This window comes from Larus michahellis, chromosome 2 (genome assembly GCF_964199755.1).
Source record: "Larus michahellis chromosome 2, bLarMic1.1, whole genome shotgun sequence".
Taxonomy (NCBI): domain Eukaryota; kingdom Metazoa; phylum Chordata; class Aves; order Charadriiformes; family Laridae; genus Larus; species Larus michahellis.
The window spans coordinates 80,923,293-80,995,381 of NC_133897.1; the positions used below are offsets into that span (position 1 = coordinate 80,923,293).

The 72,089-nt window shown below is 40.1% G+C and overlaps 1 pseudogene; it reads right to left on the reverse strand.

Annotated features, from left to right (window-relative positions):
* Positions 1 to 33,533: 33,533 nt before the first annotated feature.
* Positions 33,534 to 44,542, reverse strand: LOC141738351 (glutamate decarboxylase 1-like; annotated as a pseudogene).
* Positions 44,543 to 72,089: the final 27,547 nt, after the last annotated feature.

Below are 72,089 nucleotides of genomic sequence, written 5' to 3' on the forward strand. Positions count from 1 at the left end.
CTCCTTTCCACACCCCCAGCATTCCCTTCTCATTCTTGCCACTATACGTCTTCCTGAACCTAACTCCAGGCAGATTTTCTTCAAGTTTCCTCCTGAACGTTAATTCTATTATCAAAATGTCAAATCCTCTGTAGGCTTTCTGCTATACCTAAAGCAAATGCTGGTACTGGCATTTGAACTTGTAAAGCTGGTTAAATGGCATATAATACCTGTTTCTCCATAACATACCAACCTTGTAACAGACACAGCTGTGTCTGTTAAGGAACAATTCTAGCTCTTCCTTTTTTTCTTTAAGTAAAAAATTTGCACCCCACTCCTTGTGGCTTTTCTTAACCTCAATGTAAAGTTCTTGCTTCCATTTTTCATCACCTTATCACCTTCCAGCGTGAGCAGACACATCTATGCTCACTGAAGAAGTGAGATTATGAAATCGTAATCCTGATTTTGGTTCTTTGGTGGAGTTCATCCGAGTTAACTTTTACTCCATACAGAACAGTCAAATGTTCAATATTTTTTATCCCAACAGTAAACTGACAACTGACCTACATCTCTTCTGGGGGATGAAAGTTTTAAAGGTGGTTTACTCTCCATCGTGGGCCCCCAAAATGGTTAAAGAAGGTAAGAAATGTTTTAAAGCACAATTAACCCCAATTTTGTAATCTTTATTATCAAAGAGTAATCTGTCAACTCTTCGAGAGGTGCAGAGCAAGATAAACAGTGAATCCAACAAGAAGAAAGTACCACCAATGTCTGCTGTGGTACACAGTGTGGACATCCCCTCCACACTTTTGAAAACACGAAAAACAGGAAAAGCCAGTCTAAAACTAGAAGGCATGCACTGGTAATGAACACAACAGAATTTAAAAAGAGCAATGCAGAGAGAGGAGAAACAATACAAATCCAGAAAACAAAGACAAGTTGAAGAGTCCTAATTAGTGGCAGTTATTGCTGTAGTATATCCTACTGTCCAACAGAACACAGCCATGAATGGATTTAAAGTGATGGAAGTAAAAAAGGACAGGAATTTCACACATAATTTAGCATTTACTTTCAGTCTTATGAGGGGGAAAAGAGAGATGAGATTCTCTTAAACCAGAGAACCAGTAAAGCTTCAGGACAAACCAGCTCCAGAGTTTAAAAAAAAAAAAGAAAAAGAAAAAGAGTTTAATCCATCAGTACCCCAATACAACTAAACTATTGGAATATTTTTAACAAGAAATAATTTAATAAGAGATGGGGCCAAGTGGCCATTTTGGTCAATTTGGGATTATCAGAAACTTTATTTAAGGGATTGATTATAAAATGCCATTTTAGGTACTAAAGAGAATTGGTTGAAAAAAAGCTTTCACTACTGACTAATGCAGAATCCGGGGGCTGTTGGAGCGTTTGCCTCTGTTACATCAGAGATTACCTATGTTAAATATATCAAGGAAATTGTACCTGGGATTAGCAGTCATTCAAAGAAGGTCTTTATTTTCTCTGTCTTTCTGCTAATACGCTCTTACAGTTCTTTCTGGAGAACAATCTGCTTTATTATGCTTGTTTTGTAGTAGCTGAATTAAAAAAAAAAAAAGCCACCCAAACCCCAACAGTACTACAGTAAAATATAACATTTAAGGTTGACTGTCAGTCATTTTGAAAAGAGATAGATAGATATAAACAATTTCATTACTTGCAGTAATTTATTATTTACTATGGTGCTCTATGGTCCCTTGATCCACGTGAAGTGCAATCTAGAAGTCAGAATAGCAGTAATTAGTATTTAATATTAATTTTCATTATTTCTGTATACTTCCAACAGTATTTTTGTACAGGAGATCATTTTACCACAGCAAAAAATGTTCTGTGCACATGTATGTGTATACAGAACAGTTAGAGGCAATAGAGGATTTGCTGTCTGCACACAGTGTAACATATTTTGTTAAAACTTTGAAGCATCATTATGTTAAGCAAAATGTATTATGATGCAGAGATTAAAATGCATTTTCAATTGATTCACATTTCCAATTAAATTTATGGGCAGCAGAGACATAATGATATTATCCACAAAATTGTACCAGATACGATAATAGCACCCAACTGCATCTGTGCTGTAAAAAGTATAACAATAGTGCACTATCCCTGGTTCTAATTACCTCCTATCCTTTAGAGAGTGGCAGGTGGCCAATGAAACGTGGATATAAAACCAGAATATAATCAGATGAAGGGAGATGAAGCTGTTATTGGCTTTTAGTTATGTAAATTAAGAATTTTACTCAACAAGTTATTTAGTCATCCTGACGAGTGGAAACATTCATTTGGAAGACTAATTATACAGTACTTACTATGATTAGAACACCCAAATGTACTTTATACTTTTTGCGATAGAAACATCTTGAATTATATTAAGTTAGCGGTGAGAATGAGTTTTGTTTATTTCTTTTACAGGAAATCTCCAAAGAAAACTCAGTACAGACGAAAGCAGTTGGCACAGTGGTGAACCTGTAGGAAATGCTCTCTCCTCTAAATTGGTTCTCTTTTGCTCTGCCTTTCAGACCTGCTTTGAGTCAGTATCTTGCACACAGACATACTCAACTAGTAGAAACAGTCTTTCAGATGAAGCACAAACAGAGGTCCTGATCACTTGCAGTCTCTTGAGATGGCACAGTACATTTGAAAGGATAGCAGTGTTTTCTCATATCCTACCAGGATTCCTTAGCTGCTAGGCTAAGCAAATAGCAGACCTATTTCCTCTACAAATATTTGACTGAAGTATAAAGTCAGCTGTGACTTGTACTGTGCCCGTGACCATACTGCATTTACTTCATACAAACATGGCTATTTCCCACCACAAATACCCACTGAAAGGACAATTTTCACTTGGGTTTTGCCAAAGGGGAAAAAAAGTCTCCATTATGCTAATTTCTAAAAGGCTGTGTTACTTAACTACATGAGTCATTCAAACAAGAATAATAGCATTTCATGATTTATTTAATGGATTAGTATGTCATGAACTGTGACTTACACAGGTGTGTAATCTACAAGTGATCCATACAACAGGAATAATTCACTAAGATATTCGCATAGATTTTGCATAACAAACCCCCAAAAGTATTGTGTTAGTTCATATTCATTCTGAAGCGGAAGGAATTAAACTTCTGACATAACTGGCTCTAACACTCAATGTTGTGGGAGATGAGAAAGATAGGGGACTGCAGATAAGGAAAACAAGAGAACAAGCACAAGGTTTTACCCTCAAAGACATAACAGACTCTATTAAAGTTCACTGTGCAAGTTTCAATTGATTTTGCAAACAAAGTGCTAAAATACTGTAGGTTGTAGCATTAAAAAAATCCTAACAACCTAAGAAAATTTGTTACTATTCATTGCCTTGGCTACTGCAAGTACAATTATCCTCCTTCACAGTCCCACTGACAAACACAAACCTCATAAAAGAAACATTACTTTTCATCTTCAGGATTCTATACCATCATATTATGGTTTTGTGCAATAATAAACATGACTATTTTTATTTTTTTTACCCTGTTAGTCTGTCTTCTTGTCAGAACTGCTTAACTGAATGAACACTTCACTCAATTTTCACATCTTTTTTTCCCCTTTTCTAATTTTTACTCTGCTTCTTTGTGCAAATAAGCGAGCAGGTTTCCAGATACCTACTGTCTGTTGAATATCCAGCTTCCAAACTTACTGGGATCATCTCAGCAAAGGTGGTGTAGAAATAGTCCTAATTTACAGATATTCTTTCTTCTGTATCTTTTATACACAACAAAAGATGACAGTATTTGAAGTTCTTCACTCTAACCTCTTACTTGTTTAGAATAAAGAAAACCTGCTTCAGAGCCACAACATTGTTGATGTTCTCTTCATTAGGGAAACATTCCCACCTGCTCACTCTGATTTGGGAATGTGCTATAGAGGCAGCGGGGTGGCCTTAATCCTGTGGCTGCAGCAACTATTACAAGACAGCTTCAATGAATCAATGCCTGACATCCAATGCCTCCTTCTCTCCGAGGAAAAGGACAAAGAGCATGAGCCTCTGGCAGTCCTTGTTGCCAAGGTGGTGTTCATCAGACATAAGTTTTGAGCCCATATGATGAGCCTGGAGTGGAGTCCTTAGGATGCAAGGTATCCCAGAATTTTGCAACCACAGCTGGTTGTGGCAGACCCCTGACTTTCCCATCGTCTTATGGAATTTCAGAAGCCGCTACCGGCATTTAGGGAAATGGCTGTTGTCCTGTGGAGCTCCACGTCTCCTGACTCACTAACTCCTAACATTGCTCATCAATTCAGCCACAATCTGCCTTGCATCCCACTACCTTGTCACTCTTACTGCTTGAGGGCCAGAGATGGGATCTGCAGTACTGTTTTGTGGAGCATGGTGACCACACCATCAGCTCATTAGCCACCACATTCAGAGAAGGGAGAAGGGATGCATAGCAGAACTGTGGCAGAAAAGCCTAGGAAGGCTCTACTGCCATGGCAAGGCTGCATGTGTGGCTGACATGGTAGCAGGGACTAAGAGTACAGGGTGGAAACTGGGTAGGTAACTTATCACTTGGTTAGTCATCATGTCAGACCCAGGTGAGCATGTAGTGAGCTTGGTGTTACATTTCCATCTAAAGATCTGTTGTAATTCTCTGTAACAGGGCACACCTACTGGGTCTCACACAAAGACCAGTTGTCAAAGGTCTCCAGAAGCATGACCTTCACCTCCTTGAGCTACTAACATTGCTCAGTGGCACTCATAAGATTAACAGTTTTCTGACTCCCCAACCAAGTCCTCTGGAGAAACTTTTTGTTCAAAATCCTTTTGCTGGTATCAGCAGGAGATAGGGCTGAAGACAGGACTGGCAACAGGGCTATCATGCAAGTCTAAGGTCATTCCAGGAAGCAAAGACGGGGACACCTACACCACTGCTTAGGCCAGGACTGCCGGCCCCTGGCTGAGCTGAAATAGGGCTCCTAGGCTCAGGTGCAGAGGTGGGAGGAGGCTCCAGGTGAGGATGACCAGGTTTATTAAGATCGATTAGTAACCTCAGGGCCCAGCCAAACGTAAGCTTAGCTTCAAAACCATACTATTCCTTTAATAAAACCCACTAATGTAAATACAGTGACTATGGATATCAGGGAGGAGAGCTACGTATAAAGGAAGGACAAAACTGTAGTCGCAGTCTGCCTTGCATCTCTGGCAAAAAAATCTTTTAGCCTTAGTCTATTACTTTTATGTGGAACTGAAAAGAAAATGTTAATAACTCACAAAACCCTCTATAGAATCGTGTCATTTAATAATACTCCCGTCAGACACAACAAGCACAATACCTACCTGTTGAACTCACATTCTGCCTCCAAACAATAACTTTAGGGGGAACAGGCCAAAATTGAATCTCAGAGATTTTCCAGCTCAATGGCACAAGACATGCATTGAAATTGCACCCCTGAACTTACATGTTGCTCCTCACAGTAACAACCAGGCCACCTGCTTGCTAAGACTCCCTCTTTGTCTCCTGAAACAACAACAGAAAACAGTTTGGAAGCTGCCTAAAAATCATGCCCTTTTCAAATCAAATACACAAAGGAAACAAACAGACATATCATTTTTGCTAATAATTTCTTCCTTGGCAATTTAGTATTTTTATGTAACAAAGAAGCAAATTGGAAGCCTATCTAAGAAACTATTTGATTTTTTCAAATCTGAAGAAGTTATTTAAATTATTAGAACTGGATCAGACTAAGATTTTGTTTCTGAACTCTCAAAAATCTATGGGAAAGGCCAGATTCAGACCCCATATTTGGAGGTGGTCTCTAGGTCTTCAGTAGGACAGAGAAAGCAATCTAATATTATCACATCTAAACATTGGTATGTTTAGATTCAAATCAAGGCCAAAACGTTGCAGTCCAGGTTATAGTCTATGATCACCCAGGAAGATTTTACTGGGATCTACAAAATCCGAGAGACTTCTTTTGCAGCCAAGGATAACACATTCCTCTCATCTGAAGTACCAGCTATTTGAAACACTACTCCTGCTCTCTCCCTTTCAGGTTAGCAAAATGGATGTTTTGCTGACACCAAAAGGTAGAAATAAGAAAGGTACCGTGTGTCCCTGTGCAAGCAGAGAACAGCAAAGTGATTTGCGACCTGCTTCTTATTTATATATTTGTTTGAATCTATGAGCGCAGTTTTTATATCGTTGGTAGGTGATAGGGAAAAAAAAAAAAAGAATAAGCATTCAGTAGGTCAACTATTGATATAAGAGTCTGAGCAAACAACTGCAAAATTCACTACGGTAATTTATCTGCATGGGTCAATGGCTATTGACTGCCTGAAAATAAAGGTCGATCACAGTGATAGATTTCAATGCCATAGCTATGAACATATATTAATAAATGCAGCACAGAAGTGATTTTTGACTCTCGTGGAAAGGACAGATAATCAATATCCTTGTGTCCTTGCCCAGGCTGAACTTTGTACTTGGATTATGCTAATTAAAGGCTAAATAAAGTGCTGATGTTTTCATATAATTAAGAGATGGAGGAAAACAATAAGGTGGTAAGTGGCTTTTGTTGGTTATTTCGTGCTGAAATGAGCAAATAAAACACCGAAGACATTTGAAAAAAGCAACATTTGTTTTTCTCAAGCATCCTCCCCTGTTCCAGATATTATTTCTGCTACATGCTTGCCACAAGAACAGATTCAGCACTTTACACTGCAAATAAACATGGACAAGTGGTTTGGACAATTTTTTGTTCAAGAACCCAGAAGGTCTGGACTGTTGTATTTTTCAGACAGGTGGCCAAGCCATAAAGGTGCACTCATCCCTGGATGTTTTATCCAGACTAAGCATTGTTTTCTCAGACATTTGAAGCTCCCCTTTGGATAGAAGCAAAAGCGCATATTCCTGGCAGCCTGACCCTACCTGAGCGCTGCAATTCCCCTTCCATGTGTTTGCATCCCCTCCCTCCCTGCCTGGCACTTGGACTTGTACAGCTAAACTGGATGAGGGAGCTAATCTGGCTGAAAACTAACCACTTGATTTGGTAGGAGTAGGATGCAGATGGAGCAGCTTCCCTCTCTCCGAGAGCTCTTGAAAATGTCAGGAGGCTGGGAATAGTACCATGACACTGATGCAGGGCCCAGCCATCTGGCCTTAAGTAACCATAAACTTTGGTGGATGCAACCTGAGATACAAACTGCAAAGGAGTGAGGCTAAATATGCATCTTATCACGTGTAACCTGTTCTGTGAAATGACTGAGTTTCAATCACTCGGAGCAATGACTGGTGCGACAAGTATTCTATTACACCGTTTGAATGCTCTACCTGGTCATTGCAAGAAATGCCAGCATTATTCAGCTATTTCTTGAAATACCCGGCATTAATATTGCAGCCATACCATGAAACCAGTCATTGAGTGAAATGACTGAAATTTCCATTCATTTAGAGAACAGATGTGTTGTAAAAGTAAGTGTTGATTTTCTGAAATCATATGTAGAGCTGTACGGGCCCAGGGGTAAGTAGAAAAGACAACACAGCGCTATAAATAACATATAGTAGAAATAGTTTTACTTCTCTTTTTGAGTTAGCAATTCCAAACAATCAGAAACTAGTTATTTTACATACTATCTACCTATTATTTTCTATGTTTTCCTGTTATGAATAAAAACTTTTGCTAATGCTCAAGCTGCTTAGGTGCTTAGGTTTGTATCAGAACAGTAACACAGTTCTTTTCTTTTTTAAATATTTAAAATTACGTTGCATGCAGAATAAGCAGTTTGTTTACATGTAAATATCTAAACTGCAGATTCCTAGATGATCCCAGATGAACCAGGCTTTCAAAATCGTAATCTCAGTTCTGTACCTACACGTGAGAGCACACAGAAAACGGCAGGTGCTATGAAATTTTTGTCTCCCTTCAAACCAACTGTTTGAAACGTGGACGCACTTGGATAAGCCTGCATCTCAGCGGTAGCTGCATAGCACTTAACAATAACCCGGCAATTAATGTGCTCAAACTGCTATTTGTTACACAGAACAAGTCCGTTTTACACTTGCATTATGTTCCCTCTTGGTTTTATCCACTTTTTCTTTCACTGTACAAAAGTTGGCATCTTTTTCTGAGGCACAGAACAATGCCTATAATAAAGACAATAGCTGGGTAAAAAGTACTGTCAGAGACACGCAAATAATAGTGAATGTGAAACAAATCAAAAGCATATCAGTTAACTATTTCTCTTTAATCCTTTTCTTCTTACCTCATCTCTCTATTTTAAAGTTTTTAACTTCCTTTTTTCCCCCCTCTGAACTAAACCACTGCACCAAGTTATTTGGCCTCCTAGTGGCCCTATCAGTTAATGAGTTTTAATTCAATTTCTTAAACAAAAAGCAATTCATAGCAACTTATTCAGGATACCCCTTTCCTTTCAAAAAGCACTGAATTTTTACTAAACCATAAACCTGGATAGTATCAATTAAATTGAATGTTACAGGACAAAATGTTTTTCTGCTGTAATTTGTCTGTGTTAAATTTAACTGAATTTGACCTTTAAGCTCAATTTAAAATTAAAAAATCGTATTTTCCAAACCTTTTTCAATTTTCTTTTTAATTGGAACTAGAAGTCAAATTTAGACTGAGTTTATTAACAGTTTACTTTGTTTCTGAATGGAACATAGTAGTCTCAAAAGACTTTTCCCTTCACAAGCAGTAATTTCTGTTTTCAAATGAACATTTTAATCTTTGCCACTTTGTACCAGGCTATTTCACCTAGAGCACTGAGGTTTTGCAAACACCTACATTATATATGAGCTGTAAAACCTTTAGCTTCTTTGCACTAACCTGTAAGGTTAGATTTAAGCCTGTGCTTAGAGACTTAAACAAATTCTTAACTATTTGTCCTTACAGTTACCTGAATTAAAAATTCAAAGTTCATTTAGGTGCTCTTTAATGTTTGCTGTTTCTTACTCCTGTCAAGTGACTGTACGCGTTTTAAGGTACGTGTTAAAGCCTGAGTACAACATAGCATTATCTATATGTATGCAAAGTACCTCGTACTTCATCATTTCCATATTTCCATCAAGTAGACTGGCAGCATTCACAATAGCTAAAGCTGTAGAAGCGTAATAGATGTCTCAGTTCTCTGACCAGTTTTCCCACCCATTCACTCAAGAAAAGATTTCTTATCAGCTAAACCACTTACATCTTTCACCTTCCCATCTATCTGCTGAATGGGAAGAGAGTTCAAATCAATTGAACCATTTCCTTTCACTGCAAAAAAAGTCTTTTAGGTGTTTTAATAATCTTTTCTCCTCCTTTTCCGCCTCTGCCTCTTCACACACATTTCCCAAATTTCCTTTTAAAGGTGTCAAAATAAAAGTTGAGACCTTTCAAGTATTACCCTCTTTAAGGAGCCCAAACTACCTTTGAGCTGTAACACCAATCTGTGGGTTGCACTGGCTTCCTGGCAATCACTGTTAAGTTGGTACATATGTTTCATTTAAATAAATGTATCTGCAGCCTTGAATGTTGCGCAGTCATTACACAGTATAAAATCAGATTAAAGCAAAATTCTACTGACTTACCCCAGTAGGAGACTTTCCACCAGATAATACTTAGGTGTCACAGTGATATTAAGAAGATCAGTTGCAGTAGAAAGATGGGCGATTGATCTTCCAGTCATTTAGATCAGGCACCTGACTGCAGAGCACTCTGGAGTCCTCCTGACCCACATCTCTGTCCCTCTTTCCCATGGGGGAGACATTTTGGGGATCACTCAGCTCTCATTCAGGTGTGGGATCAGATCTCAGCTAGGACACATAGCCAGGGTGTCGGGTACTTCAGTTTAGAAGAAAGTTACTTTTGTGTACTCTTTGTAAATCAAGTATTAAAAGTTGTGGAGATTTATGTATAGTGTTAATCTAAAAACACTTTCCTCTTTAAAATTACTTGACATTTTTTAACGCTAGTTGATCAGAATTACATCATAGATTATTTTATTTTTCTTACTATCCGGCACCCAGCTTTCTCTTCAAATGTACATGGTCTCTTAACTGATTATATGACGTGAAATGTGTATAGATGGGTAGGGTGATTCTAGCTATGTCTCCATCATAATGACTCCAAACCAAACAATGTTATTTTAACTCTCATAGATAAATTCACCACAATGGTAATTCAAGACATTTCAAGTGTTATATGCAGACACTCTGGAGACAGCAATTATATGCTTACTATTCTCTTTATCATTAAAACCTTCCAACTGTTTAATGCTGAGTACTTGTTTTTCACAAGGCACAATGGAGCTCCACTGCCATTGGTTTTGTTAGGTAGACTGAGCATGAACTCATTCTGGAAACAATTCAAGTTAACACTCCTAAACACTGGAGTTTTCATAATCTCTTAATTAATTTCCACAATAACAGGTGGATTAAAATTTACTGAGAGTTGTTACAACCCACCCCTTGAAATTTCCCTCAAGATGGAGTGGCGCACATCGAGAGCTGTAATTTCAGCACAGAGATGTTGCCTCAGACATCACTTGGAAAACAGTGAGATTTGCAGCATGGTCCTAGCAGCACATCCCTGCAAGGGCGCTTCAGGATTGAGATGGGGTTTGAATGGGTCATTTTGATGGTGGAAACCTGCTCGTCGCTTACCAGACAAACCTCTTCACTCTGCTCTAATTGAATTTTTGCGTTATTTCCTTTGAGTTTCTTTTCAGACTTTATGAGAGGTGATGCCAGGGCAATACCCATGGCCCGGGACGTGCATTCAGCCTCTCCTGGGGGTCAGGCTGGGAGTTGACCTGGGAGCAGGGTCCCGTCCCTTGGGCTGGGCAGACAGAGGCTTATTGCTTTGCACGTGTCTTTGGCTAGAGGAGACAGCTTGCATCAGGTTTTGAGCTAGCCCTTTGAGAATGCCCTCTGCTTAACTATTTTATGTTTGTTCATTTCAGTTTGTGCTCACCATAATTTATACAAATACTAAAATTAATGATTTAATGTCAACCGGGTATCAATTTAACCAACCAGAGTGTTACTTTAGTGTCTCTTAAATAGAAGCACTAACTCCAATATTGGTGTTTGGCTTCTCCCACAGATGGGGAAGGAACAAGGCAGTTACCTCCCATGTGACTGGACTAAGTTAATTGGAAAAAACGTATCTCAAGGTATGGAATAATTACTAAATTGGCCAAAAATATGAAAGTACAGCATTGTTCACACATTAAGGAAAAGTATAAAATCAAGAGGCTTCTGAGGTAGAAAACAGCTGCCTCTGGCATGCGAAAAAAATGCAACATCTGCAGTTCTCTGTACGATACTTGCGAAGCTGCATGAGATACGGGACAGAAGATAATTATTCTGTGGCCTTGTCTTATGCAGATACAGGAACGGGATGATACCATGAAACAGATAAGCTGCCAATTAGCTGCCTGCTCACTACCCTGAGAGAACATTTTGTCAAATTCTGATGAAATGCTGTCCTTTGTGCGAACTTTGCTCATTATAATGTCATTATAATACCAAAACACACCTTCATCCCAAAGGCTACCCGCCTCCAAGGTGCGATCACTCCTTCTTGAGTCTGTGCCCTGAATTTCTCGTAAACTATACCTTTAATTGTGAAGCGAGAGAATTTTACACCAATCATGATAAAAGTACGTATGACTAAAGTCACTCAAACTCCACCTTGAAGATAACAAATAGTATAAAAATAGCCCGAGAGAGAGGGGATACCCAGGGAAGACACCATCGCGAAGAATTACATCACTGACTTCTGGGATCAGTCGACGGGCTGAGCCTCTCTTCCCCCCCCATAGGGACGCCTTTGGGTAAGACTTAGATTATACCGAGTGCTTTCTCAGGAAACTTAGAAATTTCTCTAGAGACTCTCTTTTCTCCATTTAGAGCCAGGCTGTATCGTTTATAACTTTGTCGCGCATTTTGTATATGTAACAATACTTTTATTTGCACGTGCTTTGCAGACAGTGGATTTATCACCGGCAATCCTAAGAACCTATATACCTGTTGTTTAAATAGCTAGTCGTTTCGGTTTCTCACTGAATGCAACCAAAGACTCGAGAGTGGCCGTGCTAGTTCACGAGCATGACTAGACTGAAGGTGCAGTCCACTATTAGCATATCCAAATTGTAATAGTTTAATGCATGTTAAACATGATTGGACGGCTAGTGCTGAATTGGGCATCACTCAGAATTTAAACCTAGCCGCACCCAGCCTCCCACCTCGGTGAGGAGTGTTAGAACACAAGGGGGTTTATCTTCTGCCAAAACCGCTTTGCCCCTTTCACGCAACACAAGGCTTAATATTAAGTCAGGTTTTACCTTAGTAAAGACAGTGTTGTTCTTGCCCAGAATAGCAGGAATGGCCGGCTGTTCAGTGCAGAAAGTCACAAGGTTGTTTCCTCACTCCCCTTTTAGGAGGCCAACCTGCCCCCTTGAATGTTCAAGGATTAAGATTTTTATTGAGCCTTAGATTGAGCAAAGTGGGGAAGTTCACAGTGACTTTTCATATAAAATGATTGCTTGATCCCTTCCTGTAGCAGCTCAACTGCCCAATGCTCATTAAATCACAGCAGTTGTTAGAATGCACTTTCCCTCTTGTCAGCTGCTCTCTATACCTGAGTCCAGGGACTTCCACGTTTATCAAATACTAATATGTCTCTGTAAAGCGGACGCATACTTTAGGTGAAAAGATATCACCCATCAGCCTGCCAGCCAAGCAAGCCAAACCTGGCATACAAGTCCAGGTATGTTGTGATTCCACCTTGATACGAAGGTGTTCAGCAGAGCAGGGTATTCTGAAAGTGCCACTCATCCCACTCAGAGAGGTGTCAAAAACAACCGTGCTTTTTAAGGCACTATGGGCATCAAAAATACAGGGGAATCTTAAAATGGCTCAGGGTGTTAATTAAGTAGAGCTGGTCAGGTATCTGGTGACAAAACAATTTTAATAGAGTTGACAGAATTGGTGATGGGAAAAGATGACTTTTAATGAGTCTCTAGATTATACAGGGATTTAAAAATAAACGAAAACAAACAAGACACCCCCAGTTTGTATGTCCCAGTATCTCAATTTCAAAAAGAAATATTTTATTTTCCTGTGACTTCTTGTCTAGACATTTCAGCTCTTTAATACTGGAAAAAAATGCAATGGAAAAATATTTCAAAATCAGAAGAGTTTGATTCAATTTTTATTTTTTTAATTAGCAGTTTAGAAATATTTTCAAGTTTTTAACCCTTAAAAGTCTCCCCGGAAGGAAAAATAGCTCCTTAGCCACCAATAAGTCACATTATTAGGCACATGAATATTTCATGTGAAATGAAACCACATGAAGGATGCCAAAAACCTCGCAAGAACAAAGATTCTCCTCAGCCTCTCTGTTGTGTCACAGTATTGTTTTGATGGTGGGTTTTTTTATACTCTGCCTTTTTGTACTCATTTTTGCTCAAGTGTTTGATCTTTCTTCTTTCCTCTCTTTCACCATCCCTGTTCTCCTCAGCCTTTTCCCTCTATCATTACCACCACGTGGGACAAGGATGACTGTCCCAAGGGCCTGTGTGGCAGTGGGCTCAGTAGGGTGGGTGGAAACATGTCCTTACCTTCCTGACGGAGGGCCAAGTGGCAGGAACAAGAAGGCAGGAGCATTAACACATCTTTCTCTTGGGGTGGGAGATGACCGAGCAAAGCTGGTACAAAACCCCTACCAGGTCCAGATTCTGCTCTTGGTGACTTCACAGGTGTATAGAAGAACCCAAGAGCAAGGCCAGACGTTCTTCCCTCATAAATGTACCAGAGGATCAAGAAGATCTTTCTGGGCAAGATACAAACCAATGCTTATTTCCTTAACATAAGGACTACAGAGAGAAGAGGAGATGCAGGGAAAGGATGGGGCATTTCGCACCTCAAGGAGAGATGCAGAAATTTTCAGTCTTTTTTTACTGGCACTTTGTACAGCGCAAGACAACGTCATAAATTTCACAGCCTATTCTCAAACTGTCCTCATAGGTACATTGGTGGAAACTAGGCCTGTGGTGTAAGATCATGAAGTCCAAAAGAAAGTCTCTTAGGAGCTCAAGTTTTACTTCTTAGTGACTTTCTTTTTTTCTTTCTGTACATCAATCCTTCTCTTCCTGCTGCTGAGAAAGATACAGGAAATGAATTTATATATTCTCAAGCCTTAAGATCTTCACCATTGAGGGATGGCTGCAGACAGACCCACAAAATACATTTAGCATGCTGGATTGGTGATATGCAGTGTTTGCTTCGTGCCATAGCATCAGTACACAGCGACACTGCAAAGAAGTGAATCAATGCAAGCTCCTATTGATGTGAGGTCTTTTGAGACTACATACAACACATTCATGCCTCTCCTACATCTCAACTTTTAGAGGATTAGATGTAAATTTTCTCTTCCTCTGCTAGAAGCTTAGAGAAGTTTCTTTTCTCATTTCTTTTCCGTGTTACTTGCTGACATCATTCACAGAGCAACAGCACAAACTGTAAGAAAGCAGCTAAGGTTTAAAAACTTTAACAAGGAGAAAGGAAAATTTGGTGCTGTATAGAAAGCAATGCTAACATTTCATTTCTGAAAGCAAATTTGTCCCAAGAAAGCTAGCATTGGTGTTATGTACCTGCAAGGAGAAGCTGGAGCATCCAGAAGGCACACAGAGGATGGCATTCAAAGGCAGCGCCCCTGCACGCTTGCCACAATCCCATAGCTAGTTAGTAGGATGTTTCTAGATATAAAATTGTCAGGTTTTCTCCCACCTGCAGCCGGATGAACAAGTTTGTTAGCGTGAACTGTCTCTGCCACCATGTGGGAGCTTGCAGGAAGTGCAGGAGTGCCCTGGAACCAGCAACCCTGCTCCAAGCCTTACCTTTTAAATGAATAAGCTGGCCAGTATTGCAATCCTCTGCCAGACAGGCTGCCTGCAGGGAATCACCCCAAATGTCCCACGGTCAAAGAAGCTTAATCTCTTCAGTTCTACTGCCCATGTATTCATGTAAAAACAAAAAAATGCACTGCCAAATTCCCAAAACTCCTCTATTTGAGTAGGCACAAACTTTGTGTCAGTTGTAATCAGGAACTGTGTATTTCTCACAGGCACTCACATCCTTCATAAATCACTGTTGACTAATGAACAGCAAGGAGAGTGTTTTTCCAATAAAATACACATAACTTTAAATGGCGAGGAAGGAACTGTCAGCAGACACTGCTCAAATGCATTAATTAAAAGCTGGTTAGCTGCTGGGAAACTGTCTGCATTTTGATACAGGCAGTTGCAGGCAATCCCAGGACCATAAGCATACATTTTTAAACTAGTCAAGGACTAGAAGTAGTCAGAGTTACAGACATAAAATGCAGATACTAAAAAAAAATAAATAGATTATTCTGTATGGACTCGAATATTCATGCAAAATAGAAAAGAGCATCTTAGCATCTTGGTGCTGAGAATGCTGTGATCCCTTTCGGACACCTATTTCCTGTGCACTGTTGTGGACATGCAACTTACCTAAGTGATGTTAACACATAATTTAAAAAGAGAGAGTTTGTCGTGAATACTATTCCAACAATATTTCATTGCCATATGTTTGTTTAAGCTATCACAAGGTTTCTGCACCTGTTACATACTCAGTAGTGGAGCTAGTTGGAAAAGAAGTGGATGTAGAGGGGAGATGTGTGTATGTTAGTATCACCATTATTTACTTCTGCTCCTTTCTCTTTTTTCTCCTCTAGCTCACTCAAAGTGCAGGCCATTTTTATGCCTTAGAACAAAGCAAAGAAGATCTCAAGACTAATGCAATTACCTAAAACATAGGGGAAAATGATAACCAGTAGTATTAATTATTGCTCCTAGTTCTTATATTCATATATGTATATATACACATATATATAAAAATGTGTACCTATATAAATAAATATATATTTATATATACTCTACTTACACTCATGAGAAAGGGAAACTGTATTCTAAGGTCTTCTTAGCTCCCTGTGGAAAGAACTATAATAGTAATACCTACTAATAGGACAGCAGTGGGTTCCCGGGAAGGCCAAGGGTTAAAGACTATTGACAGTACTGTCTGATGCAGATGAAGTCTTCCATTCCCAACCTGGTCCTGCAGAAGACAAGGGAGGGTGGAATGAGGGACAGTGTTACTGTCCTGAAGTTTTCCAGCATCATCTGAGGGCAAACGTTATGATCCAGTTGTATCCAGAACTAGGGCGAATGAGGTCCCAAGAAATGTAATGTGATTATCATTGAAATAATAGGGTAAGTCTCCCTGTATTTATTATGTATAGTTTACAAAGGTGAGAGGTACGCAAATATCACAACATTGTAGCCGTCATTATGTCTTACTTAAATTGGATGACATTTAAATAATACCGTTAACCTTCTAAGACTGACTTCTTATGCAATAGCCTGTCTTTATCTGGCTAACCTTTATGTCCTGACTTGGTGATTTCTGTGCAGCATTTGAGGATGCATTAGGTACATACAGACAGAGAGACCATAACTAAAAATAAATCTAGAAAACTGACATTAAACTTCCCTCTTCTTCCCACACTGCAGGCAAAAAAAGTCAGCTGTGAGGGTTAATGGCTGTAAGCAGGGGAAACTGAGTCTCTTGAAGGAATGAATTCCTGCCCATTCTCCAGTATGAACTTCGGTTGTCCAAGTCAGTGAGTGCCATGGGACGTTGAGCCACAGGTCCTGCAGCAATTACAGCATTATGAGACCCTGGAGGCATAAGGAGCTCTGGTGCCTGGCACCAGAAAGCGGGAGAATCCAGGTGCTATTCTTTGATCAGCCGAAGACTGATACTGGTCTTGCATCCAACCCTTTTTTACTACCTATTTTGTTTGCAAGCCACACAGGACAAAGATGATCCCCCATCCTAGGCTTGCACCAAGCTGAATAAATTCAAGTTAGGCCCAGTGCCATGCCTCAATGTGCTGATGCAAAGCACTCAGAAGTGAGATGCCTATAGCACAACAGCCATCTATCACCTCTTCTATTCTTGCTGTCTGCAGGGGAGGCCAAAAGGCCCTCTCCATATGAACGTTTGCTGCTGTGGCCCAAGCTCCAACTCCCTGCTGAGACTGGGACTTGGTCTGCCCAAGTGTGCTGGTTTTGGGTGGTGTTGAGTTAATTTTCTTCATAGCAGCTTGTATGGGGTGACGGTTTGGACTTGCGCTGGAAACAGTGTTGATAATACAGGCATGGTTTTGGCGCTGCTGAGCAGCGCATACACAGAGTCAAGGCCTTTTCTGCTCCTCACACCACCCCGCTAGCGAGCAGGCTGGGGATGCACAAGAAGTTGGGAGGAGACACAGCTGGGACAGCTGACCCCAACTGACCAAGGGGATATTCCCTACATGTGATGTCATACTCAGTGTATATAGCTGGGTGAAGAAGAAAGAAGGGCAGGGGGGGACATTTGGAGTGATGGTGTTTGTCTTCCCAAGTAACTGTTATGCGCGATGGAGCCCTGCTTTCCTGGAGATGGCTGAACCCCTGCCTGTAGATGGGAAGCAGTGCATAAATTCCTTGTGCTTTGCTTGTGTGGGCGGCTTTTGCTTCACTTATTAAACTGTCTTTATCTCAACCCCTGAGTTTTCTCACCTTTACTCTTCTAATTCTCTCCCCCATCCCAACTGGGGGGAGTGAGCGAGCAGCTCCGTGGTGTTTAAATGCCAGCTAGGGTTAAACCGCAAGGTGAGGCAAAGAGCCTGAAGAGCTCTCTCTTGTCCCCCTTTTCTAGCAAAACACCAGAGATCATCTCTGCTTTAGGCATGCTGCTCCCCACACCCCAGGGCAGAGCATAAGCACCACCCTGGGGACACCCCCAACCCCTTGCGTACCCCAAATACACCCTGTGCCCCCACAGCCAGCCTCTGCAGGAGCATTGTGAGGAGACGGAGAAGTGGGCAACGTCATGGCAAAGTCGCAAGTGTATGGCATATCACAGCGTCTGCTGGTGGTTAGCCTCAGTTTTTTCCCACCATTGCACTGCATTTTTCTAGGCATTGACACTGATCTTTCGTTGATTCCCTTGTGCACCAAGGGAACCGGGGACACAGAACGGGGAAGGATTCTTCATCTCTCTTGCATTGTCCCACAATGTAGATGAAGACATGATGCAAGATATCTCATGTGATCTCTCAAATATGAGGTTTCTGGAAGAAACGAGGATTGTCACAAACACCACTTCAATGGCCCAGTCATGTCCTGAATGAGGTGGTACTCCGGCAGAAGCAGCAGTTGCTAAATAAGGGCAGTAAAATGACATCTGCACATACAGAAATAGACTTGGGAGTTCAGAGCGCTGCATCGTTTCTTTTCAAGATAATTCTAGCAAGAATAAAATAAAAAAGAAGAGGTTTAATGCTAGGAAGTCTAATCACATTGCTTTTTTATTATTATTTTAACAACAAATCCACTAAAATAGACTCAATGAAAGTTAAACAAGCTCACTAACAACTTAATTTTCATTTGGTAATCCAAGGTCTTTCTGGAGGTGTAATGAGAAACACGAGAGAAAGCTCTTTGCCTCCATTAAAGTTTTATGTCAGATTTATAATTTTATTCCAGAACTGCCTTGTTTCAGCCTCTGAAAGTCGTAACATCTTAGAGACTGCTATGTAGAGCAGTTTAATTACTATCAGGTAGTTTGATCAACAGTATGAAAGCACTGAACTCTGTTATTGATGAACAAGCCAGCAAAATTAAACCACTCACTGGAAATTGTTCCTTAAATACTGTTACAATACCAGTGAGAATTGTATTCCCTGATTAAAATTCCAAGTAATGCTCACTATCTATTTCTGTAAGGTGTTTTTTTGTTTGGTTGGGTTATTTTGACTACTGACAATAGGTGGGATTTCAGAATTACTTTGGCAACTAGGATTCCTACACCCCATTGCCAGGAAGGCCCCCCAGCTTCCAACACCTCCAAAAGTGGAAGAACACAAAGCCATCACCTACTTTTGAAATCTGAGCTGAAACCTAGTTTTATGACCATTTTCGGTGTTTGAGCACAAAAGTATCTCTATTCATCTCAGTCATAGCATGTATTCTGCAAATAGTTTCATTCAGTTTTTCTTTTTTTTAAATTGAAATGTTCATTTTAGGTCAGATGTTCCAAATTCTATTGTCGGAATAATTTAGATGAGTAGAAAAATCATACTGTAAATTTACAATATTACTGAAAATGCAGGCTTTTGAAAAAAACAAAAGAAAACATTTAGGATTTGATGCACTGAATTACGGAAGAGCTGAATTAGTTTGCTCAAAAGTAGCATTGTAACATTACACATAAATAGGCAAAAAGAAGAATTATGGTAACACTCCCACTGGGTAGACAAAACCTTTCACATGTTTTTAGCAGCATGTATGATTCCTTTGAACAGGCCCTTCGTAGTCCTATCCTACTGAGATTAATGAGCCTAGTTACAGGCAGAGAGAAGGAACCCACTTTTTGTTTTACAATTGGCATTTAGGAGCAAATGAAATCTACTCAGCTATAATTCAAGTAATAACATAATGGCTTGCCAGCTTTTCTCACATCTTAATGATGTACAGTAATAAAATCCACTATGATGATTACAGGGTTCACTGGGTGGTGTTTTGAATGGCTAATTTTGTCTTGTGTATTCCAAGGTACCAAATACCGGTGATTAGAATTGTTCACAAGAGTCTCAAACTTAAGAGTATGGGGAGGGCTTAACAGCATTAAAAAGCTTTTTAAGGACAGAATACAAGTGAGCACATCCCTAAAAAACCAAACCAAAACAAATGGAAAGGTGCCTAGAAGCAGAAAAAAGCCCTCTGATTGTTTCAGTCCATTGTAAATCAGGAAAGACTGAAAGCTAGCAGTCAGCCTGATGTGCAGTGGCTAACCAAAGGGCAAAAACACTGACATATAAAGCAGACTTTAAATAAGACTTTTTTTTTTTTAAACCAGAAATCAAGCATCTAGAAGAAATTTCCATGGTTTACAGACATTCTTAGCACATTTTCTTTCCACATGCTCTCATATACACTTCATATCTCCCTTCATACAGCATTCCCAGCCAAAACTTTACTGTTTGCCAGCAGTTCCAGTGGTCTTTGCAAATGGCATGGAAGCAAGCGTTGAGCATACACATGTAAACACGTGGCCCCACTTCTCACGTATTTCTGAGGAATCATGAATAGGTGTGTTGGAATATGTCCGTACTGAAGCCTGATACCAGTCTTCAGTGGCACCTCGTTTTCTCTGCCTAGATTAGCAGTCTGCACACAGCATAACACACCCGTGTGCACTGCGGTCTTCTGCTGATAGCCATCACTAGATGGTTATCAATCAGATTATTGAAGAGCCAAAATACCAGGGTCACATTGACAGGATTTTAAAGAATTTGGCTGTGGTCAGAAGAGGGTTATTCTTCTGCCTGGCCTCTGGAGTAGTCAGTTGTGTAACTATCAAAATAATTTCGCTGCTTAAAGTCTGTTTTCTTCTGACCAATGGCCTGACTTACCTCTATTGCTTTACTTGTTGTGTCCCCATTTCTCCTCTCACTTTTTACTGTAGCTGTTTCAACTGCTAGCTTCTCTGGCCAACGCAACCTCAATTCCTGTTGGATTTACTGGATACTGTTATAACCAAGAGAATAAATAGTCAGTAGCAACATCTCCTTGAGCAGATTGACTCTTACAGGAGACTTTTCTACAAGGAAGTCCAGTTGCCTTCTGGCTTGGTTCTAGCTCTTTGTCGGGCTAAATTTAAGTGTTTTGCAGACCTGAGTTGAGTTGTTCAGGAGTTATTCTAATGAGCTAGATTTCCTCTCAGAAATTTTTACAACTAGAAAGATTTCTCAAGTCTGGACAAAGACCTGTGCTATGCAGAGCTACTCCAGCAGAGTTAGTAGCCCAACACTGACAGTACATGAGCCAGAGCAGGGATACACTGGAGAATCAGATGACGTTCAACCCCCTAAAGCTACTGCTCCAAATGTGGTCTCCCCTGTCCTGCTGTACAGCTCTGTCATTGACTACTGGGTTTTGGGGCGGCTCCCACTACATCTCTTTTGTGCTACTGCATTTGCACAGTAAACCAAACATCATTCAATATAGCAACCTCCTCCTGGACCATGAGGGTGCCTGACAGGAGATCACCTTGTCAAAGCCATAAGTGAAATGAGAGGATCTTTTTCCACTCGGGCATGTTATGGGGCAGCCTGGGTCTGCCTTTCCTAAGGGCAAAGAGAGTGGCACTGGGCTTTAACAGAAGCACAGACACATGCGTTAGATGGGAAAGGTGGGAAAGAAAAGACAGAAACTGGAGACAGAGAGGGATGGAAACAGTGGTGCTGTGGGGCAGATGGAAACTGCTGGAAGAGAAGGGAAGCTGATAGCATCCTGACAGAGATGAAGCTGTGTCAAGATACAAGTGACATTTAAAGCCTATGCAATTCTCTATGCAAGCTGTATTTAAAATGGCTGTAGGGCTGTAAAGCCTCTCTTCTTTCCCTTTTACTGTTCACTACTGCAGTTTGAACAACTTCAGTGTGAGAGGCATAGCCTGGCAGGCTTCAGAGCAAGACTAGAACCATCTACATCAACATGCTTAAAAAGGCAGGTGGACATTCAGATTGAAAGCAAGATAGTAAACTAGGTTTTCACTGGTGCCTAAGAATGACAGATGAGAGTCTGCTAGAAAGACTTTGCTTAATGTTACCCCTTGATACAATTTTCACAAATCATTACACTTTTTTTACAAAAGAGTCAGCAGTTTTAAAAGAACCCCACTGGTCTTTCATCACTGTCACTAACCCACATCATACAAAGAGTATTTTCCTTTGTATTCCAAATGCACATATTAACCAGCAAGTGGTCCTGTAGAAATTGAAATGACCCCTTAAAGACCCTTTGCCTCTTTAACAAGAAACAGCATTTTGCTGTGAAATCTATCCAAGTTAAGAGAATCATGGATTTAACAGCATAGAAAAAACCCAAACCTTTACTTGGAAACCAGTTTAAAAATGATTTACTGTTTGTAGGTCTGTAAGAGATGTGATAAGTTTTTTTGAGGCCCTGGGTGATCTGTTCCCTTGATTTTTCAGGCATCTCCTGTTAAAACTCTAAATTACAGTAGTTGTTAAAACAAAGGTTTGTTTTCTATGTCTATTTCAGTAAATAGAATTTGCTCTCTTGCTGTTAAAGCACAAGTAACTAGGTTAGTAAAAAAAAGGTAGGGGTAGTACTAGGAGTTGTACAAATCACAGGAAGATGATCAGAAAAGAAGAAAGCACCTAAGGGGTGAGAACCAGATCATGCCAGTATCAAGTCCCAAACGATGCAGTTGGAACTGTATTGATGGAATAAATTAAAGTGAGCCTGGAAAACTTATTTGAAGAGTATAGTTACAACAGTGCTCAGGGGATAAAGTAGGTCATTCCAGGTCACAATTCTGTTAGTGTTAATTTCTATAATTCAGTTCTACTGTTTTTTGCTTACAGTACAAATTTTGTAATTTAAACTAAGTGTGTCTGCATGCTGCACATCCTGCATGTACCACTACTTAAGATGATGGCAAGTAACAGTCCAAAAAGAAACGATGGCAGGCCTAGTAACTTTAATAATTACAAGGAGATGTAACGAAGCAATCCAACAGCCATATCATTCTACAATAAAGAGACCTGTATTCCAATACCTTTCTGCCATGGGAAATGACAATGCTTTGCAACTCCTCAGTGGGGCAATATTGGAAATACACGGACTGCCCTACAGGGCTGCTCCTACATTCTCCTCAGATAAGCATGCAGCAGTGAAACATGAAGAGAAATATTTGGATATATATCGCAAGAGAAAGAGAGGAAAGAAAGTTTTCTCAGCAGATAACTTTGTGTTGTGTAAAAGACAGCTAACATTCGTAAGTTTTGCAGAAGGTATTTTGAAGAAAGACTAGGAATGAAGAGGGAGTGTGTCTGAAGGAGGCTGGGCTCTCAAGGGCAGCAAAGCACTAGTCTCACAGTTATTCTGGAAAATAATTGGAAAAAATCAAGAAAGAAATTAAAGCTATGGATCAGCTGCATATGATTCTACTCTGGACTACTAAATTTAGCAACACTTTCTTTGTTCTTGTTTCCCTTTCTGCACCTGCCACTGCTCCTGTCACCATAATCACGGAATCATGGAATCTTCAGAGTTGGAAGGGACCTCTAGAGATCATCTAGTCCAACTCCCCTGCTAGAGCAGGATTGCCTAAAGCACATGATGACTTTTGCCCGGTTGAAAATAAAGGGAGGAAAAGCATTCTCTCCTCCCTCCAAAGCCTCCAATATTTTGCTTTCAGTCTTGGATCAGCAAAGTTTGATTTTGCCCATACTGCTGGGAATTAACCACTTCTGACAATGTAAGTTCAACTATGAGAGTGAACATGAGTAGTTCCAATAGCCTTATTCTGATATTTCTCTTCTTTGGATATCCATTTGACACTTGATTAAAGTTATCTTTTTAAAACACCACCAAGACTTTGCTTCTTCATCTTTTGATCCTGAAACAGAAGAACATACACAGTTTTCTCATGTGGGAGAAGCAGAGACTTTTTTATCTGCCAATAACTGTCTGGCAATTAATGAACATGTATCACATTTATAGTACTAGTGCATAAGGCTCCTTTGAAAATTCACGTCCATAAGATTTAGCAAATTGAAACACAACAATCTTTGGAACTGCCTCATTCCTGAGGTATCAGTCACAATGACATGTTGTGGTCTTTCTACCAGCAGGTAGTGAAAAAGTGACAGGAACAGAATTGGAACTGAAAGCTTCCTTCTGTTAAGAGAAGGGAATCACTGAGCAATCCCATTCCCAGTGATGGTCCTTGAGCTAAAAGAGGAGTCACAGCAATTCTCCCAGCTGCTACCATTTCTGAATTTCTCAGGAAACACTTCATCTCTTCTTTTTCAATGGTGCAGGGAAACTGAAGAGCTAATTGTCACTGCCTGCTGCAGCAGACTCTTTTAGCACTCACATGGACAGTTTTTCTACTCTATATATTTTCTATTTTTCCCTAACAAAGTTGAAAATTGCACATACTACAAGAAAAAGCCCTTGTCATTGCAGTCCATTGCTTTTACATTTTTTGTTTAGTTAACTAAAGTGTGAAACTGAGATACACAAAGATGTCACATAAAGATGTGATTTTTTCTTTTGTGCTTCATCATTTATTAGATTCCCTTTTGTCTATGTGTACGTGAAATCCACAAGGCTCAGAGAAAAAAAGAGTAATATAGTTGTGGAATAATTACTAAATTGGCCAAGAATACAAAAATACAGCATTGTTCACACATTAAGGAAAGTCATAAAATCCAGAGGCTTCTGAGGTAGAATACAGCCGCAGCTAGCACGCAAAGAATGCAACATCTGTGATTCCCTGTACAAGGTTGTTTGCGAAACTACACGAGGGATGGAACGGAACACGCTTGTTCCGTGGCCTTCCCTTGTGACGAATAGCAGATATGGGGACGAGATGGTACTACGGAACTGATAAGCGGCCTACACGCTACCCGAGCCAACATTTCGTCTAATGTTGATGAAATGCTGTCCTTTTGTGCGAACTTTGCTCACCACAATGTACCAAAACACACCTCCATCCCGGAGGCTATCCGCCCCCGAGGTGTGAACACTCCTCCTTGAATACATTAATCATAATAAAAGTACGTATGACTAAAGTCACTCAAACTCCACTTTGAAGATAAAAAAATAATATAAAATAGCCCAAGAAAGAGGGGATGTCAGGGAAGACACCATCGCGAAGAATTCCACCGCTGATTTCTGGGATCAGTCGACGGGCTGAGCCTTTCTTCCCCCCCATAGGGACGCCTTTGGGTAAGACTTCGATTACACCGAGCGCTTTCTCGGGGACTTAGAAATTTCTCTAGAGAATCTCTACCCTACATTTATAGCCAGGCTGTATCGTTTATAATTTTGTCGCGCGTTTGTATACTTAGCAATATCTTTATTTGCACGTGATTTGCAGACAGTGTATTTATCACTGGCAATCCTAAAGAACCTGTATATCTGTTGTTTAAATAAACTGCACTGTTTAAGTAGCTAGCCGTTTCGCTTTCTCACTGAACGCGACCAAAACTTGAGAGAGGCCGTGCTAGTTCATGAGCACGACTAGACTGAAGGTGCAGTCCACTATTAGTGTATCCAAATCGTAATAGTTTAATACATATTAAACGCGATTGGACTGATAGTGCTGAATTGGGCATCACTCAGAATTTAAACCTAGCCGCACCTAGCCTCCCACCTCGGTGAGGAGTGTTAGAACGCAAGGGGGTTTATCTTCTGCCAAAACCGCTTGGCCCCGTTTCACGCAACAATAGTATAATGCAAAATTACATAGGTGTTCTACAAACCCTACAGACATTAAACAGTGGGAAAATACCTGAATGGGAGGAAAAAACCCTTTAGAAATTATCTAATTAAATCTTACTGCCCTGTACAATGAATCAAACTCTATTTGCTCCCAGGGTCACAACTTAATAAAAATTAGAAAGGAGAACACCCATTTTAGCTCAGTTAGTCTGCATGTTGGAAAACTGCAAGATACCCTTCTACAGTATGTTTTATAGCAATTCTTCCAGAAATTGCTAAAGGATATACGCACTGATTTGAACTGATCTAATCACACACCACTTTCTATGTACAGTGGGTGGGGACAATTTCATTTTTACATATAATTTACAAGTTACTTGGAGGTCTGCACAACTCTATGCTCTGACTTGTGTGTGAGTTATGACAACCAGAAATCTAGGCCTTTGTTGGTGACTATGGTCCAGTCAGGAAAGCTTCCCTCCAATGCCAGCAACCTGGTCACTCCTCCTTTCTTTTCCTTGCTTGATACCAGTAAGTGCATATGCAACATAAGTCATCTTGAGGTTCCTCTAGCCATCTAATGCACTTTCTCACCCCTGGGCAAGATCAAGTACAGCTACATAATTACTGGAAAATTTTGGCTAATCTAGTTTTAATAATTTCAAATGACAGATGATGATTCTGTTTCTGTATAAATTAACCTGTTATAGTTCTCAGTTGTCCCTACCATCAGAAAGCTGCTTCTTAATCTTGAACCTGAAGCCTCCGTGAATGAAGTATGAAGGGAATATGCTGTACTTCATTTTTTGCAGAAGGTTTTTAGTTATTTCAAGATAATCATGGTGCCTCTTTCTAGTTTTGTTTTTCCTAAAGAACTTAAATTATTTCAATGTTTTCTGATAAGTCATATAATCAAGATTTCTAACTATTCTTAGACCTTCACAGATTTGCCTCCAGGTAGCCCACGCCTTTCTTGAAAGAAAATATCAAAAATTGGACATGAAACTCAGCATGAAGCTCTGAGGCATTTCTAATGCTACATAAAGAGAAAGGTAATCTCTCTAATCCCTGTGCAGTGAGCCCCTCCCTGCCCCTCAGTAGCTTTAAACTGACACACCTGTGCTCATCCACATAGCAGCTAGAGCAGAGTCTGACTGGAAAAAAAAAATACATCATTTGAATAATCATGGAAGGAAGTCTTAAACTTCTTATGCTGAAACACAGACATACAAGACAAGTTACAAGCCTCAACCAGTATTGCAGATAAGAGCAAAACACAGACTGACTATATCACCAACCATAATAGAACTGAAGTATTCAAACTATGAGTTGCAACAATATTTCCCACTAAGATGTGATGCAGTGCAGCAGAAAACAAGGAAGAGCACTCTAAAACAATCAGATGGCCAAACACAGCTTCAAAATTTCAACTTGACTGTTAAGGAAGAAAGCTGCAATTCAAGGTCTCTCGAGCTATGACTTTCTGTTATACTCACTTTGCTGATGAAAGAGGGAATGCTATTTTTATAGCACTGGGTTCCTGCTGCTGGATGCAAGCTAAACAAGAAAGTAAAAAACAACCCCCCAAATAAGGTAGGATTCACACCAGTTCACAAGAATTAAAGTTTGTTCAGACATCCCCCAAAATAGTGGAAAAAAACCGAAACCAAACCCTTAGTTGAGGAAGAATCCTACAACAAATTTCAGACTTTGTGAAGTAGTAAAAAAAAATAAATAAATTGATAAGCCAAGTGCTGTGAAAACCTCTGTGTGTCTTCTAGTGCGTACCAACAATGAGAGTTTATTTCCAGCCTTAGAATGATTAATATCATGGTCAGCTAATACACAGTCAGAAACAACTTCTGTATTTAGGTACCTCATAAAGTTAAGAGATTAATTATCACAAATACTTGCCAAGTCTTTCAGTTTCTTCAAGAAGGAAGTCGACATCTGGTTTCCTGGTAGCTGGGTTGGAGAAAACTATTCTGAAAAAATTGTCTTTGTCACCTCGTGGCTGGTAGCTAACCATTGCCATTTCTTCTTCTGTCATTTGTTTTGATCTTGGGAGCAATCTGCATACAAGATGGGCATGAGTGTGGTTAACAGTCTTTCTGGAAAGAAAAAAAAAAAAAGAAAAAAAAAGAAAATGATGCAGCAACCACCCCACTCCCCCCCCCAAAAAAAAAAAACCAAAACCCAAACAAACCAAACCCAAAAAAACCAAAAAGCCCCCACCAGACAAAAAAAATAAAATATTCTTTCTCCCTTTGCTCTATGCCTGGTTTTGCAATATAAGCTAGCATGTTGTTCAACCCAGATCAAAACGTTTCACAGAAGTGTGTCTAACTGAACTGTCCTGATTTGTCAGGAGGAGGAGAACAATGCACTGTTTTGACTGCATAGTTTCAAGTGTCATATGGCCTTCACTGGAGCCAGAAAGAATTCCATCCAAAGAAATGGGGGCCAGGGAGTGTAAATTCAAAACAAGGAACCACAGTAAGCCCCTGGATTTGAAATCATTTCATAAAGGATTAATGCAAGTGTTTCATTCTGGGGATTATCTGATCAGTATTTGATGTGACTAATGCTTTCAGTAGTCATACTTCAATACTTCAGCTCTACGACTAGTCAGATTACTGTTTGTTTCCTTACCAGACAGTTCTAAACCCCAAGAAGTTTTCATAATAGCTAAACAAACAAGGGCGGCACTACAGACATAGGGATACTATACTACATTACCCCACTGCAGTAAGGAAGCACCTACTCCAGTACAATGCTTCCTCCCCCACTGCTCTGCCTGGTCTTGCAGCCTCCTGCTGATCCCATGGATGCAGAAGCTATCTACTTCCTTCCACTCTCCTCCTAACTCTACCAAAACACCGCAGAAAGTGATCATAAATTGCCTTTACTCATAGAATAGTCCCTCACTTGCAGCACACTGCAGGGGAGGTGGGGGGAAACCTCATTCAGGCACCCTGGGAATAAGGATAGTGGTACTCAGCAGGGCTGGGTCATTCAGTCTGCAACATAGGACAAGAGTCAGAGAGGACTGTAGTTGTATCAACACTCAATGATTTTGTTAATGTTGCTATAACACACATTCAGAATTGTGTTGCTCCTGTGGTAATAATTCAAACCTCTCCACTATCGTAAACACTCCCAAAAATACTTTATTTTCTTTAGACTATGTACATGTGCGAGGTTTTATTTCATTTGTCTTTGGATTTGTCCAGTTCTACTTCTGACACTGTTGTTCTTTACATGTCAGTTGAACATTGATGTTTGAATCCTCAAGCAAACAAAAGAGATTAGACCACTGAGAATTACCACTCAATACCTTAATAACCTCCAGATTGCCTGAATAATGTTAGAAATATTACCTGATTAAGAAATTTATGCCATTCTGGACCACTTGGTGGGATGTATTCAGACTGCAAAACCAAAATATCTTTATTTCTTTGTTTAGGAAACCCCAAATCATAACAAAAAGCTCTCCTGCTCTTCAGCCTGAAGTCAGAGGACTTGATGTATATCAACACTCCTGTTCAACTTGGTGTCGTCTGCAAACTTACTGAGGGTTCACTCAATCCCCTCCTCCAGGTCATTGATAAAGATATTAAAGAGAACTGGCCCCAATACTGAGCCCTGGGGAACACCACTTGTGACCGTGACCAGCCACCAACTGGATTTAACTCCATTTGCCACAACTCTTTGGGCTCAGCCACCCAGGCAGGTTTTTTTACCCAGCAAAGAGTACACCCATCCAAGCCATGAACAGCCAGTTTCCCCAGGAGTATTCTGTGGAAAACAGTGTCAAAGGCTTTACTAAAGTCTAGGTAGACCACGTCCACAACATTTCCCCCATCCACTAAGTCAAGCAGAACCTGCCTTTCATAAATCCATACCGACTGGGCCTGATTACCTAGTTGTCCTGTGCATGTTGCGTGATGGCACTCAGAATGATCTGTTCCATAACCTTCCCCAGCACTGAGGTCAGACTGACAGGCCTGTAGTTTCCCAGATCCTCCTTACGGTCCTTCTTGTAGATGGGCATCACATTTGCTATCCTCCAGTCAACTGGGAGCTCCCCGGTTTACCAGGGGATAAGTGATTGAAAATTACTTGGTGAGCACTTCCACCAGCTCCCTCAGTACCCTTTGTTGGCTCCCATGAAGCCCCATAGACTTGTTTGTGTTTAAGTGGCATAGCAGGTTGCTAAGCATTTCCCCTTGGATTATGGGGGCTCCATTCTGCTTCCCTTCCCTGTCTTCCAGATCAGGGGGCTGAATACCCAAAGAACAACTGGTCTTATTATTAAAGACTGAGGCAAAGAAGGCATTAAGTACATCAGCTTTTTCCTCATCCTTTGTCACTATGTTTCCCCCTGCATCCAATAAAGGATGCAAATTCTCTTTAGCCATCCTTTTGTTGGTAATGTATTTATAGAAACACTTCTATTGTCTTTTACAGTAGTAGACAGATTACATTCTAGTTGGGCTTTGGCCCTTCTAATTTTTTCCCTGCATGATCTCACAACGTCCTTGTAGTCCTCCTGAATTGCCTGCCCCTTCTTCCAAAGGTCATAAACTTTTTTTTTTTTTCCTTCTCCTGAGTTCCAGCCAAAGCTCTCTGTTCAGCCAGGCTGGTCACCTTCCCTGCCAGCTCATCTTTTGGCACACAGGGATGGCCCACTCCTACACCTTTAAGATCTTGAAGAACATCCAGCCTTCCTGGACTACTTTGGCCTTCAAGACTGCCTCCCCAGGGACTCTGTCAACCAGGCTCCTAAACAGGCCAGAGTCTGCCTTCCAGAAGTCTAAGGTAGCAGTTCTGCTGGCCTCTCATCCTTCTCCAAGAATTGAAAACTCTATCATTTTGTGATCACTGTGCCCAATACGGCCTCCAACTATCACATCACCCACAAGTCCTTCTCTGCTCACAAACAACAGGTCCAGCAAGGCGCCTTCCCTAGTTGGTTCCCTTACTAACTTATATGTGTGATTTTGAGAAATGAATACAGCTCCCCTCTTGTCCATGCTTTAAAAAGCATGTTTACCCTGGATTAATGTTGTGAAGCTTGACCCATACCAAAACAGGATCTCAATACCAATGACCTATGGTTTTGAACTCAATTCACCTGGCCTTTGCCACTTACAACTTTGACTTATACTTTTAACTGCTTTTGGTTCTCCAAACAGTTAAAGAGACCAGTTAAAGGAAAGATAAGAGTGTTTAGCAGCATGTTTAGCTGTTTAAGTTCACCATTAGGGGGACAGGGAACCTACACGTTTTAATTTAAACAGGACACTTACTTCAGATAACTCTGGAGAGGGTATAATTTCTAACATGGATGAAACTAGTAATAGTGCTTCTTAATATTTCCTACTGCACTCCAATTAAGAGTTTATTTTTCCTCTTTATTTTCAGATATTTATCAGTCTGAAACAGTGAAAGAAGTTTGTTAAATTTCTAGAATAAACCTGTATTTTCAGAGTCCTTTCCTACCTTTGCTTTCTGCATTAATCAAAGCTTGAAGACATTAACATGTCGGCCACACTGAATTGCCTTGTGCCCTGTGACAAAAACTGTATCATACTGTTTATCTGGATGGATCAGATAGCCTGCATGCGTCTGATTACAACATTGTAGATCGACCTAGTAAAACAATATGATGCTCACTTTGAAGTGATATACGTGCAAATAACTCTTCAGGAAAAGTCATTTTTGTCTTTCTAACTGGAGTTTAAAAGAAAATAAGCAGGACCAAAAATCTCTCCTTGCTCAAAGCCACACCTCCATCAACTGAAGAGAAATAAAACTTAACGAAGCAGTAAGATCTTTCCAGCTTAAACCATGAAAATTCGCAGCCAATCAAACATGTGAGGAAGCATGATGTTATGTTAAAAGTGATTATTCTCCCAAATGTGTTTTTCAAGCATTTAATTTTACCTCTAAGACAATGTTTTCTGTTGCTCCTGTGGCTAAGAATGACAACAGAGACCTTGGTAAACCTAACCATCAAGTAAGCAACCCTGTTAACTTTTCATAATAATCTCTCATAGGTGAGTTAAGTCGATTTGCCATACAGTGTCAAGGTTAAAGACTACAAACCCCTACAGATAATTAATGCACCCAACACAACATTATCCTGTGGCTTGTCTACAGGAGAAAATTCGTGAGCATTTAGCTAGGCTATAAAATAATGCTACGTTCCCTGTGTGGGCTCTAAGTATCTCCATGAGACTTTGGTTGCTGCATTTTGAAAGCTACCCCATGCTGAGTATTTGAAGAACGACTTGCATAAGGAAATAGAAGTAACTAACATGTTGTAAATTTACATCTTTCCCTACCGCATGCTGACTTCTACTGCAAATAAAACTCCTAGATACACTGAACTCCACACAGTGTACTAAGGTACCTAGCAGTACAAGGGATGATTTAACTTTTATTGTTGTATATTCCATTTGCCAGGCATTGGTTTAGCAAGCAAGCTCTGCTGTTGAAAGAATGGCAGCTTCCATAGGTATTTTAATGAAAAGGTGAGAGAAGCAAGTAGTCCACTCTTCTGATTTATACAAAGAGACAATACTTAGAGTAACAAACTAGCCCTGGGCTCTGATAGAAGCCCTCTCAAATATTTTAATTCATTGTACTTGCAAATACTTGCAACAGCTTAGAAAAAGAAGTCTGGTTTTTTTTGGAAGAATCCCAAATGAGATACTGTACCATGCAAACCTGATAATAATTTGGCCTTTCAATTTTAAATCTCTATATTTATAAATGCATAAGCAAATATAAGCTTGGCTTACACAACCTTGCAGAACTATTTGTTCCTTTTTGGGGAGAGTTGTCAGAAATCCAGAAGCAGGCTCAAAGACATTGCATTACTTTTTAGGTGTTTGCTAACAAAATAATGCTTCTTGTGGGTCTAAGAATCTGTAAAGAGATATGCAACCATTTTATGCTTTTCTTGAGCCCTCTCTGTCTTTTTGAAACAGTTGAGAAGTGGACCTGATCACTGTCCTTGCATACATCTTCTCTACAGAGTGTACCTGTAGGGTAGTATCACAAGGAGGCTCCTGGGAACACGTTTCTCTACTCATTTGACACCAGTTGAATAGGAAACCCTCTCCCTCTTGATCACGTAATGGTTCTGTAGCAGGAAGCCTCAGTGATATAAATTCTACAACAGAGGACAAGGTTGGCTACACAAGCTATCCTAAAGCTCCAAAGAAAGAAGAACTGATGCTTCTGTCCAAGTGGTAAGCCAGCTTTCATAGAATCATAGAATTGTTAGGGTTGGAAGGGACCTCAAAGATTATCTAGTTCCAACCCCCCTGCCATGCACAGGGACACCTCCCACTAGACGAAGCTGTTCAGAGCCCCATCAAGCCTGGCCTTAAAAACTTCCAGGGATGAGGCTTCCACCACCTCTCTGGGCAACCTGTTCCAGTGTCTCACCACCCTCATGGTGAAGAACTTCTTCCTAGCGTCCAATCTGAATCATCCCATCTCTAGTTTTAATCCATTCCCTCTAGTCCTACCATTACCCGACATCCTAAAAAGTCCCTCACCAGCTTTCTCGTAGGCCCCCTTAAGATACTGGTAGGCCACTATAAGGTCTCCTCGGAGCCTTCTCTTCTCCAGGCTGAACAACCCCAACTCCCTCAGTCTGTCCTCAATAGAGAGGTGCTCCAGCCCCCTGATCATCCTCGTGGCCCTTCTCTGGGCACATTCCAGTATGTCCGTATCTCTCTTGTAGTAGGGGCTCCAGAATTTGACACAGTACTCCAGGTGGGGTCTCGCGAGAGTGGAGTAGAGGGGGAGAATCACCTCCCTCGACCTGCTGGCCATGCTTCTTTTGATGTGGCCCAGGATATGATTAGCATTCTGGGCTGCTAGTGCACACTAACGGCTCATGTTGAGCCTCTCGTCCACCAGCACCCCCAAGTCCTTTTCTTCAGGGCTGCTCTCAAGCCAGTCACTGCCCAGCCTATATTGATGCTTGGGATTGCCCCGACCCAGATGGAGGACCTTGCACTTGGTGTTGTTGAACTTCATGAACTTCTAGTATTAACAGGACCTCAAACTTGCTCACAGGAGTCAAACAAAGTGCATTATAATAGAAAAATGGGCCCACTCATGTTACTTTTTAGCAGATGAGGAAGGTGGAACACTGAAGTGTAGCCCCCATCAGCTTGTATGGATTCCAAATAACAGCATGGGCCATAGAAATCAAATGTAACATAAAGCACTATCTAGATGTTAAAGGCTGCACCTCTTAAGTACTCCAAATTGTTTCCACGCAGAGAGGAGCTTAAACAGTTATATATATGACCATCAGTTTACATATCACATGATTTGTGCCACGTGTTATAGCTATGCTGTTCACCACAGTACAGTATAGACTCCCCAGGCTAGACTGATAGTAAAACCAACATACCTTCACAGGAGCACTATGGGCTAATTTGCCTTGATTCTGAGTTTTAAACTACTTGCATGTACCCACACGGCACTGTGGTCTACAGTATAAATACACCCTGAAAAGGCTTGCAGTTCTAGGTCAGGGACATAGGATGACAAATCAGGGTACAGAAGTGGGGAGACGTCATCCTTAAGAGGAAAGCAATTCCAAGAAGAAAACTGAAGGAAAAAGAAGGCCAACAGTTGATAAGGAAATAAGTTGTTGTGCAATATTTTAAGCAAAAGCAACAGCTTGATGAAGCTGTAACGCTTGTGGCAGGAAAAGGAAATACATGGAAGATATGTTCAAGAAAAGTTTAATACAGCAAGAAGGCAAAGAGAGGCTGGGATTATTTTTTTTTTTTTTTTTTTTTTAAGGTGACCAGGATTGATTTTTTTTTTTTGGTGTTTTTTTGGGGGGGTTGGTTTTTTTGCCTTTTTTTATTATTATTTTTTTCCTGGATGCCAAATCTCATTGCATAGAGACAGAAAGCAGGGAGAGATTTAAATGAGCAGCAACACGGTGAGAAAGACAAGAGAAAAATATTATCTACTCTGAAAGGAAAAAAAAAAAAATAAAAATCACAAACACCTTGCTCTTGTGCTCACCTTTCAATGCCCTTGAGTTGAAAAGAATGTTTCCTAGACATCATCAGGCCACCACCCCATGAAGCCTGCATAAAATGATTGACTTACACTCATAATAAAACAGGGAAAGATTTGCAACCACCATTAGATATTTCATCTTAGGAATATAAACTGTTCAATGAATTATTCAAGTATTATACAGAAAGAAACTCAAAGAGGAAAAGAAACTTACAGCTTACCCCTCTTCCCCCAGCAAAATTAGAGGACAAAACCAATATATTAAAAAAATAAAGGAGGTTGATGCCATATTACAAGTATTATGAAGGCCTGCACCATACTGGTGGTTTTCTATACCATTCTGTTGTTTATTATAGTAGATAATAAACTGATTGTATTTGATTCAGGCTATAGCTATACAAATAGTCCTACTGGCTTGAACATTTTTTGATGCATCAGTAAGATGAGCAAGATTCAGCACCATAACAAGAACTCAAATACACAAAGGACTGTATTCTGGTCACCTTTACGCCAATCCACCTTTCACTATTTTCAGTGAAGGTATGATTTCATATGAAAGTGAGCTTGCAAATAGTTGGGTTACGTGAGTGTAAGAAAACAATTTGCCTCTATATTCTTTATTCACTGTAATCATCCTTTTCAAATATCTTGAGCTCCTAGCTCTGAAGTACCAAAACAGCAGCTGTCAGAGCAAGGCAGCTTTACAACAAGTTTTCCTATTTTTCCCCACATAATTAGTCTGACATCCTCTTCATTTTGTAGAAATTAGAATATCTTTACAGGACACAGTGATTTCAGTGGAATAAGTTCATTTTACTTCTATTATACTGCCTTTGTACTATGAAAGAAATCAATGCTAATCACATCAGCATTCAATTGTTTTTATGTGCAACAGACTATTTCCTTAAAATGGTTTCCTAATGAGGCATGCAAGCCTATTTATAGCACCTATCTAGAGGTTTTTCAGGAGGGCCTAATGGACTAAAGCTCCTATAAACTTCAAAATTCGGAAAAAAAAAAGTCCACCTCTTTAGTAAACACAATACCAAAACTGGCTAAAGATATAAACCATAATTATTCATACCACTTCACAACAGCTGCAAAACCCCAAAACCAAAACTAGCTACTTTCCCCCCGACACCCACACAGTTATACCAGAGCTAAGAATGTTGCTTAGGAAGCATAATCAACCTTACTTTGTTACAAGCCAAGTATCCCTAAAATTGGAGGGTACTAAATGACAATGCCGAAGACATAGAGTAACTCAGGAGCTCAAATGTTATATGCTTCACAGGCGGTGTGTTTAATTTTTGCAGTTGGCTTAGCTGATGCAAGAACCACCATCTTAGAAGAGGGATTTGCTATATTACTGCATAAGTGCAGGCAACCTTTTTTGTAAACAAGCACTACCTATACTGGACCTATATCCTCTTCTGTATTTTTTTCTGATAACATCCATTCAGGCAAATACGCCATTCGTTTCATAAACTCAGGAAAGCGGTACCTACAGAACTAATTCCAGTTTTTAAGCTTATCAGAATGCCAAGCATTATTTCCAGAAAGCCTTACATCCTCATGCATCCAGAGCTTGTGCTTCTCATATATGTCAACAGTGTCAAAAAAGGGGATCAAAGGCTCCATGGTAGTACCAGCTGTGGCACTGATAAAGTGGGATGTAACCCTGAAAGTGACAGAAGATTTTGCAAGTCCACATGAGCTCAAAAATGTCTCGGAAAACATATTATGTTTTCCTCATAACTCTAGCAGAACTTATCTCTGCAATGAATGATGAAGAACGTTCCTCTTTACTATCACATCTCTTCTCATTTCTCAAATCCCTATTCCATTTCAGGATGAACTGGAAAAAAAAGGTGTTCTTCCAAAAAAGAAAAAACCCCCAAAATATAACGACACCTTATCTGTAGGACTGCTTCTATTTTTATGTCAAACAGTCTTATATATCCATCACACAACATAACCAAAGTATTGTTGTCCATCAGAAAACTTCCATTACTTTTAATCGGAACCTATCCAAAGACACCACAAGCTCTTAAGTGCTTTTGCAAATGTAGATCCTATTTCTGCTGTGGTGGTAATGTAGCTGAAGAACATTTTCTGAGCTTTCTTGGCTCTCTTCCCAAACACATAAGCAGGTGTATCAGCAATGTGAAAAACAACTGAACAATAACAAAAGCCCCTATTTCAGATCAACCTGAAATGAAATACTTAGGCACTGAATACTGCAATAATTTTAAGTTTCTTTCTAAAGTAGCTGAGCTGTGAGCCAACGCAGAGTCAACATGTTTCATTTAAAAATATATCAAAGTGAAGCTTTTCAAGTTTTCCTCCAATTTGGAGAAAACTGGCCGAAACAGCAGGCCAGAATTTGACACAAATTAACAGACAGTTCTCATTCGCTTCAAAAACAGATTTTTCAACTATTTTATTATTTCCAGGGGGGAGTAAGGGGGGGAATATCTATATATATATCTATATATATCTCCTGCTCTGTCTTTAACAATCAGTATCAGCGGCAATTTTTTATGAGTTAATGCTGCCAGATTTCAGATAGCATTATCGGATTCAACTGCACATTAACATTAAAAATGAGAGTGAAAACAACAACCTGTCTTTTGATTTTCAGTATTTCAGCCTCCAAGTCAGCTGGAATCGTTTTCCCAGTGTCAAATATTGAGAGAAAAAACACCCACCACAAAGAGAATAACGTCATTTATTCTTCTGATTATTCTGATTAGGAAATCAGGTATCAGATTCTATGCTTAAGACTATTCAGAGTACTCTATGTTCCGTATTATTTACCATGCTACTAAGTTCACGTCATCTGCAAATTTTACCAGCCATCATTTCATGCTGAGAAAAAATAAAAGCCTGCACTAGAGGAAGAACTGATTCCCAAGTTCATCTTCCCCAGCCCCTTTTTCATCCAAGAACTACCTAGACTTTGGTAAAAAGCGATGCTATGCCATTTACACACGGGGAGCCTTACAACCCTTTTGCAGGCCCCTGGTGTTTGCCTGTGCTCACGCCCCACCTCAGCCCCGCCGCGGGGGGAGGCCATGTCACCCCACAGCTGCCCTCGCCGCCTCGCTCAGGTGACTTGGGCCAGAAGCAAGCTGGAGCACCAGATTGCTGATCCACACTACCGTGGCCAACCTTCCCCTTAATATTTTATGCTATGGACGACTACATTTACTAAGGAAACACCTTTTAAAGCCATTTGTGGTCCAAGGGGCTTCTTCCCCAAACTAGGAGAAGTCAACTGTTGCGCCCAAACCTCTTTCAGGCAAACACCTTCCAAACCAGTATTTTTGGCTTTTTCAGTGTCCTTACTTAAAATTTTAACGTGATTATATCAATTTGATCTTTAAATTTTGTGTTAGGTGCAGGTCCCCAGGTGTTGGCCATGGGATGCTGCGGGGCGGCCCCTGTGTTGCCGGGCCGGGGCTGCCCCGTGCCGGACACAGCCGGTTCCAGCCGGCTCCAACGGCCCCAGCGCAGGGCACAGCTGAGCCCCTCAGCCACGGGCGGGCGCCGCGGGGAAAGCCTGGCTCAGAAAGGGCAAAACGCTGCCCGGCAGCCAGGGCTGAGGGAAACCGGGTGAGAAACAGCCCTGCGAGCCCCGAGGGGAGAGCGGGAGGAGGGGCTCCGGGAGAGGGAAGAGTCCATATCAGTTTTGAGTATCAGCGAAGAAAAGTTACAGATGTGAGAATGTGGTAAGTTTCTGAGTTGCCTGTCAGTGTTTCAAACTAGAGATTCAGAGACTGAGTCAACAGATTCAATCATTGAGGCAACAGGGAGTGGAGCCATCATATATTTGTAACCTTTCAAAAATAAGAATAACAATGATAGACAGCAATATGAAAATAAAAGACTACAGGGAATATCGCATTTTTTTTTCCAGACATCTTAGCGATACCTATCTTCTTTACCTCATGCTGTCGTGGACAGAAGCAACATCACTCAGTTGATTTTTCTTTCTCCCCTCAATCTCAATTTCATCTCACGTGATATGACCATACATCGTATAACTGTGACTATCCTCCATGTTGCAGAGCAGCAAACCAGGGAGAAATACGTTGTCTGGAACTGCTTCAGTTTGCCCTGCTTTCTCAAAAAAGAATGGGGTCAAGGAGCCAAGGAGAACCTATGGCAATACCTTGAACTTTTGGGATTCGTGGTGGTGGGAACAAGTATGTGCATTGAGGGGTGGGAGTTTCCCTCTTAAATGCCTGGGACGTCTCAACCTTAATAATCGGATTGTGCAAAAGCGGATAAATATTGAACTAGAGAGCACCACAGAAAGAAAGGGTGCTTTTTAAATACAGGTACTACAAACTGAGTTCCATGTAGGCTCCACAAGATGCTGCATTAAGCAGAGAAGAAAACAGGAAGAAAGGTATCAAAGTTTAAACACAAACACTTGGTTCTCACCCATTATGTAAGATCTAAGAAACAAACAGCCTTCCCCTCATCCTGCTCCCTAATTTTGTTTCATGATGCTTCTCACAGAATTTGACAGCACACACAGTTTGTAAAGAGATCAAGGTGAGGGGTTTCCACCCCTCAAGACTGCCAGTTTGCATTTTGGCAATGCCAGGAAATAATAAAGAATTCAGTAATAGCTGGTGTGGGTGTTGTGAGGTTTTTTGGGGTTTTTGTTTGTTTGGTTTTTTTCCTCCTCAATGAAACAGAACTTACATATTCTTTTAACAAGAAAAAGCCTGAAACAGAACTAAAGAGATATGCCCTAAAGACCTGCACATATTCCAAGAGCGACAAATAGAAAAGAAATATATCTGTAAACCTCTCCTTGAAACCACTACTGCACCTGTTCCACTAGCCTTATGTAGAAGACAGAAGGTCACATTCCTGTGAGAAGAAAAAAAAAAAACGACCTTCTAAATAAAACAAGACAGGTCTAAAATGAAAGTAATTCAGACAGACTGAAAATAATAGCGAGTGCTTGAACAGAAGCGCAGAAGAAGATAGACTCCGGCCAATGCTGCCCTAGCTTAAGAGGCCAATTTCCCACCACCGCGAGTTCCAGTAGACCCAAACCCCTTTGGGCAAATCCTTTAATTTGGAAAGAAAAGACAGGTCTCTTGCACTCCCACCTGTGCCCCAAGGAGACCCTCTGATCTAAGCAAGGGCCTCCCACCCCAACCCAAGCTCCTGGGCTGTTACTGCCCCAACAATATGTATTACGGGTAGGAGCACCTGGAAGATTATCACACCCCTGGAAAGGCTGAGGTAAAAAAGGAGGAATCTATTTTGTCCCACATCGGTTTTCTTCCCCAAGTTTCCTGAAATGGCTGAGCAACGCACTGCTCTTTGTGCAGAAGGTGGCAAGGACACCGAATCCCATTCTCTGCCCAAAACACTTTCTACCACCTTGACTCACACCAAAGAGCACCATCTCCTAGAGGCAAATAAGCAACAAGATTGTGCAATACATCTAAGGAGAGTCCAATACTTTTTACTCCATTTTTCCCTCAGGCACAACAGCCACTTTTTACTCAAACTAAATAGGGTAAGACCTGAATAAAGACCTACAAAAAGCAACTTGTAAAACTGAACCCTGTTTTTCAGGAATAGTGAATTTTCTTCAAACCAGTCAGAGTTCATTTTACGAAATGGGATTCCTGCTAGGAGGCAGAACTGAAGGCACACTGCATCAGAAGTAGTTAAGAGCAAGAAAACATTTTTGATAGGCATGGCATGTCTTACCTTTTATCACACTTCACTGCAATTACATTACCCGTCCTGATTCCAAGAACCACTGCTGCTTTCTTCAGTGAATAATGGCTCTTAAATATAAAGAGCAGAAAGTCTGAAGGAGCTTTAAGTGTGTTCCTGCATACATGAAATATAAGTGGTGTATACACACATATATATATTCACATATACAATGCGTTCCTCTTCATTCTTTCCATCCTAAAGAAATACATTGTGCATGACTCAGTTATGTAAAAATGCCAGCATTAAAGAGGAGCCCTATTGAAGTTCACCAGCGTTCTGTTGGTTTGTGTCTTCAGCAGGAGCAGCAATACATCCTTCAGAAGCTCTGTCTTCTGTGATGCATTCAGTTGCGCTACACTGTACTATGCCATATAGGAAGCTAACAGTTTTTCTTCAGATGATTTCATAATGCATTCTGATAAGAAGATCACATAAGTGTATATATACATATTTAACAATAGATAATAAACTTATGCACATTACTGAGCAATTTAATAAACAATTTCACTCAGTAACAAGGGAGAAGCAATTTTGCAATGTTGCTTGTAATTTATGATGGCATTATTATTGAGCAAGACTACCATATAACCATGTAATATCATTAACCGTTTAAATTATAGAAGTAACACAACATTTGTATCATGAATACTTACTAAGTGGCATCGTGAATACTTAAGTGGTTGGTTACTTCAGTGTTGGTTACTGCAGTTAGTCCTAAAGCCATAGGTGGAAGCACTAAGATATATAACTACTTAGAATTTATCAAATTAAACATTAGGGGATTTGTATAATATACAGGAATATTATATATTATACAGGAATAATATGTAAAGGAATAAGTTTATTTGAACTATTCTCCATTGCTTTTGTTTGGGTAATAATATCCTTGACTTTAAAGTGGAAAACTAAACCCATTAAAAACTTTGGTAACTTTTTTTATTGCATGCCTTCACAGTGACAAAACAAAAAGCAGACGGGTAGGGAGCATTGTCCTCTGAAATGATATCCCCAAACCACAGCTGAGGCAGCAACATCAGGTTGACTCTCACCATCACCCCATCCTGCAGCTACAAGGTCACGCTGTTCCTCTCCAAATGTTTGCAGGGAGGCAGCCAGTCATCACATAGGGCTGTCACAGTCCATTTGCATCTCTCAAATTTACAGAGCAACATACTCTGATTTAAACTTCATTTCATGAGCTCATCAAGAAACATGACAAACTAACACAACAAACAGGAGTTCAGTCCCCTTTTGCCTAGACTAATCAATCACGTGAATTCACTTATTCACCATTCAAGTCATAAAGTTACATAGCTCATTTAATACATAACTTATAACCCATAACTCAATTTGTGCACCTATGAGAAAGTTACCTAGCCAGTGGTGAAAGTGCTCATCCTTCCTCCCCTGTAACAGCGTGGGCATACCCTGTATGACACCATGGAGGATGAAAGCCTCAGCGGTCCAGCTGTCGTGGGATCCACTTCAAAAGCTTTTTAGGTAAGATGGTTCGCTCTGCCTTGCGGCTTGGAGGTTTGGTCTGTACCATTTCCACAAACGAGCAGATTCTGATGAAACTGCCAGACTAAGACAGACAGCAGTTTGCAGATGACAATAGCTACATAATAGCCCTTTAGTTCTTTCTGGCCATCTGTCCTGCCTACATGGCGCTGTCGTTTTGACCTAATGGCACCGCTCCCAGCATACATCAGGCCTTAGCATGAGCTGCGTTAGCCAAAATCTCAGCAGAAGTTGAGTGAACAGTCACAAGGGCGCAGGCACAGCGCTGAGTGGCACATCCATCCCACTTACATTGGGTATCCTGGGAGAGTCCCTGAGGCAGGGATGGGAGCAAGGCGGGAAAAGCAGGAGAAGCACAGCTTGGCCATCCAGCTGGCTGTGAGGCACCTTGGTCCTACTAGGCAGATTCTCACATTTGTGGAAGAAATATTTAGGTTTTCTGCTGCTGTTGAAGTAATAGTGTCAGCTTTTATACACCCAGAGGGTGTTGCTTGCTTGCTTTCACAAATCCTTCTACTCCCTAAACTTTGGCGAAGGTCAGGCCCAAACAGCTCTGTGCCAAGACCATTCAACTTGGCACACAATCCACCCAACTTCCTAGGCTTGGGATCAAACCCCAGAAAGCCTTTCAGTGCAAATCACAGCTCTTTTAAAGTTACTTGCAGCAACAAGACAAGGCAAGCACCCAGCAGCTTGGCCAAAGCAGGGCAGAGAAATGTCACCCAGATGCCCTCTGTGTGCTTTACACCGGTACTTCATTTGTGCCACACAGCTACAAGTAGGAGCAGGCTGGTCCCATGCTCACCCATCTTTGCCCCTGACACAGGTGAGCAGCACTCTCTGTACTTCTTCATAATGGAGGGCATCTTGCTAAATGATCAGAACAAAGGCTTTTTTATTATTATTATTAAAAAGGGAAAAAATATAATAAAGAAAAAGAGAACTTACCACAGGGTTCATGACCACTGACAGTTTGGGGGGCTGTTTATTATCAGCAGGGAAAAAAAAAAAAATCCTGAAAAGAACACCCCTACACTTAATTCCGATATTTGTATTCCCTATCAATTTCTTTCAGCTGAGAATTATTTTATTTTTGAAATGTCTTTGTGTCTTTGTACTGTAAAAAAAAAATCAAATTCAATATTAGCAGTACTTTTTTATTGACATGAAATGTTTAATTCAAACAAAAGGCTGTTTGATCTTCTTATTTGTAAAGAAAATAAACATACTCGGCTTTGGCTGATGAATAACCATTTTTTAGCCCTGCTCTTTGGAACTGTCAAAATTACAATGACTAGGTAAAAAAAGAAAGAAAAAAAAAGCTTAAAAATCGCTATGTGCCCTTAAGCATAATTTGCTAATACAGGTCAGCAAGATATTTTTGCTCCTTCTCTTCCCTGCAGTAGCAAGCAGGAAAAGCAGCTCAATTGAAGGATGTGCCTTCAGGTGACTATGTGCTTATGCAGACCATGCTCTCCCATGCAGACCATCATAGGATTTAAGGATCATCTAAGGTTCAAATACTTGCAGGATGTAGATGCTTACATTAAACATTACAATACAAGTGACTCAGAAGCACATAGCACTGCAGGCTCAGAGTTTCCTAATTCACTAAGAATATTTCCCCCCACACACACACAATGAAACATCTGGGATTTTCAGAAATCGCAGGCTGTGCACTCTGGCACAGGTATTACAGCACTCCTCATTGATGATGTGCCACAGGCAGGCAGTTTATGGAGCCTTACTGCGGTGAGATACTTAACGCGTTCAGAAACAAACAACACAACACATGGAAGTGCAACTGTGCCTTTAGTTTTAACCTCAGGGAAAGACTTGTGGCAGGACAGCAAAACACTTCAGAGGTTTGACATGGTCCCACCTAATGGCATGCAAATGACAAAGAGTTTGAATTCTGCATAGTTTATTCTTTTGCAGAATCTGAACATTACATTCTTGGAGATCTTGGGCCAGGATGCTCAGTCAGTGTGAGCTATCATTGCTCTTCCAACCGTGTATGAATTCCCTGAGAGGCGAGAAATTAACTCTCCAAACACTTCCGATGCTGCCTGCTGGCATAGTCTGCCACCTGACATCAGATCAGAGGATTTCCTCTCTGCTCTCTACCCCTTCTGTACTTTCTCGGTTTTGATAGTGCTAGAAAACAGTCTGGGACATAGGAAGTAAAGGATTTTTTTTTCCCCCTAATTACTTATGCAGTTGTACTTCCTAGGCCCATTTGACTCTTTTCCTGTTCCTTCATCCATCAAGTCCTAAGTTTTGGCAGAACACCAAAGCATCAAAGAAGAAGAAATAGTTGCACCCACGTCGTTGTCACTGCAGTTCATGCCTTTTTAAAAGCTTATTATTTGGTATTATTGAGGTTGATTTCTGACAGGCAATTGAAGAAAAAAATTAATTCTAGTACCTCCAATCTGGAGATGCTCCTATCTGTGATTTTTTTAGGTTGAGAAAGTATTTTACCACATTTTTACAGTATTTTCAATTTTCAAAAATTATGTGTTGAAATTAAAATACTATTTATAAAAATATAACCAAAGTTATCTGCCTTCAAAACAGTTCCACCACTGCTTGCTTCTAGATTAAAATGAAATTACAAGTTACTGCCTACCTTACTGCAAGCTTTTTTTCCCCCCCTCCAAAACTCATCCTCCTCTAGAGCTTGAAAAGTTCGAAGTCTCTCTCAATTGAGTGGTGCTAGAAGATTTCACAGGCTGACAATGCACAAACAGGGTTAGTGACCCTGCTCTACTTACCTTGAGAAAATATCCCATCTGCTTCAAATTCCATCCATCCAACATTTCTTCTGCTTCTTCAACTGCTTCTAAAAACTGCAGTTCATACAAGTTTTTGATACAAAATGCACTTAATTTATGCATGAGCTGTGAACTCTAGCTCCCTGGACTGAAACATTCTAGCATTTCAGAGGCATACCTCAAGTTATTTTTGCTGCAAATTGACACCGGACTGTGTAGCACAGTCTTTGTGCCACGCCATCACATTTGAGACATTCTGCATAGGGTCTGTAGTGATGTTGAGTGACTACAATAACACCAAACCATCAAGTAGTGATTTAAGGTAAAATTAGAGTCCTGTCAATTTATGGTCTGTGCAGCAAGGGAGTTTGACAGCTACCTGACGCATGTTATCAAGGGAGTTAAAAATTCTTTAACCAAAATTGACCTGTAAGACAGACAGTCAGGAAACCAATACTGTCTAATGGGGCCTATGTAGGACATGGAAATTATCATGCACTACTCGCCCATTTGGCCATACAACTCCGAACAAGTCTGAAGATCGACACAACTTCTAGCCAGTACCATGAGCTTGCTAAAAGGCTTGCAGGATGTTTCCTGTCACCTGTAACGCAGAGGACAATGCACTGTGTTTGGCAAAAGTAAATGCAAACATGCAAAAATACTACACTATTTGATGACTTGCATGTAATTGAAATTAGTTTTACTTAATTTGTGCTGCTCTATTAGATTACAAAGCCATACAGATTTTTACCTGAAAACAGATTTATGAGAGATGGTTATAGGGTATAGTTATGCATTATTGCTTAGTACTAGAGCCCAAGGGAATGTTTTCTGCTTTTCCTTTAATTGAACTTTCCTATAAAATTTCTGATTTTCAATTATTTTAAAATATGTGGCTACAACCAAGCTGATATAATAAATTTATTCAATACAGACTTACTAGACATGACATCGAAGCACTGGTATTTTCTCGTTAAACCAAAGTCTGTAACACAACAGTCCTATAAATTTAGCTCAGAAAGTAAGAGAAAAAAAACCTATATTAATCTGGGCTGGTCAGATTAATCACACCACCACCTAAACTGACCAGGATAGCTTCAGCCACTAGGTAACAAAGCAGCAACAGGAATTTCATTTGAAGGACAAAAATCAGAAGCTGAGTTTTAAAGCAAGAAAGAAAAAATGCTGAAACTTTGGGCAGCAATCTGGGTGGCTTCTTGGCCTTCTGTGTGCCTTTTTTTTTTTTTTCTCCATATGGCCAAGTTTGCCTGGAGTGCAAAAATTTAGGCTAATAAGCAGTAAGGGATGTTTGGATGCCAGATTGTCAGAATGATGCTCAAATTAATTATAAACAATGTCTTTGCTATCACCAATGAAGCCAAATGCATGCTTAAATTAATTGCAAACATAAGGAATGAAAAATGGAAGCTTGCACACCAGCTGCATTTTTTTACCCTGCAGATTATACTATGGCCTGTCAAAGGGGACCAAGATACATTTTCAGTCCTTTGCACAAAAGGTTCCCTATCCAAATACAAGTAGTTCAACTCCTAAGGAGGACTACTTAACATGCTTAAAACACGCGATGGAGTAGAATTAGTAAACTGGGTCTACAGTCCTTATCTGATACTAATCAAGAAATGTGGCATAGATGAGAAGCCTGACAATCCCTTTTCAAAGGTCATCGGGTAAAGTAACATTCCTAGTTAAAAATGACCACATCCACAGTCTTAAAGAAGAGAAAAATATTATCACACATGTACACTTTACATACTTTCTTCTTCACCTACACTTTCCCAAGGGAATTGTGTATACTATGATTATCTAGATTTCTCTACTCTGATTTCTTCCATTTTTTGTACACATGCTGAAGAGCTAAAAGTATATTCAGATAAAATAAAATATTCAGATAAAAAGAGGTAGGAGCATTGTTTATCAAAACCTGAAAAACGTTGGCTACTTCCATGAACACAATAAAACCTTATTCCAGCATCTCAAAAAATAATTTAAAAAAAGACATAACAAAGCCAAAACTTTTCCGTAAAGGCAAGTAAGTATATGTTGCCTTCCCCTCCAATACATCACAAACAACTCCGGAGTTATTATATGCCTGGAGACCCAGGGTATAATTCTAGGAGGGACAGAATATCCTGTTGGTACCTCAGCTGACCTTGCAACCATCAGTTCTTTCCTCTGTTTCCCTGTTAGCAATTGTGGAAGTACTTCTCATTAACTCTGTAATTTCTTTTCTTAGATAAACACACATCTGTCTGTACTCCTTTGTATTTATCCTATCTCTTAGCACTATTAATTTTCTGCAAGTGGAACATATTTGCTGGTGCTCTCAAAGCCACTCCTGCTCTATTCTTACCCATTCCCCACTTCTGAAACCTATATTTTCAGTCCTGAAGCCTATCAAAATATCTTTGTCAAAAGTCTGCCTTTTATTCATCATTCTTTTATGGAAGTTAAGAAAAAAGAGAAAATTATTTTAGGGAAAATATTTGACAAGCTCTATACTGAAAATATTTTTCAGTTAAAGCAGAAACTAAAATTACAGGTAATTTTTTTTTTTGTGTGTGTTTCAGATTGTATGTATACCTATATACACACACATATATAGCCATACGTTTGTTGGGCTTTTACAGGGAATTCGTTAAACAAAGGGGTTTAAGTATGTGTCAATATAGCCAAACCAGTCACATACACACTATAGTTTAGATTTTTTAGGAGACTCTTTGAGCAAAGCCATGGCAGGAGGTCATTTCACCCTTTGCTGAACCTGCTGTGCTCCCTCCTACACGGGTCTGTAATGCTCTTCAGTCAATAAAATTGTACATGCAGTTAATCCAGTTGAGGTCAAACATCCGAAAATGTTAATTCCTCATGTATTAGTCCTGCACCTACACTTTCACAGGGCAGAGCACAGAGATATTAGAAATTTTGATCTGCATGAACAGCAGATTTTAATTCAGTGCATTTGCAAAGGAATACAGTATTTCTTCTGGTTAGTACACCCAAGCCAAACATGTTAAGATTAGTTGTTATTCACCAAAATGTAAGAGGTGGGTATTTTAAAGTAATTGTCTACAAATGTTCTGCCAACAGCCACTGATGCAGACGTCCTGCAGAAAGTAAATAGGGAGCGCTTCCAGAAGCCCCTGCTCTCAGCTAAGGGTCTCAGCTAAAGCTGGCTGCCCTGCGCTGGCAGAGCTGAGGTCGCATCTGTACAACCCGTCTGTTGTCATGCCCTTTGCTGAGCCGGGGAGAAGTGAATACAGTCAGGAAAGGAACCTTTAAACAGATGCTGTCCACTGCTGTTGAGAAGAAAACATATGACCATACCTTGGGTTTGTCTGCACTAAAAGGTCAAGATACAGTAGTAATTGCTATAATTTCACTTGCTACAAGAGATTGGTATTTACATTATGTACATGTCAGTATTCACTGTAACTGCGAGCCATTTCCAAGCTAGACGAATAATGTCAAGGCCACTAGAAAGTTGATTGAAGTAGCAAGGATCTCCTGAAATGATAGGCAAATAAACCAGATTCTGCGTAATAGATTGTTTTCCTCCGCACAGCCTCTATTATCTTCTGTGAAGTGATTAATTAAGAGGACATGGAAATCAATATGGGACACAAAAAAAGAATGGGTTTCACAGTATTGTTGTGGAAGACAGACATTCCCAAGAAAAGAATATAATGGAGGCTCTAAAGCATTAGGCACCATTAAAAAAATTAAATTAACCAACTAAGTTTTATATCTACATCAGGATGACGCATAAGTGTTTGTTGAAGTTATTCATTTTGGCAGATGTTCAGAAGCATCCTATTTTCTTTAGAGCTAGAACTCCATATGTCCTTGAGTATTCAAACAAAACCAAATGGTTTTACATCTTTCAGCTGCTTCCTGGGCTGCACTGAGTAAAGGACTGTGCTCTACTTAATGCCTCTGTAAATAGAGCAAACAAGGTACCTGAAGACATAGAGGGAAAAAATGAACATGGGAAGTCAGAGAAGCATTTCATAAACAATGCTATTGATGAAGAAGGGGGAAATGAAAGTATGCAAAAATCGATCCAGTTCTGCAAAAGCATGACCATTTCAAATAACAGTATCATTAATGAGGGAGTAAGGGGTGGGGGGGAGGGGGGCATTTTCCTCCTGCATTTATAGGTACATATCAAACTTCAGTATCTAAGTAAGGAAGTAATACCTTGAGTAGTAATTTAGGAGCCTTTTTTTTTTCCTCTACTGACCATGCAGAGACCCCTAAGTGAGACAGCATAAATAACTCTTCTGATCTGTTAACTAGTCCCAGAGTAGTACTTCCCCCCAAATGTCTTCTGTAGTAACAAAGCCTTTTCAGAGCATTATGAACATTACTAGAAATATAGAATTGCCACAAAATATATACCATACATTTGACAAAACCAGATTTTCATACAAATCTAGTCCAAACTATGAATCAATGTTTCACACATCCATGAAGTGATGTGACAATAAGGCATGTATGTTTTTGGTACTTTACCCGTGTTAACTCTGTATCTTACAGTGTCCCTATAATCAGGAAGTATTTGTTCCAAGGGCGCTGGCTGGTCAGACAGCTCCACATTGAACCCTTTGAAGCCTTCCGGAAGCTGATGGGGGTGGTGAAACTCCAGGACTATTTTCTCCATCACAGATTCTCTTAATGTAACTCAAGACAATCTCCGCCACCTCAAGCAAGAACCACTCTGTGAAGCCTTCAGCATTTTTAGCAGGTAAGAAGTCTAGGCAGAAATGAAGAGAATATGTGAATCAGTGTTAAGCTTTATCAGCCCAGCCAGGATGGTCAGAGAGTGTTTTAGTGACTATGAATATTCTGCTGAGTTTATCCCTGTATATCCATTTCACAGGCAATCAAACAGGAACAGAGGTATAACAAAACATTGAGAAAAGGGAAAAAATGGTTAAGAACATAGGGCCTTAGCATGTGAATGTTTTTTTACAACATTCATAATTATGCTATACTTCTTGCTTCTGGCATAAGTAGTGCCAAGAATGCAAACCTGGCTTCTGAGAGACTGGTCATTTTCTTAGTGACCATCTGCCACTGGGTAAGATGAGGAAGGGTGAGAAGGGAAGCATTCACTTGGTTTGCAGCCATTCCCAGGACACAGCAGTGTACTACTCCTCAATTCCACCTTCCAGCAGCAATGGCAGAACATGTCTCCCAGCAAGAAAGGAAGAATTTATCCATAAATCTTCATGCTGTTCCAGAGAGGTGACTACCACAGTGACCACTGTACTTTTATGGGAAGAAGTGAAGAGCACAGAAGGTGAACATCCTTTCTCCCTCAGTGTGGTCCTTTCTTCCTCCACATGGTTCTGAAAATACCTTTGTTCATATGTACAGGGGAATTTGGAAGACAGACACAGTTGGAGGATGGGAAAAAGATTTCCACGGCCTTGCTAGTCCCCTTCAACCCTCTGCACAGCTGTTTTAGGAATCCACACCACCAGCAGTTTTCAGCCTCTCTGAGACAGCAATCTCAACAAATCCTCTTCTCAGATTTTGCCTGATGAGAAGAAAGGAAATTTTATTTCTAAGTTTTGAAGAGGAAGAAGGTATAGCAAGGATGAAGAGAGACTGAGAGAACTGACAATGCACAGAGGAAGAGGTTGGAGAAAAGGAATCTTCACACTCCATGTCCTTCACTTTCTCCTCTCTCACAGGTGGTGGTCCCTAAGGACCCTGCCACAGTAGCTCCACAGCATGCTATTGAGGCCTGTGAGGTCTTCCTGAGAGAACAAGCCAAGAGGGTAGGTTCTCAGTAACATTTAAGACATAATAATCACAAATAAGATTTTTTTTTTTTAATTTAGCCTTAGCTGATGCACAGATATCTGAAAAATAATTCCCAAAGCTCTCAGTGCAAGTCTCTCTCTCCTCACCCTCTTGCTGGAGACTGCAGATGTGTATTTTACTTGTATCTCTAGGTTTAGAGATCTGCAGGAATGCCATCAGACTAGGGAAAAAGGTGGAGGGAGAAAAATAAGAAAAGGCAAAGAAGGCGGAGGGTTTTCTACAGGTTGTAGACTGTAGTCCAAAAGGCTGGACTACCAAGTTAGACATTATTAATACTTAGCTGAGTAGCAAACTCAGGTTAGTAAACTGAATTCTTGCAGCCTGTCATGGAAACTATTCTGGCAGTACAGAAGCGGGCATAGCCTTAACCAGGGACTGCCAACAAAGAGGATGGTTCTACCCCTGCCTCCCCATGCCTTTCCCCAACCTTGGTTGAATGTTTTCTGTGATAGCTAAAAAAGTCACTTTTTGGGGGTAGGGGAGGGAAGGTCCCAAACAAAAAGAATACCACGCAGAACAACCAGGGTTCAGCAGCTGACTCAGGTCCCTGAACTATGAGGCTGATGAAACACAGGGCTGAGAGGAGGAGGAAGGCAGGGCCATCTCTTTCAGCAGCAGCACAGACTTTGATCAGCTTTAGCCAAATGCAAAATTATGCTTTCGCTGCATCAGGGAGAAACACAGATATGGTTTTCAAGATTAAAGATATTAATGCATTTTGCCTCAATTCCTTCCCCCCCCCCCAGCAGTTAGCTTTGTTTCGATGAATTATCTACTTAACAATCAAGTTAAATAGTATCTTTTGATACTCAATCCATACTAATGAGGAAGAATAAAAGGCTATCAACACACCTTCAACAAGATTGAACTATTTTCTTGTTGTGAATCAGAAAAGATTAGAATTCCTTTTGCTGTAAATTACTCAATGAAAAAAAATAAAAATGAAACAAAGCCACTCACTCAATAGACATCTGTCAACTTTCAGCAAATTTTCTCTCCATAGCTTCCCTGGTGGCAAAGCACAGAAGGTTTGTTTTGTTTCCTCCTGTTGAACAACAAGCATAAAGACATTTAGGTCCATATGCAGGTTTCCTAGGCTGCATGCATAGCAATGGATGTCACACCAGTATTTAGCTGTAATAAGTCTTGGCCTCTGTACAAAACACTAAAGTTTTGATGTTGAAATATTTACCTCTAATCTGTACTCCTGAAAAAAGTCTGGAGGGCAGAACAGGGTATCAATTTACACAATCTAACCTTAATTCATCTTACTTAGATGACTGAATAAGGAAAGAGCCTAGAAGCAGTGGGTCTCTCAGAAGTCAACTCAAACCACTCAAGATCCTTAAAATGAGGTAGCATCCATATTACTTCAAAGGAAGATGGAATCATGCTCCATATATTATCTATGAACATCATAATTTTATGAACGCCTAAATTGTCCCAAATTTTTTCAGTGTAAATACCTTGTGGGAGTTATCACTGAACTTGCTGAGAAGCCACTGATGTGGTCACTGAGGAACTTTTCCCTTAAATGATTAAGCAACTCCGTCAAGGCATATTTCTTACATTAATGTCCATCAGATAACATCATGGTGTTTAATGAAGCTGGGGCTTTTGTTCAGAGAGATTCACAATTAAAAAACAGATTTAATGGTCTTGAGCACTGAAGACAAAAATCTTGAAAACAATAAAGATGCAAAATTTTAGGCAGAGATTGGGTGCATAACTGAAATTTTCCACAATAAACATTGAAGTTTATCATCCAAATAAGAGTACAAATCAGTGAATAAAAGGGCACTATTTGACTTTTCAGAGTTTTGCTTCCAACAGCAATCTAGTAGATATGAATGACTTTCAGAAGTACATTTTGCTTAAGAAATATACAACTTTTTTTTTTCCAGAGGGGCAAGTAAGAAGAAGTACATTTGTTATCAGTTGGCTGTTTTGGGCTGGGGTTTTTTTTTTGGACAAGTGTAAGCAATATATTAAAAACATCAGTCACCTGAACTTGATTGCCTACCTGCTTCTGTTACTTTCATCTCTATATCATTTCACTGTATCAGAAAGAAAGAACTCGGTCCAAAGTAGTTGTTTGGATTCTTTCCATTAAATTAATGGGATGGAACAGAAATCCATTTTTACTCTAGTAATGCAGATGATGCCCAAATAATCTGTGTTACCTGCACACAGCTTAAGTTGTGTTCAAAAGGAAAAATAAGCCTCTGTATTTTTCCTACTTGACTCCAAGTGGTACAAATGATGGTGATAATTTTTTAGAAGGTCTTTAATATTAAGTAGATTCCACAAGAGTATTACTTTATGACACCTTTAAACTTGTCTTACTAGCAGCGGCCTTGCAATCCACTCCTGTGCTTCTCTGGACAAGAGTGCAGAGCAGGAAACAGTAGGAGCTGTGAGTACACAGTTTTGAAGAAGGGGAGAGGTTTGTCTATGTCTAAACAGATATCCAACATGTGGATTTTATATTATTCTGATCTAATGGGAGCTACCACCTGTGATTCAGACTTGTTAACTGGATGTCTGAAATCTGTTTTGTTTTGCTATTTCTGTGGCCAGAGCCAGTCAGTTTTCACAGAGCTCTCACCTGTAGAAAGTTTCCTTAGCACTCTTCTTTCCCCAGCTGCCCCCACCTTGTTGTGTTTAGCTAAAAGAAAGGTGGTGCTTCTCATGTGTGATATTAAACAAGTGTTTGAAAACGTATTGCCATCTGTGACGGAAACTTAAAAATGTTGAGTGCTTTCTGCTCTCAATGTGTTCAACAGGAGTTCAAAGTGTTCAGGCATGTCCAGCCCTGTAAAGAAGAATATACCCATGTTTATGAATGTCTGTGCTCAACTTCCTGTTCTACCAGCTCAGCTCCCCTGAACTCAAGCCTGGCCACTTGGACTAAGACTCTTCACAGGGCACCACCTCACTTTTACTTGTCTGACTCCCCAAAAAGCAATCTTCAGATCTGACTTTGTTGCCAACTCCTTCTCTGATGAAGGAGAGAAGGTGCATACTCCAGGTTGTATACTTCAGGTGGTATACTGAAAAGCAAAAATAAGATATGTAAATGGAGTAGCTGGAAATGGAGTGAGGCATCTGATATATCTCCCTTCATGTACAGGTCTGTCCAGGTAAGAGATCGGCCTTTTGTGATGATATAGCAACAAAAATATGAAAGACTAAATGAAGAGGTTATGTAAGCGCTAGGGATGGCACCTGAAAGCCTTAAAATTCCTTCAGTCCTTAGTGCTCTGATGAATCATCCACTTTTGTAAAGTTCCTTTTGGCTAGTTTTATATATAAGAGCAATACATTTTTCCAACCTGCTAGGTTTTTAATATAGGCACAATATCAGTAGATCCATTATCAGGTAGGTATTAAGACATCCATGTTTACCACTAAACCATAGAAACAGACGGTAGGTACAAGGCATAGCAGTTTAGTAAAAACACTTTTTGCATCAATTACTTTTTTTTTTGAAAAAAGGGCTTGCATTGTAGACATTAACAAGGCAAAGAATCAAATAGTAGGCTATCAAAAGAAACATATGCCACTTTCTCTTGAGTGCTATGATTAGTACTTCACAAATTCAAAATAAGGACTATATTGGCTTACTTAGTTCTGTTTCATTCCTTATTGATGAAAAGGAAAATAGAGGAGGCTTTCCATTTTTTCCCCCCACTTTCTTTCAGTGAGCCATATTTCTTACTGAAAAACATCTGTTGTCATTTACCTTTCACTAGTTTTAGATATTTTAGAGCTGTTCTGTTTACTTTCCCATTGATTTGACAAGTGTTATTAACTTTTTTTTTAAACTCACTGCAGATAGGAGAGAAAAGTTTGCAGACTTCTACCCTGCCTGTGCAACTTATAAACATATGCACAAACAAAATAGAAAATAGTTACAAAAGAAACACTTAGGACCTAAAAGCTACCTGAAGAGGTACTTGTATGGCAGTATCATAGTGCTTATGAGGTATGCTTGCATTTTAGAACAGAAGATAGCAACAAACTGATTCTTACATGCAGTTTCAATTTTCTTACTCTCTTCTCCATTATAATTGAGGATTACAGATGAATAGAAGAGTTTTCATCCCTCAGCTACCTCTACCTAATTTCCATTAATTTTCACAGGAAATAAGTATACAAATCATAAGATGAAATATTTGTCTTTAATGACTGTCTAAAATTAAAACCATTAACGTTTACTAAACTTTAACCACTGACCTTTCTTTCATTAACTTTGCTCTTGGTTATTTCATGTAATATAAGTTTTATGTTACAATAAAGCCAAGTCTTTCTGAACTTCACTTTTGTTTAATTATTGTTTCCATGAGAAAGGCATAAAATGCCAACTACTCTTCAGCAAGAAATACTGCATTAAGATTATGAATACCTATTTTAATTCTAAACATTGCTAAGATGAATTTAAAGCAACTGTGGAAAAGGACCTAGAGGTATTGTTAAGAGTCAGATTTTTGATTCGTAGATTACAAAATGTTTGACTTCTAGATTAACAATTATAAATTTATAGGCTTAATGATTGGATAGATTTATAGGCTAAATGATTGTATAGATTATCATCAGTTGAAATTGCATGTCGTGTCATTGGGAACGCAACTAATTCTCTCTAAATTTGAGATATAATTTTGTATTTTAAAATTGCTGTTGGAATTTGACAGAACTTCAAAAGACCAGACCTTCTAGAACATTTATTCCACTTTCTTCTGTAAAGTTACTTTTCACTGCATTTGCATCCAGTCTCTCAGCCAGTATATTTACCAGCCTAGAGGTGTGACAGTACACTCAGGAGTCCGTCTGGTCCTACACAGCCCTTTCTTTTCACATCCAAGCAAAACACCAAGCAAACAGATGCATTGAATTCCCCTGAGCACAAGAATTCTGCCAAGCTGCAGGGCTGGTCTCTCCAACACAGATAAAGAGCAAGGGAAATAGGCATAAAAAGAAGCATATACTGTTCTCACAACGCTTTTTTTTAAGTGAGATGAAGCTTCTCTTTCATTCACCTCCAACATAAGGCCCTTTCTTCATGGCTTAGGAGATCCTGCTATCTTTACAACTAGAATAATGCCTCAGGGGTGTACCTGCGTGTGTGAAAGATAAGTGCAAAATAACATCAAGAAGCTTTCTTCCCTCTGAATTCATTTGCACAGAAGGAGCTTGGAGAGTGAAGAGGAAAGCACTTGGCTCAAAACACTCATCAGATTAGACATCATTCTTGAGGCACAAAGTAGTATCTCATTTAACATGTTGGAAGGAAGCTGGGAGAAGGACAGGCAAAAAGTTTTGAAAGTGGCTGCTCACTTTCAATTTCCTCAGAAAAAGAGAAGACATGGACCACAGTAAAGCCTGTCACAACAATTTTGGAAGCTGTAAAAGCTACATCCGCCTTTTAAACAGCTCCTTTGAGTACTCCATGTTCTCAACAAGGGTAATTGAAAGACAAAGCTTTTACAACTTCTGAAATGCTTGCCCCTGTTCCCTATTTACACAGATCAAGGACAGTAAGAGGGTAATTACTGACTTCTTGGAAATATGCAGCCCACCAAAAGCTTGAAAATTAGTAGATAAGCCCTTTTTCTGTCCTTACCCCTTGCTTATTTGCTAAATCAAGTGGACTGAGGGGGCTTTTGAAGACATTAGCTCTTCACCTTTGTCAAACTCCATTATTTTACAAAGTTCATTTTTCCCCTTGATCTTCCTTTTTAGATTAGCTACCTGCAATGCTCTGCAAGGACCTGAAATTGACCTACTTGACCACAGGAGGATCATCCTTGCTTAGATACCTTCTCTGGTTCTGCAAAAGTTATTGCAATTGCATCTACATTGTCTTCTCACTAGGCACCAAAGAGTGGACTCCTCCATGCCTGCAGTGGTTCAGGCTTCTGTCTCACTAGATCGTCAATTCTCCCTCAGACAAGGCCAAACAGTACCCATACTGCAAACTTGCTGCTTTGCCTCCTGACCCAATGCCCATCCACAAGCTGCTCCACCTGGGAAGCGTGGTCTCACCTACCCTGCAACAGCCACAGCATCTATCTGCACCACTGCCTCAGCGCTCTCTGCAAAAGGCCATGCCAGATGCTTGATCTAAATTACTGCCTAAATCCTGCCCATTCCTCCCTCTCTTCCTATTGCTGACAGGGAGGTTATAACACCATGAACAGGTTACTTCTTGGGACAGAGATAGGACATGAGGCTAGAACTGGTGCTAGATAAGAACAGTTAAATACTCAAAGCCTATTTACTGAAAACAGCCTCTGACTTGAAATTTGCAATCTGCAACGCAGAAGAAGTTGAAATCTTTAGATAATCGTTTAAGTGACATATATATACAGGTTCAGTTACGATTCATGCCTACAGATCAAGCCTCTATGAGGTGTCTTGCTCTATTACTTTCTATGCTAGTATCCAGAAAATGGTGCCATTAACAGCAGATCGCAAAAAATCCAGAAGATTGAAAGGTTCCTTTCATTACTTAAATATGGCCCTCAAGCTTTGATGACAATTATGTCTTTGATAAAAACATGAGTCATTTTTGAACTGGTACTGGAAGTGTTGTTTCATTAAATCACAAAAGGAGAGCTCTCGTTTCTGCATTACAACAAACTACTTCAAACCCCAGCCTGAACCAAATAACAATAAGCATCCAGTGAAAGGCTGAAATATAGAACACAACAGGAAGCAAGATATAATTATTGGTGCCTACAGCATACAACTCAGTGTCAACACCCCAAAGCCACCCAAAAAATCCTCCAGAGAATGCTGAACAGTTCTTAATATCTTTCTGCTGAGGTCAAGCATTTATCCCAGCTGTGTGATAGATCAGTCCTGTGTAGGCTAATAACTATTTCCCTCATCCAGAAATTAAGTAGTTTTTGTTATAATCACTGTGAAGTGTTCCAGAAACAAAATAAAGGTTTGCAAATGGGGAGGGGCAAGAGAGGAAAAGAAAGATCTGTGAGAAATTCAAACAAAGCTCCATACCCAAATAATTAAAGAGTTAAGTAGAAATTTTGTTGGCTAAGTGAACACAAAAAGGCGAGACACAAAACAGGGTCCAGATTGGAACAACAGAAGAGTGGTGGGTACAGAAGAAATAAAGAAAACCCCGACCTTTATAAATGCAGGAAGATCACATCTAGGGCTAAGTGCATGTCAGACATTTTAAAGCACCAGTGGATTAGTAACAATAAGACTAGCCTACAAAAGAATTAAGTCAAATAATTATGGTTTGTAGTCTAGGAACCAAAAGCAGTCCTGGTTTAAACAGAGAGGTCCTACACCCCAGGGACTTTCCTGCCCCCTATTCATTCTGTGTCCTCTTCTCCAAAGGGAAAGCAATCTCTCAACTCTTTGCAGGTGGCAGCAGAGGATGGGACACTGGGGACCCTCCTACCCCAGGGATACATCTTCTTTATCCCAGGGTGTTCCTGGGGTACAGCATGGCTCCCCCCCAGATCAGCTTACTAGCTGATGCTATGGATCCTGGAGAGAAGTGAAAATACTACAGAGCTGCTCCCTCACTGATGTGCTGAACTATTGATTCACACATTTCTGGAGTTTTAAGTGATGCAAATCAATATTTGGCCTATAATCAAGTTAGGTGTGACAGAGGCAGCGCATCTTCAGTTAAGTCCATTGCAGAGTGACACTGCTAATGTCATAGTTTGGAAAACTAGTGCTGCTTACAAATGGTATGCACGCTGGATGTCAGCATACAGCATTTTTCCCCTCGGTATGTGAATGCAGAGCCAATTCAATCAGCATATACCCCCAAGCATCTGGAAACAACAAATCAAAGCCACTAATCACACATTAACAGAAGCTAAATTAAAAAAAGGTGTGCTTTATAATACTACAAACTTAGCAGTGACACCAGCCAGAGAGACATGAAACAACTCATAAATAAGGCATTTCTGCAAGGGAAAACTGCACATTTTCCTGTGGTGCTCATAGTACTCAGACATTTAGGAAAATTTAAACGACACTCTAAAAAACTCCCTTATGCCTCCATGTTATTATAACTACAATAATTTAATTAAACCTTTTCTTCTAGTCATTGGGATGATACAGCTATACTTCAAATTGTAGTTTTTTTAAAAAAGTAAAACCCAAGTAACATTGTGAAACATTTTTCATGCTTAGAGTAAAAATGCAACAGTGCGTGTTGCACCCAGAAATATTCCTCAATCAATCTGACTAAGTCACACAATTAAATAACTGTGTAATACAATAGTAGCCATGACAGTATTGCTTAAAACATGCTTTGAAAAGACACCTGAAACTAAACAAGAATCAGGCAATCTACACTCTACAATCTGCGTCACAGAATAATGAGTTACTCATGTTGTGCAAGGCAACAAATAGTTTGAATGATGAAAAAATGAGGTTATAAAATAAAACCAATAGTATTCTTATCTTGATAAACATGTTTTTACTGTAAAAAATTGTAAAAGTGTGTTCTTAAACTGATTTTTTAATAAAGTGCTTTATTGTTTTGTTTGCTTTTAATTTTTCATAGAAAATTGAGAAAATACAATGAAAGAATTTTACTCAGCTTAATTTTTTTTTTAATAAAACTGAAATAATTTCTTACTTAAAAGATTGTGATTGAAATTGAAAAGATTGCACTGTAAGTGAAAGTATTTTTTCCTATTCCAGGAATGATATTGGAAAAAATATAGCAGAACAATTAACTAAAGTTGTTTACATATTTTGTCAAATTTCAGTCATTTTATGGTTAAAATATATTTTGCTATACAATCATGCTTAATATCTAAACACACAGTAATTTTGAAATAACTTTATCTTATAGTATTTCTTTTTTAAAAGCTTAAGTTAAAAATTTTTTCTCCCTACATAAAACCCCAATTGTAATAATTTCTCATGTGTTTCTTCTTTGGTCAACAGGTCTAGTGTTTTCATTGATTCTTTACTGAAGTGTGTTCAAAGACAAAGTGCATGAAGGTACCTCCGCAAGGTTGTTTAAAGAAAACATGCCCAATCGATATTAAAACATAGAATGATTTAGGTTGGAAGGGACCTCTAAAGGTTACCTAGTCTGACCTCCCCTGCAACGAGCAGGGACATCTTCCACTAGATCAGGTTGCTCAGAGCACCATCCAACCTGACCTTGGCTGGAGCATCCACCACCTCTCTGGGCAACCTGTTCCAGTGTTTCAACACCCCCGTTGCAAAACTATTCTCTTTCAGTTTAAATCCATTACCCCTTGTCTTATTGTAACAAGCGCTGCTAAAAAGTTTACCCCCATCACTCTTACAAGCCCCTTTTAAGTACCAAAAGGCCATTATAAGGTCTCCCCAGAGCCTTCTCTTCTCCAGGCTGAATAACGCTAACTTCCTCAGCCTTTTCTCATAGGAGATGTGTGCCATCCATCTGACCATTTTTGTGGCCCTCCTCTGGACCCAATCCAACTGGTCCATGTCTTTCCTGCGCTGAGGGCTCCAGAGATGGATGCAGTACTCCAGGTGGGGTCTCACCAGAGCAGCGAGGGAGAATCACCTCTCTTGACCTGCTGGCCACATTTCTTTTGATGCAGAAAGCCAACTGCATCCTGGGCTGTGAGCATACACTGTCGGCTCATGTCCAGCTTTTCATCCACCAGTACTCCCAAGTCCTTCTGGGCAGAGCTGCTCTCAATCCCTTCCTGTATTAATACTGAGGGTTGCCCCAGCCACAGTGCAGGACTTTGAGCTTGCCTTATTGAACGTCACAACGTTCATGCACTATTTAAGAAGTGGGCTATGTAATGTTTTAGGCTGGCACTACTCCTCTAAGTAATATTGAGTCCAAAAAAGAACTCCAGTTTTCGTTTTGCAAGTGTACCCTGTAGTTTGCTTGCAGAATATTCATTTTTAACAGGATATTGCCTCTGAACTCATATTGAGCCCAAAACACTCCTTCAGGGTCTTTTATCTTTATTGAGGGACAAAATTAAATCATCAGTTATTTCTTGTAGCCCAAAGTAAAGATGACTTCTTTACTTTTCTTAATTATTCTGTTTAATAATTCAAGACAAACTGAAGTATTTGGCTAGTGGTCCAGATGGGGATCAGCACAGAAATGTAATGCCTCCAGAAGAGACTGCAAGCTGATTTACCATGGTCTAACCTCTGCTTTATTCCCCTCCCTGTTTTCCTTGCTGAGCTGTACCTCTAGGGTCAACTGAAGGAATAAGTGTCTCAGACAATCCCTCAGAGACCCTTATGTAAGAAATAATAACAGGTAAAAAAAAAATGCAATGGGGAAAGAAAACTGGAAATCAAGACTGTAATGTGTTGCTATTTTGCGGCTCCTCTTTGATCTCCGTCAAAGCCTTTGAGATGCATTTAAAACCATGATTAGAATCAATTAGGACTTAAAAAAAATAATCTTTTCAAGCCTAAAGTTTTTCCCCCCTCCATTTTTGAAGAATGCCAATTCTTGGAAGAAGCGTTCTTTGGCCTGGGAAAAGTTTCTCAGAGCGAGGCCTGCATTTCTCCTAAGGAGAAGAGACAGAAGCATAGCAGCCAACAGGTGAAGGCAGTCCTCATGACTGTAACCATGCTGGGGAACAACCAGGCATGCCTGTTGGAGGATATGAATGCTGTAAGCAGTACAAAATGCTAAGCACCAATTGCTGAACGATTGGGCATGAAGAGGGATAATCCTCTCTCCCACACATATATCCCCATGAGCTGGAGTGTTTAGGAATGTAAAAGATGCCACCCAAGCCTAGGTACTACAGAGTTGTAAGATCTTATTTCAGAAAGCAACATAGCCCTGATCTTGAGAAAAAAATCCATATCCATGGGAGCACTTATGTGATTAACCTCAAACTCATCCAAAATAAGGATCCAATCTGGTCTGATACTGTGTTGGTATCAACACAGAAATGCATACATTGACAGAAGAGGAGTTTTTTGTTCTTATGAAAAATACAGCTAAAACCAGGAGTTCTTCGTTTCTTAGGTATTCTTGGGGCGGGGTGGTGGTGGGCACAACCATATCTTGTACACAGATGTTGCTCCAAAAGAAGATGCAATTTCAACCAAAGCATTTTGTTTACGCTGTTGGAAAACAAAGCTATCGATGCACAAGTTCTGACCACACCTCATAAGGAGCATGCCACACAGCATCTCCAGGCTGGAAGGACATTTGTCAGTCATTGTTCATTTAGTAAGCACAGAGCACTCAACACCTTTGTCTGCTTCTTCTTATTTGCATAGCTAGAAAGGAATGAGCCCAAAGACATTTCTGGGCTCACTTTCTTCCTTTTCTGAAGAGTTTACTAAGCATAGTTTCCCTATCATGCTGTTTGGCTACTGTAAATATAACCTCATAAAATTAAAGTGTGAAATATGACATAAGATGTAATATAACTATACTTATATTAATACAATATTAATTATAAATGTATTTTATTGTCCTCCGTATCTGAAAGCATGTACGGCCTCTTCCCTTTTTTAATGGTCAAGATGTGTGCCTCACTGATAATACTAGAACTACCTTATTTCAAAGCCGTTGTTAGCACACAACAAATCTGGAGCTGGAGGGCATGGTGGCAGTGGTGAGAAAACGATAAAAGAAGTTAAAGCGTAATGAAATTAATGCATGGAGTGAAAACAGTTAAAAATTAGCTAAGGGGAGAGGAAAGGGAAAAGATTTCTCAAAATATAAATGTGTTGCAGGGAATTAAATCTTTTTCTTTCTCTATGACACAGGTGATCAGAGCTTCCAAATTGTTTGCTTCATCACTTAAATGTATTAGGCTTATCCCACTTTTTTCTGTGGCTTTAACCTAAAACCTGTCCACATTTTTTTCCCTATAAAATTTCAACCCTAAAGCCGTCCAAATATGCAGAGCATTTTTGTTTGGTTGGTTTGTAACTTCCTGTTGTGCAGTCATTCAATATAGTGCTTCCCTTCTTCAAAGTAACACTAGTAAGCAAGTACTAAGTACGTATGTGGGAGCATCTGTTCAGAGAGGAACTCAATATTGTTTTCTGGGTGTATCCCAAACACAACCTAATTTAGTTCGTTTTATACACTATTTCAGAGATTATCAAAGAAATAGTCTTCCCTCATTGATCTGTACCAACAAACGCTTCCCAGAGGTTTCTGCTCCAAGAACAAGGAAAAAAATTAAAAAAAAACCAAACCAAATCCTAATAACAACATCAGAAAAACACAGATACACAGAAAACAGCCTTGGAAGAAGAATTTGGTCTACTGAAATTTAAAGTATCATGGAGTAGTTATCCCAGCTCTCAGATGGAAAATGATACAGCACCACCTTGTGAGCTTCTCCTAAAAATACTCTTGAAGAGAATAAAGATACAGTTGGAAGCATACTGATCAGACTTAGACCATGACTAGTAAAATGAACAAAGACTCTGAAGCTTGTATTCTAAACGCATAGGGTGTATAAAATCAGCTTAAAAAAAATAAAATCAGATGTCATTCAAAACTAATGCAGAAACTAACAAAGACCAGGAACATCACCTTTATGTATACTGAATAGGCAAACAAATACTGTGAGCATTACCAATGTCCTCCACCATAGTATCTGCTAACAACTCTTTTAAATAATAGCAATATCTTCAAAACTGCTCTGTTTCGGACCTCACTGGCAATAGAGCAACCCTGTGAGATATTGACATCAAAGTCCAGCTCAATGAAATGACAACACCTTTCCAACAGCTTCTGCTACTTCAGTCCAAGAACAAATAACATCCCTTTTGGAGACTGAAAAACAAATAAGATGTAAAGCCACTGTATCCCCCATAAACACATACAGAGCACCATCACCAAAATGCAGTTTAAATAGGGAAATTTTGTACATTGAAATAATTACATTGGGAGAAGCCCTGATGTGACTGCAAATACACAAGTGTAGGAGTTCCTTAGAATGATGTAGGTTACCTCCTTCTCTTTCAATAAAGTTATGCCAACACAAGCCCATATAGCAGTGAAACATCAAGGCTAGAGCACTAGAACTTTAAGACTAGTACCTTATTAATTTATGTCCACAAAGATGAATATACAGGCAACTAATTTTTGTAAAGCTGGGCCACTTCATAAAACCACTAGTCAAAGAATCTTGCTTTACAGAAGAGGAAGCCTTGCTATTTACCCTTCAATAAAGAAACCCCTCTACTTGTGGTAAAGGTATCACCAGAGAAGAAAACATTGACAACAGCTACAGCTGCTGTTCTGCTACCTATAAGCAAATTCGGTGGGTCAAAAAAAATGAGTTGACAATTTCCATGCCTTCTCTGCCCTTTTATATGTCCATGAGGTTTTGCTCTTTATTGTCCCTACGAAAACCACAGAGTAAACAAAACACTAACTTTACTAAGGTAGTAACAATGAAGTTTATTTCCCCACATTCACTTTATGTTAAATTTTGAAGATTCTTATTCACAGCAGTTCAGAGTATAGCCAAAATAGTGGTTTAAAAAAAATTCCCAGGGAGCTTGTGGTAAATTAGATAATTTATTTAAATATGAAGATTTATGTTTTATAATGTAATCAAAAACTGAGACGGCAGGTATGCCTTTGCTCCCCTCTCAGAAGAGACGTTTGCTATTTTTCCATTTTCCCTACTATACATTTTCTTTCATTGTTCATTGTTTGACTTTGCACTATTAAAAAAAAGAAAAAAGAAAGAATTATACACTGTAGGGCAGGGAAGGTTTTAGCAATGTTTTGCACAAGGGCAAAGCAATTTAATAGAACTAATATGTTTCATATAGCCTAGAACTACATTTGTCTTCCCTGCCATGTGCCTCCTGTGTCCCTATCTTGCAAACAACTACTATACACAGTTAATTTTCCAAGTAACTGTCCTCTAGCATCCGATTTTCATTTTGGTGAAGCACACTGTTGTGTCGGCTTTGACACTTTGCCCAAGTGCCTGTACTACTCCCCATCTTCTGTAAATTAGTAAATTTTCACAAAACATCGTAACAAATCCTTTACTGAAGTCAGCATGAATTATTCTGCCTCAAATCCTTTGCCTGGATTATTGTTTTTCCAAAACAAAGAATGAGAACAGCCTCCCAGTGGTGAACTGCTGCTCCTTTTTATCCTGTTCTCCGTGTCTTTAATCACTCTTATGTTTAAACTTTGTTCCTAATCTTTGCGTGCTATTGAGGACACACTAAAAAGCTGTTAGATGCCCAGAAAGTATATGAATAATAGTGTCACCTGATGTCAGTGAGGGATATATTTAGATGCGCTTAAAGTCATAGGACATAGAGGGTGCTGTTGCACTGAGCATCTAACTGGTCTTCGTACAGCGCTGAAAATCAGGCATTGTCCATATATTTTTGCTGGGTCTTACAGACAAAACTCATGATATTTACTGTCATTTGCTAAGAAGCAAGTACTATTAAAAAAATCATAACTCACTTTCAGTCTTGTAAAAAGGAAGATGAGCCGATGGCAGCTTCACGGTCTTAATAGCAATCCAGTTCCTGTTTTATAAGCCTACAAGTGAAACATTCATTTCATTGCCTGATACCAGCTGTAAGTTTTAAGCATCATGGGAATTATAAGATCAACTCTTGTTGTAACACTTTAAAATTGAGACTTTTTTTTTGTCTCGGTTTTTTTAACCACGAAAGAACATAGACTTTAACCATGAAAGAACATAGACTTTAACCATGAAAGAACATAGACTTTAACCATGAAAGAACAAAGTTTGGCATTTTTCCATTTCTCTTGCAGGAGTCAATATTATTAATGCTGCCCTCAAAACAGGGAAAGGTGGCAGGGGAAAGTAATCAGGTTCACAGATGGATGGCAAAGGAAGGAAACACTTAAAATATTCACTACTGCATATTTTGCCTCAACTCTCAAGAAAGTCTAATTTTAGCTTGAGCCTTGCAATGAGCAAGTTACCACTTACATGCTTTCTTGCTCAGGTTTCCAATGTATTTCTTCTATATGAGTATCCCAGTGAAGAGGTACAAAGGAAGCCAATCAGCTTCTGCTAGCAAAAGGCTTTCCTCTGTTTCTACCTATTGTGAGCAGAAGACAGCTTAAAAAGTAGAAGAAATAAATACTCTAAGCCCAAGCACCTGTGCAATTTCTAGAAGCTCCAGCTCTTGGAAACTTTTTTATGGGCAGAGGGGAGATGGGGAGGAATAGGTTGCCCTTTCTTCTCCCCCTCCCTGCCCAAACAACATGATTGTGAAGAAGCATTTGAAATATATAGCTGGCATATCTTAAAGGCTAAAAACTAGGTAGCGAGTCAAAAACTCATTTGAAACTATACTTTTCTCTCCTCCCCCTCATGATTATTCTTGGGCTGGCTTTATGACAGTCAGGTAGGAACAGCTGCTATCTAAACATTAGACTGACAAGACCAAAAAATCCAACCATCGCGCTATTAATGGATTTAACTTTTTGTTTGTTTATTTAAGAACAAGAGATCCTGTCTCATATAGAACCTTCTTTTTTTTTTAAAAAAAAAAAAGCGTTCACATCCCCTGAGTAGTGAAAGCTTATGCTGCCTTTACATGATGTTTTACAAATTTTGTCATATCCTATTTTGATATTGAAGACTTGCAGCACATACATGAGTTCAAAAGACAAAGGTAAAGACTCTGCCCTATAATGCTCACAGCTCTCCTCTTAGGAGCCTGTAGCGTGAGGATTAGAGAGCTGAGAACATTCTGGCCGGATAAATTATCACACAAGCATGCTATGTTGCGCTGTTTCCTTGGTAAAGATTTTTACCATGAAGACATGTTAGCATTTGTGGGCTGGTTGGTTGGTTGGTTTGGTTTTTTAGGAAATGGTAGATGAATTCTAGATGAAAAACAAAACCATTTTTCAGGTATCAGTTTTCGTATTTTTTTCTGTACTGGTGTAGATATAAAAGATCAAAGAGCCCTGACTGACGGGTGATAAGAGAGATGAAGCAAACGAATTGACTACAGTAGTTACTGAGGGACTTCAACAACCATTGTCTTCGCACTTTTCTCAAAGAAAACAGCAAGAGAGCTTGTCTACCACCTGCCCAACTTGACCTGAGAAGAATAGAGAAGGTTATTCTCTTTTGCACACTTTTCAAGAGGCATATACTTCAATCACAGAGCATTTTACCGTCATTTATTTGAACCCCCTGTTGAATGCGGTAATCTGGATCACAAGATCCATGGGACAAAAAACTGCACCTGTTTGTGTGTCCAGCCCCTTGCGTCACACACATCTCGATGATGACAGAAATCCTTAGGCAAACCAAGCTGCAAAAACTGAGTCAAAAGATTCGGGACAAGCAGAGTCATAGTACAAATACAGTGCCTAAATTAGTACAAATGCAGCATCTAAACTAACAGCAAATATTTTAAAGTGTTAAAAAAAGTCGATTATTTGATTGGCTCCAACAGCATGCTCAGCTTGGTGAGAGGAAAATCAAAGGAAATGTCTGGCAACTCAAAATTCATCACTGAAGGCAGAAAGACAGCAGTTTCCATTATAACTGTTTTGAAGTATACATTTTGATGTCTGGTTGCTAGGAATAAGGGAAGGTGAAAGATGACTCACCTCCAGAGAACTAGTTGATTATTAGTTTATATGGGGACAGCTAAAGTGATGAACTGTAAGATCAGAAAATTGAGGTTTGTCCATCAAGGCAAAGGACCAATTTTCAGCGTAATGGAAGAACACAAATGCCTGTACAGATGACAGCACAGTAATGGTTTGTTACCGAGGAACAGCAGTTTACGACACTGAGACTAGCATTTACAAGCTTACAGATACCTTAATTGCGATAAACTGACTTACTGGCACTTATGCATTCTCATCTAAAAGAAATCAGAAAGCAAAGGTCAGGCTCATATAAGGTGCTCTGAAGTTCAGCCACAGGCTTTGAACCATGGCAGGGCTATGTTATCCTGTAGTTCTTTGCAGTTTGACAGAACTGTAGGCTCCTAAATGGCTCCATTTACAGCCACCTCTTTTCACTGATGCATAGCTTTACCACAGGCAATTTTCTGAGAGCAAGTCAATCCAACTGGTATGCTCTTCTGGAGCTCAGCCTGACCTGTGCTGGAGAGCCAGCAAGCTGAACAGGGTCACAAGCTTGTCCGCCTCCATGGTGAGATAGGTCTGCTTTATCCATCTGAGCTGGGACAACAGCCAGCCTTGTTTGCCTTTCTCTCCTCTTTTGAAGCAGCCCTCCCAGACCGTCAGTCTCTCCCTAACGTTTTAGATGATCATTGTCTTTTGACCTTGGCTTAGGTGAATAACCAGGTTTTCACTAATGTGTCTGATGTCCTGTTTTGTTTGAAGTGGTGCACCTTGCCAGCACTTCAACTTCCCATTCAGTTTCTTTAGCCTCTTTTATTTGATCTAACTGCATTTCACATAGTTTACAATCATATCCCAGTTCCCCAGAAAGCATATCTGTGATATAAGCAGTTTCCACTCACGGTTTTATCCCCTTCTACTTAATTTCAGTATGTTTTCATATATTCATGCCAGCTATACTTGTAGAATGAAATCAAAGCATGCATATATCTATGACCTGTGATAAAATGTTTTAAGCTACTAATAGAGACACCTACAAAGAAGAAACACCACAAGATACCACTGAGGTGGAATTTCCCTTCTCCCCAACTACCACACTCTGAGATCTGGCAAGGAAAAAATATTGTGGGTGGTTCTTTCAATGTCCATGAGAAACCGTGAAGGTAGGATACCTGGAACAATGCTGGTAGAGAGTTTTGTTGTGGTATTGTGTTGCTATGGTTACAAAAACAGTTACAGACCTAATTTGAAGCACATTTTGTTCTGAGAAAATTTTCCCCGTCTTCTACTTGTCTTCTCAGCTCCCTGAAATTTACTATATAGTGCTTCTGACCAAACACAATTCCAATAACTTAAAGAAACCTTTCAAAAATAGTGTATGAAATTGAAACAGATCGTATTTGATCACTAGCCTTCAAGAAAGAGGTACAAAATCAATTCTTGGATTAAATAAAGGACGAGGAAACACTGCATTTCAGAGGACATCCATACAGCACAGAAAACAGCTGCCACAATGCTGAAGCTAGAATATTTGCTACTGTAAAAGACAAATATTTCCAACAATGAAGGCAGATAAACATGAGAATAGACAACTGCAAGAGCTTTACCATTACCTGAAAACTTTTTATTCGAACAGAATACCTTTGTAAGACATATGTTTTAGCACAGTGACGAGGTAGTCAGCCCACAACCATGTGAAGTTTTATACTGCCTCTATTGAGGTAGGAGATTTTTAAGGTCTATTATTAGCTGTCTAACTTTCTGAAACATTTCATATTTTACCAACTGTAACAGAAAAGGACTCGTTATGCCTGCTTAGAAATAGTAGAGTGTTTTCTCAGCCCTTACCTACCTCAGGAATAGAAGGAAGATTTTGAGATCAGTGTCCTACCTAAACGGAAGGGATCACATTTTATTCTTAAAAGAAAATAAAACCAAACCCAAAAAAACCCAAACCTGGTCACTTGCAGAAGGGAAAAATCACTGAGAGGGTCTATTTTTATCTGAAATAGCATCACTGTGAGCTTGTGCTGGAAGAGCACATTAGACCCCACCTGAATAGATTGCTTCCCAATACAGATGAGTACACCTGCTGCTGCTTCTCCCAGCACCTGCAGTTCACTTTCCAGAGCGTACAAATCTCATACACCGGTAACCCCAGCAGTGTTCCTAGCCTAAGGATAGCATGCAAGTATTTACAGCTGTAAAATGAGATACTTTTGTTTCCCCTCACTTAAGGGCAGCCTAGCAAAGGCACCTGGAAATAATCCTCTGTGTTAAGCGTCTTTCAGTATCTGTAAGCATTCTTTAAGTGTATATACCTTATTTGAACAGGCAAGGAAAGTAAACATAATTCCTCAGATTAAACCCTCCAGTGATTTTTATTCTGGGTGCAGAAGCTGGTTTGGATTAATGAAAGGAAGGAGAGGAATCAAAGGAAAAAATAGAACAGGAAGGCAAAGATAAGAGGAGAGAAGTGTAGCGAATCCATGCAGAAAAAAAGACAGTCCAGACATCAAAACTGATATCAACGGCTTGACATCACCAACTACAGACACCAGTTCACATGAGGATGGCTCTGTCATTCAAAACTCCTCACCTTTCTTCCTAGCAATTCTCTGCGGGGAGAGGGTGTTTGCTGGGGGGTGAGGAGGGTAGCGTGCTGGTGGTGTCCTCATGCCTTGAGCAGCGTGTCCCTCGTGAGCCTGGGTTACCATACAACTGACAGCACTAATGCAGGTCAAGGGCTCAGTGGTGGCCCAGGTCCCTACCTGGTGGAAAAAGCAAATTGGTGGAACTGCTGCAGCCATGGTCACACTGGAACCATGGACCACCTGCTCGTCTCAACCCAGGCTCCTCCAGCAGCAGGAAGAAGGGGATCCCACCCTCTCTCTGTATGCTTCTCTCCAAGCCTCCTTCCCCAGGTTTGTCTGGGTCTTGTGGTTTACAAGTCCATTGGTCAAGATGGCAGCTCAGGGAGAGCTGATTCAAACATGCACCACAATAGTAGGTGATTTGATATACATAGGAAGAGAGGAGGACAAGCAAAGCAGATACCAACTCCCAGGTACATCTCTACGTGCCTGTTTTGTATAAGATCCTTTTGCTGCTTAGAGAAACCACCACAACCTTCACATCTTTCCTGGGTGGCAGCAACAACAGCAACTGGCTGTGAAGATTTGGAGAAGGGGTCCATGCTACATATTGAGTTCTACAAGACAACCAGAACATAGTTTTCTGAGAAAAATTGGAGGTTTCAGATGTTTCCTAAAATCCCATATCAGTTCACTCACCTCCTGATGATTTCCCTGAAGTTACAGGACATCACCTCCTTCTTCCTTATACAGAGAATCAAAGCTGTATTGACACATCGAAGCGCTCTCCCTTTATAACTTCTTGGCAGCCAGTCTTAGCCAGCACTATACCACCTGTTTTTGATGGCCTATCAGACACAGCCTTCTTCAGTTCGCAAGAGCAGATCTACCAAGAAGGAAGAGGAAGGCACAAGAAGTATAACAAGCCCCATGGCTCGATTAAATTGTCTCTCTCCCCACATTTGTATCAGGGCAGCATCTACTGCTGGTTTTCAGTGTTTTACTGAAATAGGGATGCACAGAATGGTCTCAGCTACCAAACAGCAATAAGTACCCCTTCTTGCCATTGCATGACAATTTATAAACAGATGGAATCTGTTAGATGTGTAAATAGGCTGTCATTGCCACACACCTGCAGAGCAAGCTGTCATTACCTGAGCTGCCGGGAGTTCTGCAGGCTGCCTGCCTCCATCCCAGTCTCAGGTTTCACCTGCTTCTCCTGGTGAGGTTCAGAGCAAACAAGCAACTAAACCCTGCAAAGATTGTTGATGAGAGAACAGGCAACATTCACTGAATCACGCGTTCTTTGGGGCTATCTGGCTTTTTATTGCAAACAGTTCATTTTTTAGAAAATTAACCCCTCCACCCCAAGATTAGTACCTAAGGAAGCACAGAGATTTTTTGCTGTAAACAGACTTTACCTTCCCATTTACACTACTGTAGCGTGTGCTAGAATGAGCAACTAGAAGTCTTCTCACAAAAGTGCCCTTCACATCATCCCCTCTCGAGGTCTGCCCCTTTCTTATAAATAATGCAGATAAATCCCATCTAATTCAATCCAGTTACAATTTTAAGCATGTTTCTGTACCCCAAAGCACTTCCACTTTCTGCTGTGTCAGCTGGAACACTAAAGAAATTATCTTCTTGCCCTACGAGTTTTACTTCCTGGCTGCAGGAAACATAAGCATAGCAGGGTGAGTCTTGCCATATATGAGGCTGTTCAGTTCACCAGTAGTGATCACAGAAGACAGTGAAGGCGCCTCGGCTGGCCACCCTCATTATGGTCATCAGACCAGCAGGTACTGTGTGTGCTCAGTAGGAAACACGCTGCAGCACGCAGATAGTTATGGAAATGAAACGCTCTGCCAAAGGCTTCAACCTGCTGTCAGCTCTGGCAAGATAAAGCATAAGCATAATTAGATTTTCAGTGGCACAGGCTAGTTAGCTCTTAAACTACCATACTTCTCCTCAAGCAGAAAGGGGATCTGATTATGACTATGTCAGGGCCCAGCAGGGCGTGAAGTGCAGCACTGCATTTTAAGGCTCAAGCAGAGCAGGGGACAGATATGACTTTCATATATGGTATCAAATGCTCACAACACCTTTCTGATGTGATGGAGAACTATTTACAACAGAATTAGCTCCCATGGTTTGTGAAGTGAAATCTGCCACTAATCATTGCAGTATTCTCTGCAACTCCAAAGACTGGTAAGGTGAGAGAGGTAGAAGGCATGCGTTTTCCTTAGTCACAGACCATCAAGATTGCTTCATTCCTCTCTGCAGACCTTTTTTCACCACTGGGTTTCCCCTCCAGGTCACTGCCAGGGTGCAGGCGGCTTTGCGTAGGTGCACTGCGGCTCAGGATGCAGCTCGCTTGTTCTTCAGCTTGTCGGAGGAGATGCAGACCAGTGGGAAGCCGGCTGTACTGCCAGCTTCTCTGTGAAAGGGTGTTTGTTCATCACAAAAGGGGCTTTACCCCCATCCCAGCGCTCCTTTCCCACAACCTTGGCTTCTTTTAATGGGAACGAAGTGGAGAAAGAGGGAGCACAATG